General features: G+C 41.7%; 1 long non-coding RNA gene across 1 annotated transcript; it reads left to right on the forward strand.

Annotated features, from left to right (window-relative positions):
• Positions 1 to 13,905: 13,905 nt before the first annotated feature.
• Positions 13,906 to 57,443, forward strand: LOC110743066. The gene is made up of 2 exons (XR_002521541.2): positions 13,906 to 20,545; positions 55,781 to 57,443. It is a non-coding gene; the product is annotated as an uncharacterized LOC110743066 (long non-coding RNA).
• The last annotated feature ends 14,646 nt before the right edge of the window (positions 57,444 to 72,089 follow it).

The following is a 72,089-nucleotide window of genomic DNA, read 5'->3' on the forward strand; positions in this document are numbered from 1 at the left end:
ACACCTAGGAATGTTTTATACCTAGCTAACAAAGGAGGTGAAAGATCCCCACAAGAACTACAAACCACTGTTCAAATAAATCAGATTACACAAATGGAAAAACATTCAGTGTTCATGGATAGGAAGAATATCGTTAAAATGGTCATGCCGCTCAAAGCAATTTGAAGATTTCATGCTCTTTTCAATCTAACTACCACCGGCATTCTTCACAGAACTAGAGAACTATTTTAAAATTTATATGGAACCAAAAAAGAGCACAAATGGCCAAGGCAATCCTAAGCAAAAGAACAAAGCTGGAGGCATCATGCTACCTGGCTTCAAACTATACTACAGGGCTACAGTAACCAAAACATGGTAGTGGTACAAAAACAGACAGGTAGACACCAATGGAACAGAATAGAGAACCCAGAAATAAGACCACACACCTACCACTATCTGATCTTTGACAAGCCTGACAAAAACAAGCAATGGGGAAAGGATTCTCTATTCAATAAATGGTGCTGGGATAACTGACTAGTCATATGCAGAAGATTGAAAGTGGGCCTCTTTACATCATATACAAAAACCAACTCAAGATGGATTAAAGATTTAAATGTAAAACCCCAAACTATAAAAACCCTGGCAGACAATTTAGGCAATACTATTCAGGATATAGGCACAGGCAAAGATTTCATGATGAAGACACCAAAAACAGTTGCAACAAAAGCAAAAATTGACAACTGGGATCTAATTAAATAGCTTCTGCACAGCAAAAGAAACTATTACAGTACACACAACCTACAGAATGGGAGAAAATGTTTGTAAACTATGCATCTGACAAAGGTCTAACATTCAGCATCTCTAATGAGCTTAAATTTACAAGTAAAAAACCTCATTAAGAAGTGGGCAAAGGACATGAACACTTCTAAATATGCACATGGCAAACAAGCATAAAAAAGACTTAATATTACTGATTAGAGAAATGCAAATCAAAACCACAATGAGACCTGATCTCACACCAGTCAAAATGGCTATCAATTTAAAAAGTCAAAAAATAACAGATGCGTTCGAGGTTACAGAGAAAAGGGAATGCTTATATAATGTTGGTGGGAGTGTAAATTAGTTCAAAACATTGTTGAAAGCAATATGGTGATTCTTCAAAGAGCTAGAAGCTGAACTGCCATTCCACCTAGCAATCCTACTACTGGGTATATGCCCAGAGGAATGTAAGTCATTCTGTCATAAAGTCACATGCACACACATGTTCACTGCTGTGCTATTCACCATACAAAAGACATGTGATATGGTTAGGCTGTGTGTCCCCCCAAATCTCAAGTTATAATCCCCATAATTCCCATGTGTCAAGGGAGAGACCAGGTGGAGGTACTTGGATCATGGGGGCAGTTTTCCCCATACTGTTCTCCTGACAGTGAGTTCTCATGAGATCTGATGGTTTCATAAGGGGTTCTTCCCGCTTCACTCCTCAATCTTTCTCCTGCTGCCATGTGAAGAAAGTCCTTGCTTCTCCTTCAACTTCTGCCATGATTGTAAGTTTCCTGAGGCCTCCCCAGCCATGTGAAACTGAGTCAATTGAACCTCTTTCCTTTATAAAATTACCCAGTCTTGGGTATTTATAGCAGTGTGATAGGCTAATAAAACATGGAATCTACCTGAATGCCCAATGATAGACTGGGTAAAGGAAGTGTGGTACATATACATCGTGGAATACTATGCAGCCATAAAAAAGAATGAGATGTCCTTTGCAGGGACATGAATGGAGCTGAAGGCTATTATCCCTAGCAAACTAATGTTGGAACAGAAAACCAAATATTGCATGTTCTTATAAGTGGGAGCTAAATGATGAGAATTTAAGATCATGAAGAAGGAAACAATATACACTGGAGTCTACTTGAGGGTGGAGGTTGGGAGAAGGGAGAGGGAGAAGATAACTAATGGACACTAGGCTTATTACCTAGGTGATGAAATAATCTGTAACAAAACCCCATGACACCCATTTACCTGTGTAAAAAAACCCTGCACATCCTGCACATGTACCCCTGAACTTAAGTAAAAAAATAAAGTATTTTTAGACTTTGGAAAAAAAACAGGTTACCCATCTCTGCCTTGCTAAATGCCTAGATTGTATGTTTATTTCATAATTCTTTTGATCACGGTGGCAGGAGTCTTAGGCATTTTAGATATTTTATGCCATGCTAAAGTAGTTCCATGTATTCCTATGTTTAGACATCCATATGTTACGACTTTCTTCAGAGGACATTGCTATTTCGCTTTGATGAGTCAAGTACTTTTACTACCTTAAAGGCAAACACCAGAGTTTGAGCAGCCATTTCCCTGAATTTGTCTGGATTTATGCTTTCTCTCGGTTTAAATTTTTAAATGGCTATTAGGAATACAATGTTACTTTTTGAACTTTCATGGATTATGTTTTGGTATCTGAACTATAATAATCATTCAGCACATTAGCTATCCTTATTTTACTCAAGATATGAGAACTTCGATTAATAGCCTGAATAGAATTGGACATGTCTTTTTTTTTAATCTTGTCTTTCTGGAAAAGGATCAACATGATTCTGTCTTTTAATCACTCTTGACTCTTGTGCTGGCTTGAGGAGATAACCCTATGACTAAAATTTCCCAGACTTTGGCCTCTTTGGGAAATTTGACTGCTGGATATCATTCCAAATCTTTTGATTCATGACCATAATAATCCTTTAGTCATGCCTGTAATTTCATGGCTGTTCCCAAGTTTGTCATAGAATATGCGACCCCCATCCAAGTGACATATCTAATAAAGGTAGCTATCCAAGACACTCTCTCCAATGGCTTCTAACTCCTTTATTGAAGAGTTGATTTTCTCTATACCCCAAAGTTATTAACTGTTTTAAGTCTGTTGATATCACTAACCATCTATTTGTTTTGTTTTCTGACCCACCTAAGAAATACTATATGAAAGAAGGCACCATTATATGCCCGTTTCTTGGAACTATCTTAATTTTGCCAAGTAAATACTTACAACACCCTTCCCCCACTGTTTAGTTTACTATCAGCTTGACAGGAATATTACTAGCCCATATTCTTATATTTCTCTCATTCCCTAAAGGCCCGCTCAGTCATACCTCTGAATTCTTGCCTTGGGTCTTGTCAAATTCATTAGCTCCTTACTACAAAAAGCAGTGCTTGGAAATAAACTCACTAGTTACAGATATTTGGTTTAGTCCAATCTCTAAAACCCTGCTTAAGACTCCAGGCTTAACCTATACAACTTGTCTAGGGTCCTGTGTGCTCACAGTATGCCTATTTGTGGGGGTTCCCAGAGAATCCCCTCCCTGGGCTTACAAATGCATTGACAGCTGGTATATATGAGGAACTTGCCTATTGGGCTAGTTTCTTTCTCTAGGTAGATCTGCTGAGACTAAGCACTAGACTAGCCCTGAAATTTGTTAGAACTAAAAGGTTCCTCATACTTGCTTTGGAGATTCATAAGCCAGAACTTGCCTGGGTACAAAGATGGAGCCGAGTATTTCTCTGGGCAGACTGTTACTCTGGTATGGAGTAGTGTTCCATGAATGTGATTAGAAACCTCTCCCTTACCTTAGGAATTCTTGCTAATGAAACTGCATCTGCAGTAGCCATCCAAAGAAGTTAGTCCATTGGCTTGTGTTCTGTTAGATGAGATTGCTCTTGACTATCTTGGCAGGACAGGGTGGAGTCTACAATAGCTAATACAACTTGTGTACATACAATACCTCAGCTGAAGTCAAAACCCATTTGGACAAGATTAGACAATAGGCCACCTGGCTACAGTTCTCCCAGAAGGCCCAGAATTACCTGATTGATTTTCTGGACTTCTCATGAATGTCCCAGGCCTTGTGATCAGTTTTACAGGAGCTCCTGAAATTAGAGCTTTCCTTTTCGCTAATAGGGCTCATAATTTACCTCATAATTCAGTGTTCCTTTAAATGTGTGCTGAAACTATAGATGAGAGGACTCATGTTTTCATTATGCAGGGTGGGAGCCCCAGGCCTGGAATGCATGAGTACCTATTGGCTATTGCAAAACAGCTTCATTTCTGTAATCCTGATCATGGTACTTCCATATGTACCCCATCAGCAGGAAGCTGACAGCAGTCATACCCTGAATCCTTCCTTATGGATTCCTGCCTCGAGATTCAGAAAATAAGTGAGTCAAGGGATACCAAGACCACCCTCACAGGGTTAACACTAACAAGCCAGGCTTTAGGCAGAATTACAGTTAGGCATTAACCAGGGCACACTGGTGTGTTTTGACCCTCTTCCTTGCAGTTGCCAATTGAGAATAATATGCTGATCACTTGCTTCTTCGTTGGTCTCTGCTCAGGCTAGAACAAGACTTTTGCTGAAACATTGCTTGGTTTTTCAGACCTTCAAATTCCAAATTCCAGCAGGATGGCTGGTGCCAACCAATCTGAAAATCCAACCAAGGAACTGACTCAGCATAAGAACACCATTTTTTCATCTTTCTGTCCCACGACTTTACCTTTCACTTCTAGGGTCAATCAGCAATCCCCTCACATCTCAGCCCACCATCCCTTTTGCCATCCTTCTAGATCCCTTGACCTTATTCCCCAAACCTCTCAGGGAGGTAGATTTGAGGTTTACCACCCATCTCATTCCGTGACTCTACAATTAAGCTTTCTTGGCTTCAACCTTGGTGTTTTGGTGTATTGACTTGCTGCTCAATGGGCAATAAATCTCACTGTTACATAAATCGTGCAGGGTCCAATCCCTGCTTGAGTCTTTTCAAAGGAGCAGAAACTGACAAGTCATCACAAGTATATGCTTTCTTAACTTAGTAAGATCTCAAAGAGTAAACAAGTCTTTTGTTCAGTAAGACCTTAACCATTCTCCCCACTGATACCCTTCACACCTTTCTTCAAAAGGAGAAAGCTCCCCAGAAATTCTGTTCTACCTCAAACTTATTCTTGCTGGTATTTCTTCCCCTTTTAAATTCTGCAATAGTTTTTTCCTTGCAAACTTCTCTTTCTAAATACAGCTTCCATCATTCTGGTGTTTTCTTCTGAATGCCCAAATCTGAATAGGCCCAGGAACTTGGGGGGGATAGCAGAGATAAAGGAGGGATTTGTCATTTGATCCTACTACAGTAGTGATTAATTGCTCAAAGTTAGCCATGTGTCATGCAGCATGCTGACTGGACTGAATTATGAAGAACATGTGGCATATCCCTGGATATTAGTTCTCCCTCAAAAAACATCCCTCAGGACAGGGATAGTCAAATTAAATGAAAGTCTTTATAAAAACTCCATTTTGGTATAGTCTCAATAAATTTTGAATACAAAATGCCATTTGGGGAAAATGTATTAACTGGAAAAGACCTCAATCAATGCTGGTTCAAGACTGTGCTGTAGGTTTCAACTGGATTAATACAGGAAGTGAGCAGTTTCTCACATTAACACCAACTCAATAGTTGCTTCTGAGGGTATGCCCTGTGTCTCACAATCAAATTTTAGATGCTATTACAAATAGACGTTTTATGGATCTTTTAAAACAATGGAGTTACACTGTAGGAAACAAACCCATGACTACTGGAGGAATAGGGGTAAAGACTGATGCTTGTATCATAAAAAAGGTCCTTGTGGTTTGGGTTTAAGTTCCCTGCAGTTGCATCTGATTTAACTAATATCTGTGATATGACTAAGAGCACACAAACTCTGGAAAACTTAGGTGACTCAGCTTGTCACTAGCTATGACAATGCCAGTGTTGAAGCTATATATAAATGCATGAATAGTTGTATAAAATGAAACCTCAAGTTTTAAAATCATGAAGACATTTAAAAATGTATATATAACTAATCCAGTTAGGAGACATTTGACAGTTCTTTAGCCCTAAAAGTTTGTATATTTAAGACATGCAAAGAACATTTGCAACTTCAGTGGAAGATGGAAGTGCCTTGCCTTTGGTATTGTATTCGGGCAAGAGGGCACCTGTTTGCCTGTATTGAGCCTAGAGCTTTCCTCTGCCATTCTCTCCTGGTTTCAGAACCTCTTGACTTCTCCAGATTTCCATAAACCAGTTAGTTCTTAGAGGGACAAGGTGAATATCTTGCAACACAGGGGAAACTTGTAGCCTTTGTTAATGTTATTGTAGACAGCAGCTGTTGCAAACCTCCCACAACAAATCTATATCAGCCTTTCTTCCAGCATACATCCCTGCCTCTGGCTTTAGAGGGAATGGGCTATTATGTAGCTTTGAAGGGATGCCAAACGGTTTAAGCAAATGATGTATATTTTGCTGTAATAAGAACTTGCAGTGTATTCCCCACCCACCTTGGGAAGGTGAGGTCTCAGACTCCACTGAACTTGGAGTGAACTCCCCCTCCCCTCATGAGTGTGAGGTTACCTCTTAGACTCCATATATGAGTTACTGACCCTCAACTACTAGACTTTGAAATACACATAGACTCAAGATTTGACACAGCTTAGGCCAGAGCAGGTTACACTGTCACAGCTGCCTCTGAAGACCAACAGCCCCTTCCAACATAGGCCCAGAGGCCTAGGAGTACTCAATGGCTTTCTGGGCCAGACCTAGGGCCCTGTCACCCTGCACAGTCCTCAGACACTGCTCCCTGTGTCCCAGTTGCTCCAGCTGTGGTTCAAAGGGTTTGTACTGCTGCTTCACAGGCTGGAGCCTTAATCCTTGGTGGCTTCCATGTACTATTAAGCCTGCAGGTGAGCAGACTGCAAGAGTTGAGGCTTGGAAGCCTCCTCCTAGATTTCAGAGGATGTATGGAAATGACTGGATGTCCAGGCAGAAGCCTGCTGCAGGAGCCGAGCCCTCATGAAGAATATCTACTAGGACACTGTGGAGGGGAAATGTGGGGTTGGAGCCCCGCCTCCCCCTAAGTACCCACTGGGGTACTGCCTAACAGAGTTGTGAAAAGAGGGCCACTGTCCTGCAGATCCCAGAATGATAGATCCACACTGAAAGCTTGCACCCTGAGCTTGGAAAAACCATAAATACTCAACAGCTCATGAGAGCAGCTAGAGAGACCAAACCCTCCAAAGCCATGGGGTAGAGCTGTCCAGGGCCTTGGGAGCCCACTTCTTATACCAGCATGCCTTGGATGTGGGACAAGGAGTCAAAGGCGATTTTGGAGCTTTAAGATTTAATGGCTGCCCTGCTGGGTTTGACTTGCTTGGGGCCTGTAACCCCCCCTTCTTTTGGCTGATTTCTCCCTTTTGGAACTGGAGTATTTACCTGATGCCTATACCCCCCCATTGTATCTTCAGTTTAAGTGATTTGTTTTTGTTTTACAGGCTCATTAGGTGGAAAGGACTTGTCTTGTTTCAGATGAGACTTTAGACTGTGGACTTTTGAGCTAATGCTGGAATAAGACTTTGGGGGACTGTTGAGAAGGGATTATTGTACTTCATAATGTGAGAAGGACATGAGATTTGGGAGAGGCCAGGGGCAGAATATGATTTAGATCTGTGTCTCTGTGCAAGTCTTATGTCCCATTGTAATCCCTAATGTTGGAGGCGGAACCTAGCGGGAGGTGATTGGATCATGGGGGAAGTTTCTTATGAATAAGTGTTGCACTATCCTCCTTATCCTGTCCTTATGACAGTGAGTTTTCATGAGATCTCATCCTCTAAGTGTATATAGCACGTCCCCCCTCCTCCTGTTCCAACCATGTAAGGCCTGCTCCACCTTTACCCTTCTGCCATGATTGGAAGCTTCCCGAGGCCTCCCCAGAAGAAGCCACTATACTTCTACAGAACTTCCTTTACAGAACAGCCTGCAGAACTGAGTCAATTAAACCTCTTTTATAAATTACCCAGTTTCAGGTATTTCTTTATAGCAATGTGAGAACAGACTAATAAAGCATGTGATTGAAAGATTGTTAGAGGTAAGCCAGGTGTGGTGGCATGCACCTGTAGTTCCAGCTACTTGGGAGACTGAGGTGGGAGGATCACTTCACAGCCCAGGAGTTTGAGGCTGTTGTGAGCTATGATCATGCTTCTGCACTCCAGCCTGGGCAACAGAGTGAGATCCCCATCTCAAAAAACATACTGCTACAGTGAAACTACAGATTGAAGAAGCTGGTATAAGCACCTGGGAGCAAGAGCTGACAAATTACTTCTAGTATGTTTCTTCAACAGTCATACAAGGTAAAACATTAGCTCTCCCAATAAATCTGCCAGGGGACTAATTGAAATTATAAAGACTATTAGGGTAAGATTTTCTAGATTACCATAGAAATTCCTTCCATAAGTATATACACAATGACTTGATGTTAATATTTTTGACGTCTTGCTAATCCTGATAACTTCATACTAAGTACACAGAGCATGTATCTACAATTCTGTCAGCGTCCTGTAGAGTTATGCAATTCTTACTCCAATACTCTAAGACTTCACTAATTTAGCAATGAAATGTTGAGGAGTGAAAGATAAAGATCTGTTTACCACTGAGGAAACACTTGGTTCTGATAGAAATTGCTAGAATACACTGGGAACAATAGAACCATATGTATCAAACACTGTTGGCGGATAAACAGCAAATACTGAAGATTTGAAGAAATGAGGTTTAGAACGAATTATAGTGTGGGAGGTTGCTATACAGTTGGAAGAAAGTATAAATGTTTTGAACATGTCTTAGATTATGGTATCTGCCAGTTTCTACTTCAAAAATGATATAAACCTAAAATTACTTCTGTGAGCCATACTCAACATTAAATAACCCCTTCAAGGAAAATGTAATCACTATTGATACCAGGGTGAGTTTACAGATGTATCAGGAGGTGCAATTCATCCATTGCATCATTCAAACAGGAAGTTGCCAGGAAGAAGTTGAAAACAGTGTACCTTGTACTACATGTCGTCATTGAGGGGACTAATTTAGTGGGGGAAAAAAAAGATTTTTAGACCATAGAAGTCTTGTGATTCTTTGCAATTAGAATGAATATCTGTGGTATGAGAATTTTTCATTATAGCCTATCTTGAAATTAAGATTAAGTTAAGCATTTATCAAGTCAAATGTTCCATATTTGCTAACCTTAACACAATGGGATACCCTCGGAGAAATCTTTCCCTTCAAGATAAAAGCAAAGTAAAATTAAAGCAAAAAAAAAAAAAAAAAAAAAAAAAGAAAAAAAGAAAACTGCTTTGAGAAGAAATTCATGCTACAGAGAGATTATAAAAGCAGATTTTCAAATGTTTCCAATGTTGTAGTTGTGTTCTGGAGAACAGTGTCTGAAGAGTCTCATGTCTGCATGTTAACATCTAGATGTTTTAAACAGGTTAGAAAGTGGCTTTCAAAATTTCAGGTGGTTTTGGACTAATTGGTTAAAAGCATAGAAGTGCAACACCGTCTAATTAGTTTGCAACAACAGTGGCACCACGGGAATTTCAGAAGAGTCTCAGTTTTCAGTATTAACATGGTACTACATATTGAGTTTCATGATTTAATAAGAACAGCCAGTGGTGTAGTTTTTTCATCTGGAGCTACCAATCTTCACAAAATACTTCTCAGCTATGACAACCCTTAAGACCAAGAATCAAAACAAACTTAGTTGATCTTCAAAAATGCTGTTTCACAGGATGTTAAACTTTAGAACAGCATTTTTATTCACAGCACTAAGATTAGTGAAGAAAAAGGTTTGCAAACATTAAGTATTTTGTGACATTTGTTTGAGAATGTTTGACATATTGCAATGTTGTATATATACATGTGGCAGAAGTATACAAATACTAATGTCACTGGTCTACCCAGATCACAATTCATTTACTACTTAGTATTTTGCAAACTTGTTTTTCTCATCCTAGGGACCTGACTATCTAGTGACTTCTCAAATCTATTGGTCACAATTGACCTCTTGATTTTTGCTATGTTTGTTTTCAAATCCTTCCTTTCTGAGAGCTCTTTTCTCCTTTGAGGCTTGTGGCAACTTGTTCCCCCGGGGCTCAACTGTATTTTCTATATTCCCCTCAAATGTATTGGAAACATTTCAGTACTACTTCAAACAAACCCTTTGACCTAACCTTTCCTTTGAGCCATGCTGGGACCAGTTTCACCCAGGAGAAATCCAATCTCTTCCCCATGCGGCACATTCTCCTGGATCTTCTGACATTGCTGCATAGATGACCATGGAAACCTGCGCTGCACTCCCGTGTATAAACCAGAAAGCCCAAGGAGTCACACTTGAAAACACTTGATCCAGGGGGCAATAAAGCCTCTGGGTAAATGCTTCTTTTCTTCCTGTTGCATAGCTTTGAGACCTTTCCTGGAGTTTCTGTGGGATGAGGCAGGCAGTTGTCACAGTGGAGACTAACTCAATAAAGCACCTTTTTCTTTCCTTACTTCTTGCTCCCTCACTCTTGCTGTGTTCCTAATAGACTACCCGCATGCTAGCCTCAGCCTCACTTTCCTACAAAGCAGGGTCTGAAGACTGGGGTCATCTCAATCATGAACCACTTTATATGCCTCCTTACCTACATATGCCCTATCTTTACATTTCTATGCAGCCTCTAATTGCCAGTATCTACTTCCCACTGTTGGGATCTCAAGCTCCAACACATAATTAACTTTCTTCCCTTCATCTTGCCCCTTATTTTAATAAGTATCATCATCTGATGATACTTCTGTGGACCTTGGAGTCTCTTGAAATGACCATTTTCTCTAATATTCCACAGGTCACCTCTTAACTACTTACCAGTTTCGTGTATTTCTCCCAACCACTGGACTCTTTGGATCTTCCTAAGGATATACTGTAAGACCCCAAGTACTGCCCCATCTGATTTTGTTCATCCAATTATTTCTTTGGTCTGTTAATTTTCTTATGGAAAATATTCAAAGCACATTTGAATAAGCAAACACCTGTGTTTAAATAATTGAGTTGTTTTGGTTTTTAAAAAATGGGGTTTTACTACCTTTGGAACCCCTACTTTTGAATCAGGATCCAAAAATTCAACCCCCATAAGTTTATTTTAACTCAGTTCCTTGAAACGTGGTCATCTGCTCTGTAAATGGTTAGAAAATCTAACTATTGCAGATTTTGTTGTTTCCAGGGTATAGTTTGTCATGTTTATCTTTTTAAAATGATTTCAACAGGTTTATGGTGAACAAGTGGTATTAAATGGGTAGGCAATTTAGTGATTTGAGATTTTGGGGCACCCATTTCCCTTGAGCAGTGTACACTGAACTCAGCATGGAGTCTTATCCTTCATGCCCCTCCCACCCTTCCCTAGTGCCCAAAGTCCACGGTATCATTCTTATGCCTTTGCATCCTCATAGCTTAAGCTCCCACTTGTGAGTGGGAACATATTTGGTTTTCCATTCCTGAGTTACTTCACTTAGAATAATGGCCTCCAATTGCATCCAGGTTGCTGTAGTTGCCATTATTTCATTCCTTTTTATGGCTGAGTAGTATCCGGTGGTGTATATGTACACTACATTTTCTTTATCCACTTATTGATGTGCATTTGGGCTGGTTTTATACTTTTGAAATCATGAATTGTGCTGTTATGAACATGCATGTGCAAGTTTTTTTGTATAATGAGTTTTCCTCTGGGTAGATACCCAGTAGTGGGATTTCTGGATCAAATGATAAATCTTTTTAGTTCTTTAAGGAATCTCCACACTGTTTTGCACAGTGGGTGTACTAGTCTACATTCCCACCAGCAATGTAGAAGTGTTCCCTTTTCACCACTATCCATACCACCATTTTTTATTTTTTGAGAGTCTCACTCTGTCACCCAGGCTGCAGTGCAGTGGCATGATCTCGGGTCACTGCAAACTCCACCTCCTGGGTTCAAGCGATTCTCCTGCCTCAGCCTCCCAAACAGCTGGGACTATAGGCAACTGCCACCATGCGCAGCTAATTTTCATATTTTTGGTTGAGATGGGGTTTCACCATGTTGGCCAAGCTGGTCTCGAAATCCTGATCTCAGGTGATCCACCCATCTCAGCCTCCCAAATAGCTGGGACTATAGGCAACTGCCACCATGCGCAGCTAATTTTCATATTTTTGGTTGAGATGGGGTTTCACTATGTTGGCCAAGCTGGTCTCGAAATCCTGATCTCAGGTGATCCACCCATCTCAGCCTCCCAAAGTGCTGGGATTACAAGTGTGAGCCACTGCACCCATTTTTTTTTTTTTTTTTAATTATTATGGCCATTCATGCAGGAGTAAGGTGGCATCACATTGTAGTTTAGATTTGCATTTCCCTGATGATTAGCGATAGAGGATTTTTTTTTTTTTTTTTTGAGACGGAGTCTCGCTCTGTAACCCAGGCTGGAGTGCAGTGGCCGGATCTCAGCTCACTGCAAGCTCCGCCTCCCGGGTTCACGCCATTCTCCGGCCTCAGCCTCCCGAGTAGCTGGGACTACAGGCGCCCGCCATCTCGCCCGGCTATTTTTTGTATTTCTTAGTAGAGACGGGGTTTCACTGTGTTCGCCAGGATGGTCTCGATCTCCTGACCTCGTGATCCGCCCATCTCGGCCTCCCAAAGTGCTGGGATTACAGGCTTGAGCCACCGCGCCCGGCCTGCGATAGAGGATTTTTAATGTGTTTGATCATTTGTATATAATGTTTTGAGAATTGCTATTCATGTCCTTAAGCCCACTTTTTGATGGGATTTGTGTTTTCTTGCTGATTTGAGTTCCTTGTAGATTCTGGACATTATATCCTTTGCCAGATATATAAATTAAGATTTTCTCCCACTCTGTGGGTAGTCTTGTTTACTCTCTGCTGATTATTTCTTTAGCTGTGCGGAATTTTTTAGTTTAAGTGCCACATACTTGTTTTTGTTGCATTTGCTTTTGGTTCTTGGTCATGAAGTCTTTGCCTAAACCAAATGTCTAGAGGGGTTTTTCTGATGTTATCTTCTAGAATTTTTGTGGTTTTAGGTCTTAAGTCTTTGATTCATCTTGATTTTTGTAGATGAGATGAGGATCCAGCTTCATTCCTCTATGTATGGCTTGCCAATTTTCCCAGCACCGTTTGTTGGATAGGGTGTCCTTTCCCTACTTTTTCTAAGTTGGCTGCAAGTATTTGACTATTTCTGGGTTCTCTGTTCTGTTGGTCTGTGTGCTTATTTTTATACCAGTATTATACTGTTTTGGTGACTATAACCTTACAGTCTAGTTTAAAGTTGGTTAATGTGATGTCTCAAGATTTGTTTTGCTTAGTCTTTGGCTATGCAAGCTTTTTTGGTTCCATATGAATTTTAGAATTGTTTTTGCTTGTTCTGTGAAGGATGATGGTGGTATTTGGATAGGAACTGCAAGGAATTTTAGATTGCTTTTGGCAGTGCGGTCATTTTCACAATAAAGACTACCCACCTATGAGCATGGAATGTGTTTCCATTTGCATCATCTATGATTTCTTTCAACAGTGTTTTGTAATTTTCCTTGCAGAGGTCTTTCACTTCCACTGTTAGCTATATTCCTAAGTATTTTATTTTAGCAGCTATTGTATAAGGGGTTGAGATCTTGATTTCTCAGCTTGGTTGTTGGTGTACAGCAGTGCTAATGATCTATGTACATCGGTTTTGTATCCTGAAACTTTACTGAAATCATCTATTAGTTTTAGGAGCTTTTTAGATGAGTTTTTAGGGTTTTCTAGGTATACTATCATATTGGTAAACAGTGGCAGTTTGACTTCCTCTTTACCCATTTGGATCCAAGAGATTAAGTCCTTTGTCTTTAGCTACCAGGGTTGGTAGAGAAAGACCATCAGGTGGGGGCAGGGTTAGGTGTGTCTGACCTCAGACTCTCCTTGGGTGAAGCTTGCTGCTGCTGCTGCTGCTGCTGCTGCTGCTGCTGCAGAGGGTGGGGTGGGGGGTGGGGGGGTTCTAAGGTCAAAGAAGTTATGTTCCTAGGGGAATTATGGCTGTCTCTGCTGCTTCATACAGGTCACCAAGGAAGTGGGGGAAAGCCAGCAGTGACAGGCCTCACCCAGCTCCCACACAGCCAGAAATGCCAGTCCCACTCCCACCATGCCCACTGCTAACAGCACTGAGTTTATTTCCAGGCAGCCGGTGAGCAGGGCTGAGAACTTTCCCCAGACTATGAGCTTCCCAGCTGAGAAAGGAAGCAGGGCTTTCAAGGTTTCATGCCTCCCTGCCTGCCACAGCTTCTGTGCTCATATCCGTATTGCCTGCTTGCCCCCTCCCACGAATTATGTCCAGGAAATTTCAACTTTAGTCGAAATGTTACATGGTTCAGCTGGAAGTTCTTCCTCTGTGGTCTTTCCCCAATTTCACTGGCAGCCCTCCCCAAGGACACCTTTGAGACAAAGTCAAATGGCTTCCCTGGGGATAGAGAGTGCCCACAGGGCTCTTCCTGCTACTTCCTCTACCGCTATATTTCACTAGGGTCTCTAAATTTGTCTCAGCTCCAGGTAAGGTCAAATCCTCCTCCCATGATCTAGACCTTCAGGTTCCCCAGTGAGGATTGTGTTCAGGGGTGGACATTTCCCCTCGCACTTTGGGCACACAGTTTTTCGGCTATCTCAGTCTGCAGTGGCAAGCTGCTTCTTTCAGATTTTTCTGATATGTTCAGCTTGCCTGGTATATTCCTGCGATAAGTCTTGGAGCAAAAGTTCACAGTGCTAGTCTCCACATGCTGCTGTCTGTCCAAGTGGGAGCTGCAAGTTAGTCCTGCCTCCTATCCGTCATTTGCCTGTTCCCCCATATTGTTTCCTTTATCTCCTAAGATTCAGATTAATTTCAAAATCTAAATTTTGGCAAGTATAGTTAATAGACTATTTCAACCCAGGTGTCCTAGAATATAGATCCTGAGTCAAAAACATGTTTGCTGACATTTGAGCATAGTGAAGAATCCAAACAAAAACAAGAGGCAGCAGTTAAGGAGGAATAGTAAATAAGAAAGGGTATCCTGAGTGAGCCATTGCTTCCTAGCAAGCTGATTGCTCAGTCTGCCCAGAAGTCTTCACAGAGGCCAAAGTCATCTCCAATAATCCTGAATGAGTCAGAAAAAGTTAGTTCATCCACTAGCTCCTCTCCCTCACTGGGAAAGTCTGCCCTGGAGAAGGTTAACTCCCCCGCACATTTGGGAAGCATTTACAGGGTCTCCAAAGGCCACATGTCTACAGGGTGGAATATTACTGGGCAATGCCATGAGCAAAGTGGAGACTTCGCATGCAAGCCCTGCAGTTCCCTTGTTCTGTGGTACTAGCTGAAGCAGTAGCTTTTCTCCCAAGACTGAATGAAAGGTACAAAATAATACTAGAGCCACCAGAGCCACAACTCAAGGCAGGCGAATCTAGAACATAACTGAATCCAGAACTGCTATGCTGTGAACTTGTTCAGACACATAGCACCAGGATGTCTGAGGTCAGAAGACTGATGATCATTCTCTAGAACCAATCACTCATTTGTGGTACAGGGATTCCAATAAGTCTGTCTTAAGGTTTCTCCTCAGGGTTCACAAGGCTTACAGTTCATTCAGTGCTTATCTCAGCCTTCCCAGACCTCAGGGTACCTGGGTTGATATTTATCCCTCAATTCTGAATATTCCTGGCAGAAGAAGCATGTACCCTAGTCCCTACTTAGGCAAGGTACCCAAGCCACCTACCAGTCATTCCCCTTCCCCCACACTGATCAGGAAGACCCACTGCAGATGGGACTAGTAATTCTAACTCTGGGCAGTGGAGTGAACACATGTGGTAGCAAGAATAGGAACACCACTAACAGGTGAGAAGACAGCAATAGGAAACCACAGGCCATACCAACGAATGAGATGAGCTGCAGAATGGACAAAAATACCAAATACTGACTTCAGAGGAGAAGCAGTAGGTGACCTCACTCAGATTTTAAAAGTACAGCAATAACCTGGCAATCTTGGTGTTCCAGGAGAGAGTAGGCCACATAAGCAAACAGGAAATCAAGCCAATAAGTGTAAGGACATGGCCAAGGCTGCTGATGGGACTCTTCTTAGGCTTTCCACGTGGCTTCAGCTTCTGCAACTCTGCTCCATACATCTACTCTCTGGCAACCTGAACTGGCACACATGGCTATTTCCACCTATCACCTAGCCTGGGATGTACAAGGTCACTAGCTTTGTTAGAATCTCCTTGTTCTAGGTGATGTTCCTGAGGCTGCCCATATTCTGTAACTGAGTGAAGCGGAGAAACAAGCTTGGTCCTCTGGGCCCAGCATGGGACATTGATGAGAAACACCCGTACTACAGCTTCCCCATTTCAGGTTGGTTGAAGCTCTCTGGCCTGCTCCAGTGTTTGACTTTGCCCATGTACACCCAATCTGAGAATTGTATAAACTTTTCATATCCCCCAAACTAGATGGGTATCTGCTTTAGGAGGCCCAAAACCTGCAACAAGTCAGTGCTGATATTATAATTCTTTATCTACCACCTATATTAGAAATCATTCACCCTAAACCCTTACTGTGTGGTCTAGGGTACTTACAAAGAGGGGTAATACATACATTCATCCTTAGAGGGTCTGAGTCCCTCTCTAAGGTTACAAACTCGTTATCAGGCCATGGTTACTGACATTCCTGATTGTTGTTAGTCATGGGATCACCAAGGGATGTCCAGCGAATCCCATAGAAGCCACTGCCTGGCTGTGTTATGGAGCAACTGCCCTTGTTCCATGATCCGTCTTTTACCTATTGGTCCAAAATGACCTTGTGGCACCCATAGCTAAGTTTGGTGTGGAGCTCTTGTGTCTCCCATGGTAGAAAAGTTTGTCTCTTGCCAGTAGCAGTCTAGTCTAGAGCATAAAACTGTGGCAAGCTGATGCACATGTTCCAAGTGTTCCCCAAAAGGGATAGAGAGTAGTCCTTCCTGTTTACAGCACCTTAATAGAATATCCTTTTATTGTACCTATTGTTCACAGCAAGTAATGGCTATTGGTTCAAGTTATACATGCATTTTTCAAGACAGCTGGCATCAGAGGCACTAAAACTAATGCATCAACTTTGGACAAGAGGTTGTCAGGCCAGCCACCTCAGCTCTGCAGTATACCATAGTAATCTAATCATTTATTGTTCATTGTTCTCTTCCATCATCATCTACAATGAGCCCATCTGACTTTTGCAGGGGCTGCATAGGTAAACTGAACAGGGATATGATTGATTGGGACCACTACTTCTGCATCCTTTGAGACTATTAAGGAACATCAATCTCTACCATCCAACCCAGTTGTGATATTAATTCTGATTTACGACTTTGGCCCTAGAGCAGTTTTATGGTCTTTGCAACCATTATAACCCTTAGTCTTCAGAAAAGGAAACAAATTGAGGACTTTACTAAGTAGATCCATCTATTTCAGGCATTCAGAGACCAGTGAAGTGTTCAGAGTAGACCCAGAGACTCACTGGACTAAGACTAACTTGGGTGAAGACTTTAATTGACCCATACACTTACTCTAGTAAGAGTGAAGTTTCCCATACCAGCAGCATTTTAAGACTAGTTCCATGTATCCTCTCCTTAGAATCTTTGTAGATTTTAACAAAGCTAGTGACCTTGTCCACCCCAGGCTAGGTGATAGGTAGAAATAGCCAGTTCAGGTTGTGTGCCAAGTTCAGGTTGCCAGAGAGAGTGGATGGATGGAGCAGAGTCGTAGAAGCTGAAGCCACGTGGAAAGCCTAAGAGGGATCCCATTAGCAGCCTCTCTAGACCATCAGTCCCATGAGGGACCCTATGTCTAACTATCCATTGTCTAAAGCCTTATATTCTACCTTCCCTGCTCCAGCACCCTCAAGGCTTATTCCTAGGTCTCCTCTTCCTACTCAGAATATCTAGGTCCCATAGATCTGTTGGTGAATAATCCCTTCCTGTCCTATAGCAGGAAGATTGCCCCAGTTGGGTCAATCTGTGACTTGCCACAACTGTCCTGGAAGCCCCACAGGGAGATGGGGGCATAACTCAAGAGGATAACGCATGTGTCTCATGTGAGGCCTGTATTATCCTTAAGGGGAGAGAAACAAGAGATTCTGGGGGACTCAAGGATCTAGAAGCTATCTACCCAGATGTCTATCACCCTATTCCTTCCACATCAGATCCTGACTTTAAGGAGACTTGTCAGGTGTGAGAATTTAATATTCCTTGTGCCTCTATTTTTCTAGTAATACACTAGACTCAACTTTCAGCACCATCTGCACTTTGGCTGTAGGAGATGAGAACTCCTTTAAAAATGGTATCACAGCTTATAAGTAGCTGGCCTGGACTTCTGTGTTCTCTTTAGTGCTAGTCTGGCAGTTAACCAACTTCAGTCCTCATTCTATTGCTTCTCTCCCAAATGCTAAATTGTACATCCTCTTCCATCTCTGTCATCCTCATTCTCCACAGGAGAGAAATCACAATCATGATGCTTTAATACAGAGTTTCTCAGACTCCAAGCAGTCACCTGGCATGCCAATAAAGCAGAGGCCCAGACTGGATGAAGCAACAGTGACTTATATTTTCATCAAGTTCCTCAGGTGATTCTGATATGCGCCAAAATTCAAGAATGATCACTACAGTATGCTAGGAGTTATTACTCCATTTGACATCTGCATTGTAGTCTTGCTGCCATAGATAGCTGATGCGTGAGTAATCCGATTCCAGAATCTTGTCTACTTGCAGACTCCCACTGGCTAGAGATAATCTGGATGTTATAACCTTATGAGGTAAACTTTAAAGGTTAGGTTTAGATAGAGTGCTAAAGGTACTGATACCATTAGTGTTTACTGAATTTCACTATTACTAGAATATTTAAACCTATTAAAAGAAAATGGGACAAAAATGTAATCAAAGGAGGCAGGCAGGGGAAGAAAAGGTAGACCATGTGGAATTAAGTCTTAAATCCAAGTATAAGTAATAACTCCAAACAAATGGCTAGTTAAGATATTGTCAGGCTTCAGAAAATCATTATCTAAGATATCCAAAACATGACAAGTTGAAAAACAAAACCAAAACAGTATAGCTATATTAACATGTCAGATGAAATAGAGGCAAAAAAATTAGATAGTTCCCTCAAAATGATAAATTGTTCAGTTTGGATACGTGTAATATATTGCTCAAGATATACAAACCAAAATGTGTAGTTTAAGGTGAAAAATTCTTAAGCATACTGGGTCACTAATATACCTCCCCCTAAGGTCCATATTGAAGATTCGAAGACTGTAACGAATAAATATGGACAAATACATAGAACACTACACCCAGTAAATGCATACCACATTCTGTTCAAGTAAATGTGGAGCTTTTGCCAAAATAAAAGGTCAGATGCAAATAAAACTTCATGAGGCAAGTTATACAAAGTGAGCTCTGATTAAATGCAAATAGGCTAGAAATGCAAGTCATTAAAAAATCATCCTATACTTGGGAATTAAGAGTCCCACTTACAAAGTAACCCATAGGTCAAAAAGAAACTCAGTGAAAGAATGTTTTGGAGTGAGGTATTGCTTCTGTTTAGAAAGTAGAAATTCTGTAGAATGAAGAGAACATTCCTCCCTTAAGGGCCAGGTAATCCACGCAATTCTATCTTTTGAGTCCTCAGAACTGAGGTTGCAAGGCAACCAAGTGAATTAAGTTCTGAAGAATTCTAACCCCTCTGAGAAGACAGACACAGCACGGTATTACCTTTGGCAGAACACAGGAGGAAGAGAGGCAGCAACAGAGGTAGCTAAGTAGTAGTCAGGGAAGATATGACGGAATTCTTAAAGGTAGCCTGTGGCTAAAGTTTGGAATAATCAGGGGCTCAAAAAATGAAGAGTTTGCACTCAAGCTCTTTTCCAACAGCCCCCACTGGCTGCGCATGAAGACGACAGGCAGACACCAGAGTGCCTCGCAGGATAGGACTAGCTGCTGGTGGGCCAGGCAGACTTCTCCATTCCCTGGATTCTTAACAGCAGCAAGAGTCTTATACCACTGGAAGATGAGTGGAAAACTCCACCAAGGACTGAAAAAGTCCCAGACAGCTCCTGGAGAAGGGAGAGAAGTAGAACGCATTTGCACTTGTAAGGAGTAAAGTATGTTCTCTCTTCCACTGCCTCTGAAGATAAAAATCCTCAGCTTCTGGTGGGGAGAAGAGGAGCAGGGAACCCCTAGTCTTCCCACTTCCTCCACCAACAGGTGTGCTGCTACTGCTGGGAACAGGGGCAAGATATGTTTGATGTTAAGGCCACATGGAGTGCAGCTGCCATGTTCAGGAAATGCCACCTCAGAGGCCCTGACACAGGGGCAGCCTGAGAGTAACGCTGGATGAGAGAACAGGAGCCGTCTGCCCCCAACCATAACCCCAGCACTGGAAACTAGCATAACAGTCTGCTGCTACAGAGGGAAAGAACGTGGAGAGACCTTCCTGCATAGGCATGGAGGGCCAGCTGAAGATGGATGGGAACACTGAAGGGGAAAACCCCTCTGGCACCATAGGCACAAGACAAAAAAGCAGACCCATGGGGAAAAACTGGAATCTATGAAAGTACCAGCGGCATCAAACATCCATGAGCCAATTCAGCATCTGACTAGATTGACTCACCACCCCACCCCCTATACATATGGTAGCCCACTTGCAAGTGTAAGTATCTCATTCTATATTGTTCATAATAGCCAGTGCTCAAGTTAACAGAAAGCCTATTGTAAAGAGATAATAGATCAACTCAGGGATCCCCTCAGATGCTGGAATCAGGCAGGGACCTTGAAGTGATTAAAAATTATAGCAGAAATGGTGGACAACATGCACAGATAGGAATTCAGAAATGAAAACAAAGTTAGAAAAGTGGACGAGATAGAAGAGATAAAGAAAAAAATGTCTTCAAGTGTCTCAGAACACTGGACATAGCTGAGAGCTAATCAGTAAACTTGAAGATAGTTCAATAGAAATCCAAACTGAAACGAAGAGGAGAAAAGCTACAAAACAGGACCTATGAGCTATAGAACAGTATGTACAATGATATCTCATGATTTAGCACTACTGGAGCCCAAAAAGAGTAAAGAGGCAAGAGGTATTTGAAGACAGGCAAAGGCAGGGGGTTTTACTTTCTGCTCAGTTTTGCTGTAAGCCAAAACTCTTAAAGATGTTTATGGAAGAAGGAAGAGATAGAAAGGCTGAAGAACTACGAACACTAAAACCTCCCTGATCCTATAACCTCAAACACAAACAGACACCCAATCTTATAGATTTAGCATGATCCCAAAGTGTTTTTTCTTAGAAATTAACAAGTTGGCTCTAAAGTTTATGTGAGGAAAATTGTAGGGACAAAACCAGCTAACGCACTGAACAGTGAGGTAGAGGCATGTGCTACCAGATAAAGACTTATGTAGTAATCAATATAACAAGACAGAATGAAGAACCCATGGTAGGCTCAAACATCGAGTCTGAAATACTTGACCTAGCAGAGCAAGGGAAGGGTAGGAGGAAGGGTAGGGACAGGAATGCTCAAATGAGTCTAGGGCAGGCCACTATTAATACGGGAAAGAAACGAGTATGATTCTGCTTCTATGTACAACATGTGTATCAGCTCCAGATTAAAGATTTAGATGTAGAGTCAACTTATTCTCCTATCTTGTCTATTTTACATTTGGGTGAAGCCAAAATATTTCCAAAATATGCCTTTGACAAATTGTTTCAGCTAAAGGCAATTAAGACATGGGGAACTTTGTCCTGCTTTTAGGACAAGGTGGCAGGTAGAGATTTACACAGTCAGAAGGTCTCTCCTTTCCCCTGTCCCCACCTGAAGATAGGATGGAAGTCTGTTTACTGCAGACATTCCTCACCAGCTCACATTTTGCCAGCAAGATTTGAAAACATTTTATTCCTTCCCAGTCTTCCTGCCTTTGGAGAGCCTGGCGCTGCCTCTCATTGTCTTGCCACTCCTAAAATGTATTGTTCACGGAAGATTTTAATTAGTCAGGACTCTAAGCCACTCTTGAGTCACTTTTCAACTGAGGTTTCTATGTGATATACACTGCGTATGTTAAACTTGCTTCTCTTGTTAATCTCTCGTTACACACATTTGTCCTAGTCACAAACTTATGAGAGTAAAGAAAAAAATTATGCTTTTTCCCCTTAAGGGGAAAAGTAGAAATATTTTATGCAGAAAGCATACATTTAAAGAGTACTTTTACTATATTAAACTTAATTTGTTTCAGAAAGAGGGAAAAATTGTGAACTGGTGGAAAGCATTTGTACCATGTAAACAGTGACTGGTATTTAGATATGAACATCTATAAAGGACAACCCAATATGCAAGTTGTGAACAGATTTTACATAATAGAAAACCAGTAAGTGTGAAGGTCGTCACGTGAAAGTTATAGTACCAGGACGAAGTCACTTGTCAGACACAGGAAGACTCTTGTCAGACACAGTACCAGGAAGGCACTAGGGAGAGGCAACTCATGCTCACATCTAGGAGAAAGGGCTCTTTAAGAATCACACTGCGAAGAACTCTCCCAGCTTGTCAAGATAATCTTGACAGAATGGAAAGCTATGCCTACTTTTGATCATTAAGTTTGGCAAACCAGCTTGATGCACCCTCGAGGACACTAAGAATTTGTGATTTTTTAAAGTAATCTCCAATATTAGATGGAGGCTCCTGGGCAACACTGGAAGACCTCCTGGAACGTGCCACTGTGAGAGGCCAGGCCACCGAAAGATTGCTAAAGAACCTTTCTACCCAACCCGCCCGCCTCCTCCACCTGGGACCACTCTCAAGGGGCTCCAAGGATTTACAGTGTGGGTTGGGCTGGGTTGCAGGGTGGGTCTTCCTAGTTTTCACTTAGTCATCTGGGTGAAACTACTCTTCAAATTGGGAACCAAGGTCTTAACTGTTCTCATAGTTACTGGAACATCACTATCAGTCCTTAACACCCCAGCCTCAATCAGCTCCTGCCTCTGAGTAGTAAGAATCAAATGATAGTTTAACAAGCCTTTGTCTGCCCTTTTGTCTCACATCTCCTTTCTTTCTTGGCCCTTTCAAAAATATCTACCCCTTTTTTTGCTTAGTTCTTCTCAGTCTACTTCCTTGGACATTTTCTAGAAATATTTTTCCCCCCAAAAGGGAGATTTTAGAATTGTGTAATTTTAGAATTACACAAGATGCACTGACTCAACCTTGGAGTCCATCAACTCCAAGTTTCCTCTTTTGTTATGTCACTCCTTGTTCAGAAGAGGACCAATAAATGCAACCCCTTCACTGCTGAATCAAATACCTATCTCTTGACGGGCAAAATCATGCACTGATACTGGCATTAACTCAGATTGGTCAAAACCTTTGTATAATATTTGACAATACCCACTAAATTGGATGGCATTATAGAGTATTAAGCCTATTATAGAAGTATGAAAGAAACAAGGCCTCATTCTATATACTAGTTCTTATAATATCACAATTCTACCTATTAAAAAGACCAAACCACCATGGGTAGAGATTTGTTCAGGACCTCTGAGCAATAAGGCATATCATTATGCTAAGGCATCCAGTGGTTCCAAATATCCATACCTTATTAGACTCAATATTCATTGGTAGCAGGTTTTCTAGTCAATCTGTAGTACATTCCTCACTATTCCAGTGGATCAGGCCAGCCAGCATTCCTTTTCTCTTTACCTGAGAAAGCTAATCATCTGGATAGTAATTACCTGGGGTTTTACTGAAAATCCTTTCTATTTTCCTCAAATAGAAAAGGCAGACTTGGAGGATGTAGCTTTTTCCCTAAGGCTCCATTTTACTTCAATATGTAGATGACCTTCTTTGTCCTCTCTCACAGGTATCCTGTGAAAAAAGACAGTATACATCATCCATTAAAGCAGGATGTTCAAGGTCAAAGTTTCTAAAGAAAAAACTACAGCTAGTAAAGACTCAGGTGAAATATTTGGGCCATTTAACTTCAGACAATGGCCTGCATTTAGACCCAGAACAGACAAGGCATTTTGCAATTACCTGAGCCAAAAACCAGACACTAGTTTCATGGGTCTTTATGCCTTCTGGTTGCTGTGGTAGTTGGATTCCTAACATTTCACTTCTGATCTCATAAGTTACCAAGCCCAACTCCTTTATTTATTAAGAACAACAAGTTCTTAAAGGGGAAATTGATAAATCCTCCAACTGTAGGTCATAATCAAATATTCTTTGTATATGAAAAGGAAGCAAACAATTTGGGAGTCAAAGCATGGAGGCCCACGCTGTTCTCTAGGATACAGTAGTCAACAATTGGATCCTGTTGCCCTACCCTCTCCACCTAAGCAGTCCCTGCTGCAGCCCTGTTAGTCGAGGCAGCAGAGGAGTCATGGGATTCCTCATGCCATGGAAGCTCAACTTCACTCAGCATCTTCCTGCCAGCCAGCTTACTTTATAAGCTACTATTTCACACTATAATACCTTAACCCTGTGACTTCTCCCCTCGCCTTTAGAGGGACCACTACATGACTGCTTAACTCTGACAGACCAGCTTTTAACTCCTCAGGAGGATCTAAAAGAAAGTCCCCAGGACAAGGCTGAGTTGTCCTGGTTAACAGATGGCTCATATTTTAAAGTGACTCTGGTAGGTACTGTGCAGGCTCTGCTGTCACTACTTGAGATTGTGGAAGAACTTTGCCCTTAGCCACTTCAGCTCAGCAGGCAGAGCTATTCGTCCTCACTCAAGTCTGTCTCCTTCCTAAGGGAAAAACCTGGTATTTGTATACACAGTAGTATGCCTTGATTTTCTCAGGATTTTGGAATGTCAGAGGCAAAACGGTTTCCCTCACTTACAATGGAGACCAAATAATTGGCTGCATATACAAGAATTAGAAGCAATACAACTTGAGTAGCCTTTAATTCTGTTGTGAATGACCTTGAGAACTCTTCCAGCCAGAGAATCCATATAGAATGGAGAACTGTGCCTACTTCTGATCTGTTCTAGCCATTATCAGAGTTAAGCCATTTGAGGCTACGTTCTGTGGAAGCTAGAGAAAAATCACCTTGCTGATAACACAGCAAAGAATGCTGCACTTAAAGGTCCTACTGATCAAATCTGTCGGCCCAGCTAGGAAGGTTCCCAAAAGATGATCTTAGAATTACTAAGGATGCACAGAATTGAGCACAGGACATAATACAAAACTGAACAAAATAATGGCTGTTGGTTTGATAAAGAACTCTGGTTTGGACCAGGTGAAAAGCCCATCCTGCTAGACTTCATGAAATTCCTGTTATTGACATTGTATACAATTTAAGTCATTCAGCTACAGAAAAGGTAATTACTTTTGTGAAACACTGGTGGGGTAACATCAATAAAGTGGTCAAAAATTATTACTTAGCCTGCCACATCTCTCCTAAATTCAATCCTGGAAAGCCAGTGCACATAGCCTCTGGCAGTTTTGGCCTCCATGATGGGGCATTTGAGGTTTGGCAGATAATCAAGCTATCCTCCTTCACATGGATGTTAGTTTTGATATGTATATTCTCATTGGATTGATGCCTTCCCTTGCAGAAGTGCCACCTCCTCCAGCAGTGGCTACAGTTCTACTAGAAAAGAATCCCTGAGATCCCTTAACCAGCTCCAGAGCTACCAAGGAACTTTTGTAGAACAGGCCATAAAACAAATATGTACTATCCGGCCAATTGGGCAGCACTTTCATTGTGCTTATCATACAATCCCCTGGACTAATTGCACCAATAGTGCTCTTAAGATCCAGTTGACAATTTGTGGAAACCTTATACTTCCCCTGGCCAAAAGCCCCACCTATAGTGCTTCTGAGCTTAAGGGCCACTCTCTTTGGGTTACATAAGCTCTCACAATTTTAGTTAATTACTGGATGCCCATGCATCTGGCCCTGAGTTCTTTCGGCCCAAAATTTGGAAGATGAAATGCTTCAATATTGTAATGGTATAATCAAAGCTATGAGTAACAGTTACATTCTGGTAGAACAAATCTTTCCATCGAGTGCTTCTGGGAGGCAAAGACCTAAAATATAACCAGGAAATTTTTGCCTACTAGAAAAGACACCCTACCAAAGATTCTCTCCAACCTTGCTGGAAAGGTCCATGTCAGATCCTGTTAATCAAATCCTGTGTTGCTAGGCTTAGAATAATCGACTCCTGGATGCATGTATCTCATCTAAAAACTGACTCCTGAGTACCTCTACTCATATCAATGAATTAAAGCTAAAGGTTTCTAGGATTTAAAGCAGATAGCATCTGAGGAGATGACATCCCCCTTACCAAGGAGTCCAAACTAGGCCTATATGTCCTTTCCTCATTTCTAATTCTGTTTCTCCTTTTCCCTGAAAGGACAATGCTCTTACCTGCATTTCCTAGTCTGTTGCAGTAGGGAGAAGCCTTAGCGATTGCTGGCTCAGTAAAACTTGATACAGGTTTTTTTTTGACTAATGTCCCAGGCCCAACCACCTGTACAAGTTATAGTCCTGGACCCTTATAGGTTAAACTTTCTCATCTACCTTCAACTCTCGTCCAATTCCTTACCTACTCAAAAAGATGGTTTCTTAGTTGGACCTGAGAAATGTGCAAGGAGTCATCCCTCTTAAAATATTCCTTGGGTGTTTAACATAGGCAAGAAATTATTGGGACCAATTTTGAGAGGAAGGTCAATTAGCAATATGTAGTAATATAATTGACCCCTGGTTTAATTCTACCATGTATAGAAAATTCAGATTGAAGGAATGTCTATGCTCCTATCATATATTTAACATTCATGGGTAGGATATTAACATGGGCCTCCAGATGTTTAGATATTTGGATAACAGGCGGCCATGTGAGTTGGGATATTCGACTGCTATCAATACATGAGATCTGAAACTGATCACTAGAATAATCACTGGACAAGCCTCTCTCACTGCAGAGAACAGAGTTATGTGGTGGGTCATGAGACTATTAGCTTCTTTTGGCAGTTCTTTTGTATCACGGTATGGTGTAGATGCTAACAAGTGACAGATGTGTCTGCTCATCTATTAAAAGCAATATTCATTAGCTTTTCTTGCTCAGGTGGTTTTAGATTAAATTGCTCGATTATCTATTAGCTGAACAAGGTGATGTCTGTGTTATTGCTAATACCGCATGCTGGTACCAGGGTAAACTCCCCTAGGGAAGTTGAGACTAACACGAAGTGAGAACAAACTACCTGTCTACAAGTCTCATCCAGGTCCCCATGGTCTTTTGATCTGTTCAGTTGGTTGCCTTTTAAGTCTAGGTTCATGGCTCAAAGCCATATAAACTGGAATTGTCATATTGCTGTTATTTTTGCTTTGTATTTCCCCCTTATAAGCTATGTACCTGTTATCGCTAGTGTTTATAGAAATACAACTCCTGAAAAAATATTGGCCCAGTGCCTTAATAGCCAATGCCTATGGTACAAAGTAAAATTTTAAACAATGAAATTCAGACAAAGTAAACCTGATAGCTTCTGGTCTCCTTGTTTCTTGAATCTGGCTAAAAAAGCATCCTGACTTCCAGCTGTTTGTCACCTCTAGCATGGGACCAGGCCAACTTGGCAAGGTCCTTCCCAATGCTGAGGGACACTTACAACCTGACTAAAGCTAGCTTATCAGCAGCACTTTTGGAGAAAGATCTTGATCAAAGGGAGAAATATGAAAGTCTCAGATATAAGTATCAAACTACTTTTATCAGACCCAGAAAGAAATAGAACTGGGAAGGAACAAAGGAGAAAAGCTCAGGTTTAGCATGTCTGAGATAAGAACCTGTTTCCAAGTGCTTTCTACAAACCCCACAAGAAACCCTTTTGCATCCTTCACACATCTCCTTTGATTAGATTTATCACTAGACATTCTTTAGGACTGTAATAATTCAAATGAAATGTTTGAGGAACACTTGCATCTCCACTGATAAACTGACAACTCTGGCTCTGAACCTCTGGAACCGGGGACCTCTGTTTCTAAGCAGCTTATGTACGTCTTTTTGCTAATAAAAGCTTCTTTACCCTTTCCACACTAAATTCACTGGTGGCTTGCCACTCCATGCCATCCAGATTGTAATAGCCTTGTCTCATTCAAGTAAACACAGTCTCTAGTGTTTAGATTGATAGTCAATACCATAAGAAAGAAGTTGAAGGTTACAGAAGCAACAGATTGGCAACAGAGAATATCTGGCTCTATCAGTTTGCCTCCTTGCAGGAAACAAATGGTTCATTCAGATTAGGAGAGTGTGAAGAGGGTTTATTTAAAGAGATTCTTCAGTTGTGTTAGTGTGAAGGGAAAGCACATTGGTAGTATAGTAAGCAAGGGAGAAGCTATTACCTACCCCAAAGGGACAAGGGGAAGGAGCATGTATTAGTCCATTTTCATATTGCTGATAAAGACATACCCAACACTAGGCAATTTACAAGAGAAAAAGGTTTAATAGACTTACAATTCCACACGGCTGGGGAGGACTCAATCATGGCAGAAAGCGAAATGGAACAAGTCACATCTTACATAGATGGCAGCAAGCAAGGAGAGCAAGCTTGTGCAGGGAATTCCCATTTTTAAAACCATCAGATCTCATAACATTTATTCACTATTATAAGAACAGCACAGGAAAGACCTGCCCCTATGATTCAATTATCTCCTACCAGGTTCCTTCTACACCATGTGGGAATAGTGGGAGTTACAATTCAAGATGAGATTTGGGTGGGGACACAGCCAAATGATATCAGAGCAGTTACCCTCCTTCAGAGCTTGAGGCAGAAGAGGGTCTGGAAACAAGGAGCCTAAGGCCAACCTGAGGGTGACTTCTTGGAAGTTATTAGGAAGAGAAACCCCACCCCTCCACACCCAAATGCCAAGGGGCCAAAGACTCTTCACTCTACAAAACTCCCTTTCCCTTATGTCACAAAAAGTGAAATGCCTCTGGCCATAGGCCAAGACGTCACTCACATAGGGTATAACCAATTGGAGGCCTCTAATGAGTACCTAGAAGGGTTACCAAATTCTTTTAGATTTAATAAAAACTAAGGTACATTACAATCAGAGCTCTCAGCCACTTGCTTGAGCCCACTCCCACTCTGGAATGTACTTTTTCATCAGTGAATTTACGCTTTCTTCCGTTGGTTTGTGTTTGTCCAATTCTTTGTTCAATGCGCCAATAACCTGGATGAATCATAGTCAAGATTCTCCATCTGGTAACAATCTTAGACCTCTTGGTAGCATTCCCCATTGGAGGAATCAAACCAGAGACAAGAGAGCCAGGCAGCCTGGGCGATGAAGTCTACTCAGGTTAACCTCTGGGAACACAGAACAAGATGGAGGAGGGTATGTCTGGAGTTGCAGACAGAAGACCCCTGGAACACTAGCATGGCGATGAGCTATGAGAAGTTGCATACATAGCTAGTGGGAAGGTAAAACATACGAATGTTTTGGGGAAACAATGTGGTGGTTTCTAGTGAACTGTAAGGTCTGTATGCCTAAATACCTAGATATATACCATGAAGAATATAAAACCTGTCCTAGGAGACACATTCAAGAATTCTCAGAGCAGTATTGTTTGTACAGCAAAAACCTGGAGCTAATCCAAGTGTCTGAAGCTCATTTCCAGTTTGTTTTTACCCTTCTGTTCTACTCAGTACCACAGGGGCAGATGCTCAATACTTGTAGGCTGCACTTCCCAGGTTCCTCATTCAGCTTGTCCTCACAGCTGGGTTTGCTCAGGGAGAGGCCTGGTAGGGGTAGAGGGAAAGGGAGAGGCCAGGGTATTCCTTCTTTTACCACTTTGCTCAGGCAGTTCTTTGGGACTCAGGTCACCTTGCAAACCCCACCCTGTGTTTCCTAAGGCTGCCTCTCTTCCAAGCCCAGGAGCAGTAGTGGGTTCCCTGCAGCTGTTAATTTCTCAGTTTCCTTACCATATCTATACTCTCTCAGCACCACCATCTTCAGGATAATGTAGATGTTGAATACCTGAAGTGCTTTGTTTTCCCAGTTTAGACTCAGACTGATAAGAGGATACACTGCATAGAGAAAATGCCTAAACAAAAAGGTGACCTATTTTATGAAACTAGCATAATTTTGATACCATAGAACAAAAGCAATCTATATGTTAACCGAGCAGTCTGAGCTACGGGAGGTATGTAAAACTTCAGGCCCAGAGAAACATGAGTATGGGACTTCAGTCATACTCCCCCCACCCCAATACCTGGGGGCAATTGTGTAAATGCATCTTGTTCCCAAATAGCTGCCTCACTCATTATCTTCATGTACCTGGAATTTATGGTATAGAGAAAATGTATGATCAATAGCTTACATTATTTTAATCTAAATTCTTGGTAAACAACTTAGGAACTACCTCTTTTCCTTTGAAAATCCACTTGTAACTGCTGCTGATTAGAGTGTATATTCAGGGCTACTTCAATCTATGTTCCTGTGTTGCAAAAATCCTCAGTCTCCGCCCAAATAAGCTCTACTTATATATTTGCTCAGTTTTCTTTAGTCTCCTTGCATCTGTAGACCTAAAGATAAAGTCAAATACAGCAGCTTATTAAGAGACGAAGTAGGATTTGTCTCAAATGCAAGGATCAATATGGGGAATGGGAATCAAAACTCTGCATTAATGTGTTAGAGAAAAGCCAGGTTCTCTCAGATCTCAAGAAAGCATTTGTAAATGTTTTCCTGTGTCAAGTTCTAGAAGATTTTAACTTGAAAATTCAAATAACTTTTTAAAAAATTATACCTTAAATTCTAGGGTACATGTGCACAACGTACAGGCTTGTTACATATGTATACATGTGCCAAGTTGGTGTGCTGCACCCATTAACTCATCATTTGCATTATATTTCCTAATGCTAGCCCCCTCACCCCTCCCTCCACGCCACGACAGGCTCCGGTGTGTGATGTTCCCCACCCTGTGTCTAAGTGATCTCATTGTTCAATTCCCACCTATGAGTGAGAACATGTGGTGCTTGGTTTTCTGTCCTTGCAATAGTTTGCTCAGAATGATGGTTTCTAGCTTCATCCATGTCCCTACAAAGGACATGAACTCATCCTTTTTTATGGCTGCATAGTATCCCATGGTGTATATGTGCCACATTTTCTTAATCTAGTCTATCATTGATGGACATTTGGGTTGGTTCCAAGTCTTTGCTATCGTGAATAGCACCGCAATAAACATACATGTGCATGTGTCCTTATAGTAGCATGATTTATAATCCTTTGGGTAAGTGCCCAGTAATGGAATGGCTGGGTCAAATGGTATTTCTAATTATAGATTCTTGAGGAGTCATCACACTGTCTTCCACAATGGTTGAACTAGTTTGCAGTCCTACTAACAGTGTAAAAATGTTTCTATTTCTCCATATCCTCCCCAGCACCGGTTGTTTGACTTTTTAAACATGATTGCCATTCTAACTGGTGTGAGACGGTATCTCATTGTAGTTTTGATTTGCATTTCTCTGATGGCCAGTGATGAGCAATTTTTCATGTGTCTGTTGAATGCATAAATGTCTTCTTTTGAGAAGTGTCTGTTCATATCCTTTACCCACTTTTTGATGGGGTTGATTTTTTCTTGTAAATTTAAGTTCTTTGTAGGTTCTGGATATTAGCCCTATGTCAGATGGGTAGATTGTAAAAATTTTCTCCCACTCTGTAGGTTGCCTGTTCACTCTGATGGTAGTTTCTTTTGCTGTGCAGAAAATCTTTAGCTTAATTAGATCCCATTTGTCAATTTTGGCTTTTGTTGCCATTGCTTTTGGTGTTTAAGTCATGAAGTCCTTGCCCATGCCTATGGCCTGAATGGTATTGCCTAGGTTTTCTTCTAGGGTTTTTATGGTTTTAGGTCTAACATTTAAGTCTTTATAATCCATCTTGAATTAATTTTTGTATAAGGTGTAAGAAAAGGATCCAGTTTCAGCTTTCTACTTATGGCTAGCCAGCTTTCCCAGCACCATTTATTAAATAGGGAATCCTTTCCCCATTTCTTGTTTTTGTCAGGCTTGTCAAAGATCAGATGGTTGTAGATGTGTGGTATTATTTCCGAGGGCTCTGTTCTGTTCCATTGGTCTATATCTGTTTTGGTACCAGTACCATGCTGTTTTGGTTACTGTAGCCTTGTAGTATAGCTTGAAGTCAACTATAGCGTGATGCCTCCAGCTTTGTTCTTTTGGCTTAGGACTGTCTTGGCAATGCAGGCTTTTTGGTTTAATATGAACTTTATTTTCAAATTCTGTGAAGAAAGTCATTGGTAGCTTGATGGGATGGCATATGAATCTATAAACTATCTTGGGCAGTATGGCCATTTTCATAATATTGATTCTTCTTATCCATGAGCATGGAATGTTCTTCCATTTGTGTCCTCTTATTTTGTTGAGCAGTGGTTTGTAGTTCTCCTTGAAGTCCTTCACATCCCTTGTAAGTTGGATTCCTAGGTATTTTATTATCTTTGAAGCAATTGTGAATGGGAGTTCACTCATGATTTGGCTCTGTTATTGGTGTATAGGAATGCTTGTGATTTTTACACATTGATTTTGTATCCTGAGACTTTGCTGAAGTTGCTTATCAGCTTAAGGAGATTTTGCGCTGAGATGATAGGGTTTTCTAAATATACAATCATGTCATCTGCAAACAGGGACAATTTGACTTTTCCTAATTGAATACCCTTTATTTCTTTTCTCCTGCCCGATTGCCCTGGCCAGAACTTCCAATACTACGTTGAATAGGAGTGGTGAGAGAAGGCATCCCTGTCTTGTGCGCCAGTTTTCAAAGGCTTCTAGTTTTTGCCAATTCAGTATATTGGCTGTGGGTTTGTCATAAATAGCTATAGAGATACATCCCATCAATACCTAGTTTATTGAGAGTTTTTAGCATGAAGGGCTGTTGAATTTTGTCAAAGGCCTTTTCTGCATCTATTAGAGATAATCATGTGGCTTTTGTCTTTGGTTATGTTTATATGCTGCATTACATTTATTGATTTGCATGTGTTGAACCACCCTCGCATCCCAGGGATGAAGCCAGCTTGATCGTGGTGGATAAGCTTTTTGATGTGCTGCTGGATTGGGTTTGCCAGTATTTTACTGATAATTTTTGCATCGATGTTCACCAGGGATATTGGTCTAAAATTTTTTCTTTATTATGTCTCTGCCAGGCTTTGGTATCAGGATGTTGGCCTCATAAGGTGAAACTAGGGAGGATTCCCTCTTTTTCTATTTATTGGAATAGTTTCAGAAGGAATGGTACCAGCTCCTCTTTGTGTCTGTGGTAGAATTCGACTGTGAATCCATCTGGTCCTGGACTTTTTTTGGTAGGCTACTATTGCCTCAATTTTAGAACCTGTTATTGGTCTATTCAGAGATTCAACTACTTCCTGGTTTAGTCTTGGGAGGGTGTATGTGTCCAGGAATTTATCCATTTCTTCTAGTTTATTTGCATAGAAGTGCTTATAGTATTCTCTGATGGTAGGTTGTATTTCTGGGGGATTAGTGGTGATATCCCCCTTATTTTTTATTGCATCTATTTGATTATTCTTTTCTTATTAGTCTTGCTAGTGGTCTATCAATTTTGTTGATCTTTTCAAAAATCCACCTCCTGGATTCATTGATTTTTTGAAGGGTTTTTTGTCTCTATCTCCTTCAGTTCTGCTCTTATTTCTTGCCTTCTGCTAGCTTTTGAATGTGTTTGCTCTTGCTTCTCTAGTTCTGTTAATTGTGATGTTAGGGTATCAATTTTAGATATTTCCTGCTTTCTCTTGGGAAATTTATAGCACTAAATGCCCACACTACAACACTGCTTTAAGATTCTGGTATATTGTGTCTTTTTTCTTATTGGTTTCAAAGAACATCTTTATTTCTGCCTTCATTTCATTATGTACCCAAGTAGTCATTCAGGAGCAGGTTGTTCAGTTTCCATGTAGATGAGCAGTTTTGAGCAAGTTTCTTAATCCTGAGTTCTAGTTTGATTGCACTGTGGTCTGAGAGATGGTTATAATTTGTTCTTTTCCATTTGCTGAGGAATGCTTTACTTCCAACTATGCGATCAGTTTTGGAATAAGTGTGATGTGGTGCTGAGAAGAATGTATATTCTTGTTGATTTGGGATGGAGAGTTCTGTAGATGTCTATTAGGTCTGCTTGGTTCAGAGCTGAGTTCAGTTCTTGGATATCCTTGTTAACTTTGTCTCATTGATCTGTCTAATGTTGACAGTGGGGTATTAAAGTCTCCATTATTGTGTGGAAGTCTAAGTCTCTTTGTAAATCTCTAAGGACTTGCTTTATGAATCTGGGTGTTCCCGTATTTGGTACATATATATTTAGGATAGTTAGCTCTTCTTATTGCATTGATCCCTTTACCATTATGTAATGCCCCTTGTCTCTTTTGATCTTTGTTGGTTTAAAGTCCGTTTTATCAGAGACTAGGATTGCAACGTCTGCTTTTTTTTCCCCATTTGCTTGGTAGATCTTCCTCCATCCCTTTATTTTGAGCCTCTGTGCATCTCTGCACATGAGATGGGTCTCCTAAATACAGCACACTGATGGGTCTTGACTATCCAGTTTGCCAATCTGTGTCTTTTAATTGGAGCATTTAGCCCATGTACATTTAAGGTTAATATTGTTATGTGTGAATTTGATCCTGTCATCATGATGTTAGCTGGTTATTTTGCTCGTTAGTTGATGCAGTTTTTTCCTAGCATTGATGGTCTTTACAATTTGGCATGTTTTTGTAGTTACTGGTATCGGTTGTTCCTTTCCATGTTTAATGCTTCCTTCAGGAGCTCTTGTAAGGCAGGCCTGGTGGTGAAAAAAATCTCTCAGCATTTGCCTCTAAAGGATTTTATTTCTTCTTCACTTATGAAGCTTAGTTTGGCTGGATATGAAATTCTGGACTGAAAATTCTTTTAAGAATGTTGAGTATTGGCCCCCACTCTCTTCTGGCTTGTAGAGTTTCTGCCAAGAGCACCACTGTTAATCTGAGGGGCTTCCCTTTGTGGGTAACCCGACCTTTCTCTCTGGCTGCCCTTAACATTTTTTCCTTCATTTCAATTTTGGTGAATCTGACAATTATGTGTCTTGGAGTCGCTCTTCTCGAGGAGTATCTTTGTGGCGTTCCCTGCATTTACCGAATTTGAATATTGGCCTGCCTTGCTAGGTTGGGGAAGTTCTCCTGGATAATATCCTGAAGAGTATTTTCCAACTTGGTTCCATTCACCCCCGTCACTTTCAGGTACATTAGTCAGACAGATTTGGTCTTTTCACCTAGTCCCATATTTCTTGGGGACTTTGTTCATTTCTTTAACTTTTTCTCAACTTCTCTTCTCACTTCATTTCATTCATTTGATCTTCAATCACTGATTCCCTTTCTTCCACTTGATCAAATCAGCTACTGAAGCTTGTGCATGTGTCACGTAGTTCTTGTAACATGGGTTTCAGCTCCATTAGGTCATTTAAAGACTTCTCTACACTGTTTATTCTAGTTAGCCATTCGTCTGATGTTTTTTCAAGGTTTTTAGCTTCTTTGCAATGGGTTCAAATATCCTTCTTTAGCTCTGAGAAGTTTGTTATTACTGATCGTCTGAAGTTTTCTTCTCAACTCGTCAAATTCATTCTCCATCCAGATTTGCTCTGTTGCTGGCAAGGAGCTGCGTTCCTTTGGAGGAGAAGAGGCACTCTGATTTTTAGAATTTTCAGCTTTTCTGCTCTGGTTTCTTCCCCATCTTTGTGGTTTTATCTACCTTTGGTCTTTGATGGTGACGTACAGATGGGGTTTTGGTGTCGATGTCCTTTACTGTTTATTAGTTTTCCTTTTAACAGTCAGGACCCTCAAGCTGCAGGTCTGTTAGAGTTTGCTGGAGGTCCACTCCAGGCCCTGTTTGCCTGAGTATCACCAGCAGAGGCAAATATTTCAGAATGGCAGATGTTGCTGCCTGATCCTCCCTCTGGAAGCTTCATTTCAGAGGGGCAACTTGACTGTATGAGGTGTCAGTTGGCCCCTACTGGGAGGTGTCTCCCAATTAGGCTACTCATGGGTCAGGGGCCCACTTGAAGAGGCAGTCTGTCCATTCTCAGATCTCAAACTCCATGCTGGGAGAACCACTACTTTCTTCAAAGCTGTCAGACAGGGACGTTTAAGGCTGCAGAAGTTTCTGCTGCCTTTTGTTCAGCTATGCCCTGCCCCTAGGGGTGGAGTCTACAGAGACAGGCAGGCCTCCTTGAGCTATGGTGGGCTCCACCCAGTTCAAGCCTCCCAGCTGCTTTACCTACTCAAGCCTCAGCAATAGCAGAGGTCCCTCCCCAAGCCTTGCTGCCAGCTTGCAGTTCCATCTGACTGCTGGGCTAGCAGTGAGAGCAAGGTTCTGTGAGCATGGGACCCTCTGGAACCAGGTACAGGATATAGTCTACTGGTGTGCCATTTGCTAAGGCCATTGGAAAAGTGCAGTATTAGCGGGGGAATGTCCTGATTTTCCAGGTACCATCTGTCACAGCTTCCCTTGGCTAGGAAAGGGAATTCCCTGACCCCTTATGCTTCCCGGGTGAGGCAATGCCCCACCCTGCTCCATGGGCTGCACCCACTGACAAGCCCCAGTGAGATGAACCTGGTACACTTCAGTTGGAAATACAGAAATCACCCATCTTCTGTGTCACTCACACTGGGAGCCGTAGAGTGGAGCTGTTACTATTTGGCCATCTTGGAACCTCTCCCATGATTTTAAAATCATAAGTGATTCAGGAAATCTCCAGAGGCTTACAAAAAGTTTAATGAGTCATTAAAAGCACTTAACTTAGAAAAGTGATATTACTGCCACTTTAGTATCATCCTAGTAAGTTGAAAGTAATGCTAATGTTTAAAAAAGGAGAACATTTGTAGTTATGATCAGACTTCAAAATAACCCACATAATCCAATGAAGAATGAATCTCTAATAAATGGGACTAAAACCATTAGATATGAATATGGAAAAAAATCTTTCCTCATACCTCAGTCTACACAGAAAGGTTAATTTGAAATGGATCACAGACCAATGTAAGAGCTAAGACTACAAAACCTTCTGGTCTTATATAGAACCACTGTTGACCTGGTTCTTCCCCTTTTCTAGAATAGTCTGTGGCTGGCTTTTGCACTACAGTAGCAGAGCTGAGTGTTTTTACAGACCATACAGCCTGCATACCATGAAATTTATTGCTTTCAGACAGGAGTTTGCTCAGCCATGCTATAGGGTCTGCTCTAGGTTATATGGCTCAAGCAGCATAAACTGGACTTGCTGAAGGGCCTGGTTTTGCTTTGGGTCCTGGAGCTTTCAGCCTTGTCAATCAGTAAATGGGTCAAAGCAGTGGTCTTAGGGGTGGAATGTGCCATCTCCAAACCTGAAGAGCCCCACCAGCTGTTGTGCTTCCTTCTTCATGGCGGGAGATGTAAGATGCAATAATTCATCTAACTTTGTATGGAATATCCCAGCATATCCTTGACTGTTGGACTTGTAAGAACTTTTACTAGTGTGGCAGGCTTCTAGATATTTGAACTGTTTCTCATATGAGGCACAGCACCTTACCAAGACCTCCATTGTGTTAGCCCCCTTCCTGCTCATCCAGTCCAATTATATCATCGGTCGAGTAGATCAACATGTCCTTCTGTATATACAGACAGCTCTGGGGCAAAATCATAAGCATATAGTATTGTCTATTCCATGTGAATGCAACTCACTTCTGATTCTCTTTTCTGATAAAGACGTTTACCACGGTATGACTACATACCATGTATCTGGGGCTAAGTCTATTTTAGCAAAGATAACTATCACAGCAGCCACGGTTGGGGCAACCCCTCAGTAGACCTAGTGAACTCCCTAGTAGAACTAGCAAACTCCCTGTGGGCTCATCTGGGTTTTTACAGCCAGACTGGTGAATTAAATGGAAATATGATAGATGTCACTACCAGTCCCTTATAAGTTACATTAATCTTTGCCACTCTCCTAGGATGTGATATTGTTTTTGACTACTTTGGCTGGAGGGAGCAGTTTTAGAGGCTTTTCATTTGCCTGTTGGGTAAGAGTTGTTATAATCAGGGAGGGTCAAGGGCTCAATGTTGAAAGTTTACCAACTAGCAGATCAGTCTGATTATACAATCTAGTAATTCTGTAAAGGTACAGAAGTGCGGCATTGGGCAGAGATGGGCAAATAGACCAATAGTGTTTAGACACAAACCCATGCATACAAAAAACTTAGTATTGACAGCTATATTACTGGCTACCAGGGAAGAGATGGATTATTCAATAGGTTATTTATCCATAAGGACAATAGAATTGGATATTTAATTCATCTAATTGGTGAGTGGTGAGAAATCCTTAAATATAAGGCAGAACTTTATTTGAAGAAAATGTAGACTATCCTTATGACTTCAATATGAAAGTTCTTAATTATTCATGAAAGAAAAATTTTAACTGCTCAAAGGACATAAAGGACATGAAATGAAGAAGCACAATTGGATAAGGGTCTATGACAATATATTCTGGATTAGTACCCAGAATATAAGCTGTAAGTAAACAAAATGGTTAGAGATACCATGAATAGAACCAGAAAATTCTAGTGAGGTGAAACACATTTGTCTATATGTATGAAATCAAGGGAAGAAACAAAGTTATGCCATTATACTTTTGTCTGATTTATAAGTTACCAGTACCAAGAGTTGACAAGGATGGGGAACCAAGGAAAATATATTCAAACAGAATATAGGTTGGTGCTATAAATCAAGAATATTTACCATCATGGTAATGATGATAATGTTAAAGATGTGCCTTACTCTGAAACTCATCACTCCCCATTATATATCCTAGAGGAATATTGTATACCTGTACAGGAAATGTTCAAGAGTGTTCAAGGCAATACTGCTCAAAAAATCTGAAGCTAAACAAATATTCACCAATAGGAAAGCATATGAACTTATCCATTCATTAGATTTAGTAATGAAAAGTAGACTATGGCAACATGCACGGATAAATCTCACGAGTGCCTGGAACAAGTCACAGAATTATAGCTCAATGTAAAATTAGGCATGCAGAAAAACCCCACAAATACATAGATCTGTAACATGTTCAAAGAAAACAATTGAAATTCATGAGGTAAGCAGGAGTAAGTTGTTGGGCTTCGATGAAAGGGATTGGCAACCACAGTGCTGCTGCCTTATTCTTTATTCAACTAAAATGTTACTTTTAAGAATTGTCTTCACTGGGAAATGCTTTGAATATACAATTCAGTAAGTTTGTGTTTATACCTACATAACCATATCCCCAGGAAAGATATAGAACCTTTATCACCTGAGGAAGTTTCCCACCACTGGAAACAATGATCTATTTTCTCTTGTTAGATTAGTTTTGGCTGTTTTAGCTGCCTGTCTAGATGGGATCATAAAACAGAATCACATGTACCTCTTTAACCTCTAGGTTGCTTAACTATCCTGTCTAGGCTCTTCGGTCTTCCACCAGCCCCATAAACCCTCAGTTTTCTTTATTAGGAACCATTCTGGATATTTTGGGTGAAAGTTTCCCAATTAGACTCTGATATAAACTTCAAATTTAAATGTCTGGAAAAAAGCTGGTTTCATAATTTTTTTATTGAAACAGTCTATTGCCTAAGCTGGACTGCAATGGTATGATCTCGGCTTACTACAAACTCTGCCTCCTGGGTTCAAGCAATTCTCCTGCCTCAGCTGCCCAAGTAACTGGGATTACAGGTGTGCACCACCAGGCCCAGCTAATTTTTTGTATTTTTAGCAGAGACAGCGTTTTGTCACGTTGGTCAGGCTAGTCTTGAACTCCCGATCTCAGGTGATCCTCCCGCCTCGGCCTCCTAAAGTGCTGGGATTAACAGGTGTGAGCCACCGTGCCCAGCCAGTCTTTATTTTTTAATCCAATACGTTATAGAGTGGTAAACTATATAAAGTTTAACATTCTAACCATCTGTAAGTGTATAGTTCAGTGGCGCCGAGTACATTTACATAGTTGTGCAGCCAGAGCTTTGTCTACTCAGACTGAAATGTCACACCTATTAAATAATGCTGTTTTTCCTATGCCCACCCCCGGCAATCACCATTCTATTTTCTATCTTTATAAATTTGACTATTCTAGATGCCTCCTATAATTGGAACCATATGTTATTTGTCCTTTTGTAACTGTCTTGTTTCGCTTAGCACATCAAGTTTCATGTATGTTGTATCATGTGTCAGAATTTCCTTATGTTCTATATACCACATTTATTTCAATAGTTTTTGGATAAGAGGTTTTTGGTTACATGGATAAGTAGTGGTAATTTGAGATTTTGGTGCACCTGTCACCTGTGCAGTGTACACTGTACTCAGTGTAGTCTCATCCCTCAATCCTTCTCTCATCCTTCTGAGTCTCCAAAGTCCATATATCATTTTTGTGCCTTTGCAGCCTCAATTTCTCAATTTGGCTCCTACTATGAGAACATACAACGTTTGGTTTTCCATTTATGTCTTTTTATATAAAAGATCAGAGTGCCTTTAGTATTTTAGGTTTTTTTGCATCCTATGTTTATAAATACCAGGCCAAAAATTCTCCTGTGCTGTCCTTTTGAAGCACAGATGATCTTGTTTATGAAACTAAGTTGAGATGATATTTTTTTCTTTGGAAGACTTTGTATGATTGGGGTTAATTGAAAAATCTTAATTATGCAATGTTCTGGGCTTGCTTTAGTTTCTCTTCTAGTTATAGATCTCAGATGAGTCATTTCTTGATTTCCTTTTGGTAAATTGTTTTTCTAGAGGTATATTCATTTCATCTGTTTTCAAAGTTATTGGCATAAAGCAACTTATGACATTCTCATTCTATACCTTTAGTTATATTTCCTAAGTATGAGTATTGTTTCCTTGGGGCATCTTTTTTATTTTGGCTTGAGTTTCCATAAAAGCAGATCCTAACCTGAATGCAAGTGGATTTGGGAAACACCAGGAGTCAATGTGATGAGGCAAGACAGGAAGAGGAGGCAGCAGCCACTAACAGGATACTGTGAGCCACTCACCACTGGCAGTGGCTGAAGCTTGATCTCATGGGGAAATTCTGGATTTAGTCCATCTAAGGGGTGAAGGTGCTGGGGTATTTACCTACTAATTCTAGACAGATTCTGGTTAAAGTCTGCTCCAGAGATGTGTTCATTCCAGTAAGTCAGCCTGCCCTATCTGAAGGTGAAACTATTTTCTATGGCTTTGGGGAAGAGTCCTCAGATAGAGGTATGACACTGGCAGCTGGAGGTCAGCCTGTACTTTTACGGATGGGGTATGGTACAAGGAAAAGGGGTGGGTACCAGAGCCTGCCACACTAATCTTACTAGGTGTATCTGCTTGGACTTTCCAGAAAATGTTTTGTCAACTCATCGATTTCACCGGGTTCTGTTATCTTAAGTTTTGTATCACATAGAATCCAAAAAGGTAGATTTGCTCACTCACATAAGAGGAAATCTAGACCAACTATTAGCATCTTAAGTTTTATTTTCTGTGTCTTGAGTTTTTTTTTTTTTTTAAATACTTTAAGTTCTAGGGTACCTGTAGATAATGTGCAGGTTTGTTACATTTGTATACCTGTGCCATGTTGGCATGCTGCACTCCAAATCCTCGTCGTCAGCACTCCATCAACTTGTCATTTTACATCAGGTATAACTCCCAATGCAATCCTCCTCCCTCCCTCCCCCGTGATAGGCCCCAGTGTGTGATGTTCCTTCCTGAGTCCAAGTGATCCCATTGTTCAGTCTCACCCAAGGAGTGCGGTGAACATGCAGTGGTTTGGTTTTCATATTCTGCACAGTTTGCTTTCGAGAATGATGGTTTCCAGCAGTATCCATGTCCCTACAAAGGAATGCAAACTCATCCCTTTATGGCTGCATAGTATTCCCAAGGTGTATATGTGCCACATTTTCTTAATCCAGTCTGTCACTGATGACATTTGGGTTGATTCCAAGTCTCTTTGCTATTAGGAATAAAATGCAATAAATACACGGTGCATGTAGGTCTTTATAGCAGCATGATTTATAATCCTTGCATATACCTCCAGTAATGGGATGGCTATTGACTTCATATGGTACTCTAGTTCTAGATCCTTGAGGAATCGCCATACTGTTTCATAATGGTTGAACTAGTTTATAACCACCAAAAGTGTTCCTACTTCATACATCCTCTCCAGCACCTGTTGTTTCCTGATTCTTTAATGATTGCCATTCTAACTGGTGTGATGGTATTTCATTGTGGTTTTGATTTGCATTTCTGATGTACAGTGGAAACTGCATCAACTAACGAGCAAAATAACCAGTTAGTGTAATTATAATGGCAGGACTTCAAGTTCACACATAACAATATTAACCTTAAAAACGTAAAATGGACTAAATGCCCAATTAAAAGATTACACTGGCAACTGGATAGAGAGTCAAGACCTACTAGCTATTGTATCTAGGAGACTCCATCTCACATGCAGAGACATATAGACTCAAAATAAAGGGATGGAGGAAGGTCTACCAAGCAAATGGAAACAAAAAAAAGCAGGGTTGCAATACTAGTCCTGATAAACAGACTCTTTAAACCATCAAAGATCAAAAAGAGACAAAGAAGGCCACTACATAAATGGTAAAGGGACTAAATCTAACAGGAAGAGATAACTATCCTAAATATATGTGCACCCACCACAGGAGCAATCTAGATTCATAAAGCAAGTCCTTAAAGCACTTACGAGACGACTCCCATACACACAATGGGAGACTTCAACACCCCACCGTCAACATTAGACAGATCAACAAGACAGAAGCAATGGGTGAGACCCAGGAATTGAACTCCATCTCTGCAGGCAAGCAGACTGCATAGACATCTACAGAACTCTCCCACCCTAAATCAACAGAATATACATCTCTACTCAGCACCACATCATCAGACTCTATTCCAAAATTGACCACATAATTGAAAGTAGCACTCCCCAGCAAATGTACAAGAACAGAAATTATAAATAAACTGTCTCTCAGACCACAGTGCAATCAAACTAGAACTCAGGACTAAGAAACTCAATCAAGTCCACCAACTACATGGAAACTGAATAACCTGTTCTGAATGACTACTGGGTACAACGAAATGAAGGCAGAAATAAAGATGTTCTTGAAACCAATGAGAACAAAGATACAACATACCCAGACCCTGGGACAATGCCAATGTGTAGAGGGAAATTTATAGCACTAAATGTGTCTTGAGTTTTGACTGATGGCATTAGTTTAGTATCTTCTCATTTGCATGATTTGATCTTAGAATTTAATCAGTGTTTTCTAAATTCTAAACACGTGGGTTGAGGTTAGATGTCAATAAGTTATATCTTGGTCAAAGGAGATAAGTGTAAGTCACTGGTTTGGTGTCTCACCTCCATCCCCCCCAGCATGCCTCTGGTTTCAGTATGGCTGTTGACAGTCTGCATGCTCACAGCATCATACCCACAAGGGTCCACTACTTGTTTTATTCTGCAAGGGCTTCTTCTGGAACCCAAGGACTCATTCAACCTGTGTGCAAGGTAGTTCAGAGTGGGGGAATTCCAACTCCTAGGGATAACCCTCAATCAATAGGGATGGAAGATACCTGGTGTAGTCTCCCATCCTGCAGATGCACACCTGAAGGACATTCTCCAGTGCTCCTCAGAGGTCCGCAGTGGGAGCAAATCTCAGACCCAGATAGCCCCTGCAATAACTGGCTAAATCATGTTCCCTTTACTGGCTCTTGTCTCACTCCACTCACAGCTACACCCAGGGATCACCTCCCAAATAAGGCTCCTGCATTCTTTTTCCTCAGGCTGACTTCTGGGAAAACCAGACCCAGAGAGGATGATGGCAATGGTCATAAAGCTTCAGGCTTCGAGACTAGTTTCTGGTCATTTTGTGTTCTATGTATACTTGAAGCTAGATAGGCTAAGTTATTGGGCTCAGTGATCCATGTGCATCTCTTAGATCATGCCTGTTTTTGTTCAAGTCTTCAATATTCTTATCTATGTTTGCCCCTTAATGTACACACATACACACAGCATGTATCTGACACCTGTGACATTTCAGATCCCTTTCTGAGTAGCAGGTTGCATTGTACTTATGCTGGTGTCTCAACTCCTGCCCTGGGTTTCCCTAATTCAGACTAGGGCATAGGATTCTCCAGATCCCTGGCTCAGTGCCCATGTCTAAGTGGGATATATAGGAAAGGCAATTTTTCATGGAGTTAGTGTGATTTATGGGAGAGGGGAACTGGCAGATCATTTCTTCCTTCTTCTGGAATCAAGTGTCAGAGGCACGGATTAGAGAGTTTCAGGGAAGGACTTGGCAATATTGAGCCAGTTGCATTGTTACTTCTTTCCCCTGACTGTTATAGGCACGTTTCAGTCTGACCAAGTCCCATCCCCCTTACTCACTGCCAGTTCCAGCAGCAGATGCTTTGGACAGGTGTATACAGGTGAAGACTCATGCTGACAGTGTCTGGCCTCAAGTAAGCTATGTATGTCTGTGCTTTCTAGTTCAGGGTCCTCTGAAGCCAGAGATCAGATCAGCGCATACACACTCACAGCCTGGAAGTTAGGAGTCTTAATACCCTCAGGGCATCTCTACCAGTGAGGAGGATACACAGATGTTCATTCTTCACATGAAATATTGAGACATCTCCTTCCATTTCTCAAAGATCCCAGAAGCAAGACCTTGTATTACTACTTCCCAGACTCTCACTCTTTCTGGATTGAGGTATAGGTATAAAGGGAAGCACTGGATAACACAGTGGCTCTAGCATCTGAATGCTATGGAGCAATGAAAAGCATAGAAGAGCTTGACTTCTTAAACTGACTTAGAAACCTTGAAAGAACAGCAGGCTCAGGTTAGCCAACTACCAACTTAGGACCTGCAATGAAAGCCAGAAATTCTCAGCCACTTTAAGGAGACTTACATTGCCCATGGCTAAGTGACAGATCAGACTGAAATATCAGGCTGAAGACGACTGTAAAGATGGCAGAAATACAAAAGATGTATCTAGCATGAGAGACTTGTCAAGGCTGCATATTCAGACTGCATATTTGACATTAGGAGATACTATCATCTCGATAGGGAGAAAGTGAGACTCAGACTCAGGATAGGTACAGTTGGGTAAACATTTGAGTGCCTTGAATTCTCAGATTCCCCCTAAACCTTCTGGGTTTGGAGAAGTGGTCCCTCTTCCCTATGTTTAAAAAGAAAAAACCAAACAAGAGAGCTTCCTATTGCCTGAAGACCATGACAAGATTATCTCTCAGGCAGGTGTGTCAAAAGATGTTATATTCCTTCCTCCAAAAAAACACAAAAAAACAAAAAAAAAAACCCTGCGTTTCCACTTCTCTCCATAATATAACTGACCTCAGATATCCCAAGCCAGAAATTATCTTTCCTGGGAAAAATCTTCCACACTGAAAGAGTTGCAATGCTTGGTAAACACATACTGTGTCACCTGTGAGAACGTGCACGGCCGTGTATCTTGAAGGTGTTTGATCATGAGGTTAAGCATTTGGCACCTCCCCAGGGACCCAGGATCTAATTTCCTGGCTAGGACACCTGGAGATGAGCTTAGCCAGACACTGCTGGAAAAGCTTTGAAGCTTGGAAATCATAATGACCCTTAATAAGGGAGAGATGCTTGAGCTGATCCAATAGAGTATTGAAGGGGTCAGAAGGTGCAGGGAGGATGTTACAGTAGATTTTTCCCTAATACCAGAGAATGTGACACATAAGGAAATTATCTTCTGGGCCCTTCTAGGGGACAAAAGTAATGAATAATGCATTCATGAGGGTAGCAACATTGAGGAACTGTCCTTTACAGGCCAGATTTGACACTAGGAGATACTCATGAGATTAGGTTCCCATAGCCGATCAGGAAGGAATGTATATGCAGGGTCAACTGGTAGCCCTTCATCTTATATCTTAATAGTTACTATAAGAGGTATCAAGGGTCTGTATGGCCACCAGGGTAACTTGACCTTCAGAGACCTGTGGCATTGGCTAACGTATCATCCTGTTCTAGGGTTGAGATAGATGGGCAGCTAGTTAGGATTTCTTAACTTGTACAACTAGAAGAGATACAAGGACTGACTGAAAAGCCTGATATAATTGCAATGAACACAATATCTGAAGTTTCCAGATCTGAGCCAGTTGTCTTATTGAAGGGGAATGGATTTCCTTAAGAGCCTGTAATACCAGGAGTATTTCCCTCATCCTTTGGCAGAAAATCATTTTAGAGTAATTATACTAGGTTAGGAACTCAGATTTGAGGTCTGCTGGATATATGGATCCTAAAGCAATATCTATCAGAAAACCCACCATGCTATTGTGAGTGTAATGCTAGAATCAGGTTCCTGAGACCAGGTGATAAGTGGAGTCCTGGTTGAAGTTCATGCCACAGTGAATCCAGTGGTTCAGTGAATCCATCCTGTGGTTTCCCTCTAGTTCTGGGAGTAAGTTTGATATACTTAGCAATTTGTTAGGTCACATTGGCTCATTGGCTTGGGTAGAATAGGATGATGCAGTTTCAGGTGATTCTAACTTGGCCCTCTCTAATGTTGTTTACTCCAATCTCCAACTGTATATCAAAGGCAATACAGCTGCCTTGGAGGGATGGCAGAAATTAGTACCAAACACTTAAAAGATCCAGGGGTGGTGGTGGTGGTTGTAGCTGACACTTCACTGGTCTAATCCCTAAGATAGATGGGACTGACAATGGACCATCTCCAACTCCACTCAGTAGCCCTAATTACAGCTGCTGTGCCAGACGCTTTTTTATTGGAACGTATTGACATTGCTCTGAGACTACTACGTAGCTATAAGGAAAACGTTTGAGAACTATCAGTAAGGACTACCGAAACTTTCGTTTTGCCACAAGGCAATATCTTTCTTTTTGCTGTTATAGTCTGGGAGGACACAAATCATCTTGACGTTCTGAACACCACTGTGGTCTATCTCAGTGGCATCATGCTAATTGGACCCACTGAGTAAGAGTGGCTAGTTTTCTGAAAGTCTAAGTTAAAATCTATGCATGCATGAATTACATTCTTTGTCGTAATTTACCTTCATTGCGGTAGTCTCCCAAATGGGAGGTCTGGTCTGGAGCATATGAAAACATCCCCTTCTAAGGCATAATTGACTACCACTAAAAGAAAGAGCATGTTGACTGGGGAGACAAGCATATATTATTCTTGGCTTTTTTTTCTTCCACTTTTTTGTGAGTGTAAGATTGCATGTACCAGCCTCAGGAAATTTTTTTTTTCCAGACTGAGTTTCACTCTGTTGCCCAGGCTAGAGTGCAGTGGCATGATCTTCAGCTCACTGCAACCTCCCCACCACCCTATCCTGGGTTCAAGCTGTTCTTGTGACTCACCCTCCTGAGTAACTGGGATTACATACACACCATGCTCGCTAATTTTTGTATTTCAGTAGAGACAGGGCTTGCCTTGCTGCTGGGACCAGGCTGGTCTAGAACTCCTGACCAAGTGATCTACCCGTCTTGGGCTCCCAAAGTGCTGGGATTACAGGCGTGAGCCACCATACCTGGCAGGAATGTTGCTTTAATGGATTTCTTGGGTCCTTGAAAATCAGTTTCAAGTGAGGCCCAAAGAAATAGAGTACTCTAGTAAGGTCCATGCTGTATTACAAACTCAGGCCATATTAACAAGTCAGAAGTATCAAGGGCAGATAAGCATACTTTTTTTTGGTCTTTGGTAAGCCCCAATAATAGACTTGCAGCACAGATCTCTAAGGTTCTGAGCAAGATTATACCATCTGCAACAGAAAAGCAGTCCCTGGGGTGCTACTGGGTCCCTTACAGAATCTGAGTACTGATGATAGGGTATTAAAAGATTGGAGCTACCAGGCAAGGGCTTGGTCACATCCATGGAGCCATGAAGCTGGGTGACTGTAGCAGCATTCTATCTTATACTGGGAACGGACCACTTGAGAGCACCCAACCAAATCTGGAGGGCATGTTATTCCTTTTAATCTCCAAGGTGGGGAGAGGTGGGGGGAGAGTAGTTTAAGTCTGTTCTCCCCACATTGTGGAGCTCAACTAGATTTAATAGCTATCTGGGACTTCGAGTTGTTTATCTCTGGGTCTACTTGTCACTAAAGACCAAGTTTCTAGGGCATTGCTATCTTCCTATAGCAGACCTAAGAGGTCTTACCCTTGAGAAGTCAAGCCTATTCCTCCAATGGCAAGTCCCTCCTATAGCCAACCTTCCTGTTCTGAAAGCTTCAAACTCCTTAGAGGCAGGATACATTGCCAACATTCCAACTCTAGAAGGGAATTTGGAGTTTGGTAGCTTGAGCTGCAGTTTTCTCCTGTAATTCAGCACATATCAAGGATATCAATGCAATACTTAAAGACATCAACCTCTCACTAGATTCCATTCTATGCAGAGCATTAACAGGCTAGAAAGGGGTCCTAAAAAAGGGGTTGGAAGAAAAATATATATAAGTGCCTATTTATGGCAAGAAGCCAATTCAAGTAGTCCTATCCCTACATGGCTCTTCTAGTCACTGAAGGCAGTCAAGAAAGTTAGTGGTATTTCCATTTGACCCAGCAATCCCATTACTGGGTATATACCCAAAGGATTATACTTCATTCTACTATAAAGGCACATGCACATGTATGTTTACTGTGGCACTATTCACAATAGCAAAGACTTGGAACCAACACAAATGTCCATCAATGATAGACTGGATTAAGAAAATGTGGCACATACACACCATGGAATGTTGTACAGCCATAAAAGAGTTCACGTCCTTTGCAGGGACATGGATAAAGCTAGAAACCATTCTCTAACACAGGAACAGAAAACCACTATGTTCTCACTCATAAGTGGGAGTTGAACAATGAGAACATATGGGCACAGGGAGGGGAACATCACACACCAGGGCCTGTCAGGGGGTCGGGGGCAAGGGGAGGGATAGCATTAGGAGAAATACCTAATGTAGATGGGTTGATGGGTGCAGCAAACCACCATGACACATGTATACCTATGTAACAAACCTGCACATTCTGCACATGTATCCCAGAACTTCAAGTATAATGAAAAGTTAGTGGTATTTATAGCCATCTTTAAAGATGGTAACACCAGACCCTAAATTCCCCACAGTATAAAAAATGTGGACCTTCAAACACAGGACAGCCTGATGACAGGCAAGTGTGACAGGCTGTATTTACCAACTTGGACTTCCACCTGGGACTCAGTTGAACAAATGCATTTACTCCGGAAGTCCAAGCATGTTAACTTCTTGCAAGACCTTGGCCATCTTAGTGAAAGCTGAAATGGAAGCTCATTTTGATGCAGCTTCCATGTTAGGCTTTTCTTTACCTGTAGGGCCAAGCAGAATATTCTAGACTCCAAATGCCTCAACCATTAGTCCCTTTGTCTTGGGTTTTGGTGGTGCTGTATCTACCATGTGGAGAACCAATTTGCCATGTGTGAAACCTTTTGTAAGGCCCTTTCATGAGGAAGGCAATTCAAGGCATCACACATCTTAAGTTCATCCTGTTTCAGAACAAGCATGGCTTTCCAGAGAGTTTCATAGCAGCGTAAGAACATGTATGTCAGGTTCATCCAGGAACTTTTAATATATAAGTATTTTATATTTAGGTAACAGGACAGCCAGCCTGACAGTGAAAGTTGTGATTTAGTAATGTGGCATGACTAGATTATGCTTAAACATCGTTTTTATTTTCATCATTTTAAAGTCCAAGTACTTGCATGAAAGATATGGAAAGTTATGTTATATACTATCCACATTTTATAAATCAGCATTTGTGTTCTATTCTAATTGTGTAAATTATAATTGGTATATACCTTTTCACATTGTTTTTCAACCAAGTTTTTTTATGGTTAACGTTCTACTTACAGGCTGTACTGTGATTTATTCAATAGAAGAATATTTGGTATCATTTTTCTAAGGCTATATGTACAACTTAATAGCTTATATTTGGTCTTTTTAAACAAAAGAGGTCAAGTTACTGAATTAACTGAGAACAAGCCTGCTAGTGGTTGATACTGCCTCTCAAACATCCTATCCACACAGTTAACACCCATTGCATGTGGTGAGACCAATTAGGAAACTACCTTTGCAAAAGTTATAACAGAAAATTATGACGATGAAATATCTGACCTGACTCCATCCTGCTAACCTAAGCTGTCCTTGTTCATTGCTGGGTATAGGCTGAATTTTGGGAGGAATTTATAGTTGAAATAAAGATGCTAACAGCGCTTGCCCAAAAACAAACCCTTCCTGTCTGGCACTTGACTGCTCTTGCAGGACTAACCAATTAGCCACAAAATTAGAAATTGTGGTTTAGGAGTTATACAGCTAGAGGCTGCAAGATTCTGAATCTCCTCAAATTGCTCCCAGGGATAACGTCACTATTGTAATAAAACCTAAGATCAGTGCTTGAGATATTCTGCAGACCCTGCACTCGATGGATCAGCTGGCACCACCCAAATGGATAAACTTGCTCATCTGGTCTTGTGCCCCTCATCCCACCCAGGAACTGATTCAGTGGCAAGAGGACAACTTCAACTGATTTCATCTCCAAACCCAACCTATCAGCACTCCCTATTTCCCAAGCCCCTACACACCCAAGTTATTCTTAAAAACCGTAATCCCAAAATTTTTGGCGTGATTGAGTAGTGACTGTCTCTCAGAGCAGCTGGCCTCGTGTTAAGTTCTTTATTGCAATGCCATTTTCCTGGTGAGTCAATGGCTTGTGCAGTGGGCAGCAAGAACCTGTTGGGTGATCACAATTACAGTATACCCTAACATGAAATACAAGCACTCTAGTAGGATAACCACACTTCAGTTTTCACCTCTGTTCTCATGCAGCTGAGGATTTGTTGTAGTTTGAGGTAGTGGTTCCAGGCCCATGGTTCTCTTCTTACCGAGTTTAATCTACATACAATCAAGTTCACTTTTTGAAACTAATTTGGTACTTTTTAGTATATTCAACAAGGTTGTATGACCACACCCCCTGTCTAACTTTAGGACATTTTGATCTATCTTCAAAAGTTGATTGACTTATCTTCAAGTTCACTGATTCTTCTGTATCAAGTCTCAAACATCTCTAGTGGAGTTTATTTCCATAGGTTATTGGGGAACAGGTGGTGTTTGGTTACATAAGTTCTTTAGTGGTGATTTGTGAGGATTTGATGCACCTATCACGTGAGCTGTATACAGTGCACCCAATATGTAGTCTTATCCTTCATTCACCCCCTCTTCCTACCCTTTCCCTGAGTCCCCAAAGTCCATTGTGTCATTCTCCTAGTACAGTTTTTAATTCCAGTTATGCTTCAACTTGAGAATTTCTATTTGGCTCCTTAAAAAAGTTTCTCTATTGGTAGCCTGACTAGATGTTTCTCATACTTTAGACAGTCTTTATTTGAATATTTTAAATGGTGGATTTAAAGTCTTCATCTAATAAGTCTAAAATCTGGACTTTCTCAGAGACTAATTGCTTTTTTGTATATCAGCTATAATTTATCTTTGTTGGAAACTGGAAATCTTACTATGGCAACTCTGGATTATCAAGTTCTCCCAGGGCTTCTTGCTGATTGTTCTTTGCTTATTTAGTAACAGTTCTGCAAGGTCTATAGTCTTATGTGGGACTACTGGAGTTTATTTGGTTAAGTGATCAGCTACTACTGCTTAGATTTCCTTAAATGCCTGAAACTACCAAGTTTCCCAGTCCTTACTGAGGGCTTTCCTGTATGTATTAGGACATGCCTTCAACACTCAGCCAGGCAGTTGAAACTCTACCTTGGCCTTTATTTCCCCTTTATGCAGAGCCTCAAGGTCAGCCAGAGGTGAGCACATAGCGCCTTCTAGGGTCCTTTCCCACCACATACAGTCCTACATATGCACTTGCCCATCCAGATTCATAGGAATATATTGGAGCTTTTCAGAGTCCCTGTAGACAATTTTCCAGCTTTTCATTTAGCTTATTGTTTGCTCCAAGTATTACCCACGATGCCCTTAGGCAGCTGTAGTGTTAAACAGTTGCTTTTAATCGTTCTTGATAAATGCCCCTATGGAAGAGGCTTTTCGCATTAGGTGATCTCTTAGTCACGCGAACAACCTTGTGAATGGAGTCTTCCAATGAGGCCAGACAGGTTAAAGTGTTAACATTTCTCCAGGAATGCAGCCTTGAATCAGCTCTACTCCCATTCTGCCCTCTCTGCCAGGCTGCTGTTTTTCACTGTTTGCAAGGTGTTGATTTTTAAGGCTGCCACAGAGCTGGGGTGGTGATGGAGGGAACAGGGAATTTTAAAATACCACAAAAGCTTGCTATTACCTGGATTTGGTTGTTTTCCCTGGATTGCTATAGGATCAGTTAAATTCTAGAAGTGTTCAACTTGATTTTGCCTAGTGTTCTCATTGCTTTTATGAAGATAGTGTTTTCAGAGGTCCTTATTCTGCCACTTTCACTGATGTCACCCCCAGTTACCTAGTGACTTTTGGATAACCAGTCAACTTAACATTGACCCAGCATAGCTTTCCTTGTGTCCACAAAGGGGAAAACAAATTTGGGAGCACATAGCATTGTCTGACAATTCTGTTTTCTAGGTTCTCTTGAAGTTGGAGTGGGACTGGATTCTGTTCATACTGTGGAAAGACTGTATATCAGAGCTACGGAGTCTGGGCCACACTGGTACCAATCTGAACTACTGTCAGTACATAATGATTAAATAACCTTGTACTAGATGATAAATCTATGTCGTCTTCCATGGAGAAGTCTTAAGGATATAATCCCAACTGAATAGTGCCTAGTAATGTGGTTGATTTCTATTTCAGTGAAAATTTCAGTGGCAAGTGAACATTTGTACATACTGTTAAAGGTGCTAGACAATTTTCCAGGTTTGGTCACCAACCCCATGAAGGTCATTCATTTTTCCACGGCTATGAAGACTTTGAAGAGACATATGTAGGAGTTCATGCTCCTTTCATCTCAGCTCTATAAGCCATTGCTTATAGGTGAGCCACCTAACACTCCAGCATGAGCAAAACACACTTGTGCTAAGTTACTGAGATTTGGGGAATATTTGTAACTACTCTGGCAATCAGAGTGGGCAGAATGGGATTAGAGCTGCTTCAAGGCCCCATTCCTGGAGAAATGTTAATACTGTAGACAGGTCATGGCCTGTCCACAGTATATTTGCTGTATTTCTTGATGTCTTTAGTGTATACACATGAATGTCAATATCCTCTATCATCTTTCTTAAAGTTAAGACAGAACAAAAACTACCTCCAAGAGTGTGATAAGCATTACTATTCAGTTTTAGTGTCTCTAGTCTGATTTTTATACATCACTCCAATTCTGTAGTTTTGAGATGAAAAAATCTGCTAAAACATTTTCTAAATTGTTCACCAGTTGTACCTATCATTCTTGTATTGCCCATTGATCTGTGGTACCTCTCACATCACAATTTAGATGGCAAAAGTAGGTTCTGGCCTACTGTTTTATTGATCTTTGTGAGGTTGAAACCTTTAGAATGGTCCCAGGGTAGGGTTTGTCCTTTACAACTAATTTTCAGCATAATTACCTTTATAAGTGAATCCACACAATTCCAGTATGGTTTATATTTACAATTAGTCTTCTTGGGATTTTGTATGTTATCTTAATACCATTTGAAGATAAAGTAAGGTTCAATTCAGGATGAAAGCATCTACAAAATGTGTTGGAGAGGCTCAGAGATTAAGTTAAAGGTCATACAGTGAGGAAGCTGAGATGGGTGTTAAAACCTGGGCCTGATTTCAGAACCTTCACTTCTTCCAACAATGCATGTTTCTTGCCAATCTAAACACTTCCTTTAAAAGAAAGGAGACATTTAGGAGAGGACTTTTGCTGAACCAACCCAATGAACTTCTTTCCCTGACCCTCACAGGCTTATGCATCCATACACAATAGGATTCCAGATTGCTATGCTCATCCCTTGGAAGTGTAACAAAGAACTCCCCTTGCCTTCCTTCAGAGATAACACGCTTCCTTTTAACTACAGAATAGAGTTCCAGGAACCTCAGCTTGTGTTTGAGCTATCACTTATCTCAGGCCTAACTCCACTTACTACCCTCAGTAGCTTCCAAGAAGTCAGACAGAAACAGGTGATTCTATTTCTCTTGGAATTCTTGCCAATTTGTCATCAGGGGGACTTGACCCAGCATTTGGGTGGGAATGGGATATTATAAACCCACTGAGCCAATTTAAGGGTATTGATTTCTGAAATACTATCCTTAACACCAAAAGGAAGCTGCCTTGGAGGAAGTCTGGCTGGTTATTAGGGGCCCTGGCCACCAAGTGACAGTACCTGAAGTGAGACTGGCTTTACCAAGGCCAGTATGTGCAAACATGGATCAGGATGTGTACATGTTAACTAAACCCATTATGCTTTGGGACCTCTAAACCCTGTCCCAATTCTTGTACAACACCCATGTCAGACATCATGGAATTGACAGGGCTAGCAGAAGACCAGTTGCAGCACCTATTCATGCTCTGAAAATTTTGGTGAGGTATCATGGAATATTGTGGTTTAAAATTAGATTCTCTCAATAGTGTTCTCTACAACGTTGTGATTGTTGGGACAAGGACGGTAAAGTGGCAAGTTGCTATACCACGTTCCCTTCAAGTATTATATGCATGTACCTCAAAAACCAGATTTCTATTGGAACTTTTGATAACATTTGCAAAAACTTAGAGGCTGAGGATGTATGTCCTGTAGCAATCACTGGCACACTTCTACAGCATCTGAGCATAGATTCTAACCTTATTCTGCATGGAATCTTAGGGTTAGCACCCTTGCATAGTAGAAAGACCTAGAAAACATGGCTAGGGAGAGTATTTTGAACATTGGGAAAGATTCCAATAGCCCTGAGACCCCACTACTCCTTGATGTTTGTAACAGTTCTGGCCTCATTTTATAAAGGCAGCCACCCCTTCTCCATATATCCTTTCCCCTATATTATCCTATTTGAGGATAAGCAGGAATAGGAAGTTGTCAGGTATATGGGGACAGTTTGTCAAGTTATAACAGTACCTTAAAGGGGCACCTTCTGGCCCCCTGAACTACCTTCCAGTTACAAGTACCCTTTACAGTAAGTCAAAGTATGTAGCAAACTGTGGGTAGGAGGCTATGCTCACATTTAGAGGTGAGCTCAGACTGGTCTAGGATGACCTCAGTTGGGACAATAGGACTTTCACCCTCAGTCTGATCAGACTCATCCTAGCCTAGGTTCATTTTCATTACAGTGGTAATAAAGAGGAAAACACAAGGGTCCTTAAGGCACAGGCTTGAAATGGCAGTTCCATTTCTACCACCTGCTATTTTCCAAGCAAGCCACAAGGCCAGCTCAGATTCAAGGGGGTGGGCAAATGGTCCATTTCTTGATTAGAAGAATGGTGAAGTCACATTGTAAAGGGTATCAACAGGGGGAGAAGTACAGAATTTTTTTTTTTGTAATCAATATGAACTAAAATCCTTCAGTGAAAGGATGAGAAATCATGGTTTCAGATGGCATCAGGCTGAGCCATTCACTAAACTTAGCACCACTGTAAAAGGAACAGCCAAGTGTAGTGCCCTTGAATGTGATGCAATAGAAATTATAAGCCTTTGTTGGCAAGACTGTCAGTAATCTAGTCAACCTGTAGGACCTATCAATTTTTAGTAATACAGGGGAAAGGAACAAGTTAGACATAAAAGCACTTAGTCATACCTAAATACAAGACATTCTGTGAGACATGACAAAATTCCTCCAGTGTTTCAATGATACTAGGTGGGGAGGGGACCGTTATGGGAAGACTTAAGCTTAAGCACTAGCAGACATTTTAGAAGTCCTTTCAGATTCTCAGTGTCACTTGTTTTTCAGATGCGGTGGACACTGGCCAACAACATGCTGACCTATACGTCATGCTGCTTAGCTGCATGTCACAGCTTCCAGCTCCTTCTGGGGCTTCTGGGCTCAGATGAAGTGCCACATTGCTTGGATTTGTATTTCCCTCCACCTGCCAGAGAGGCTAACCAGACACACCCAGAAGTTTACTCCAAGAAACTGACCAGCAAATACTAGAAGATGGGAGCCAACAGATGACTTCTATCATCTTTACTGGTCACTCTCCAGGCCTCAATCATCTGTGATCTTTGTGAATCAATGGCTGACTTGGTACTAATAAGCTTGTGTATATTTCCCAGTCTTCCATCTTAAATTCCTTTTGTTGTTGCTCCAGGATTGTATGCCTCAAGTAAGCATTAGCAATGAAGTCTTGCTTCAATTCTGTCTTCTAGTGACCCTAGGTTAAGCCAAATAATGCAATAGTAAGCTTGTTTGGACCTTGATTCGAATAAGCCAGATATAGGACATTTAAAGCAAGCTGTGAAATTTGATGGCACTATTGGACATTAAGGAGTGTTGATTGTGCTATGTGTGACAGTGATTTTAAAGAGGGACTTTGTCAATCAGTATTGTGACTAGAAGGATAGGATGCCTAGTGTTTAAAGAATTCCAGCAAAGCAGAATAAGGCAGATACACCTAGTGGGATAAATGAAGATGGAAGTACTGAGTTTAATCTGAGTAACAGGTACACGATTATGATCTACTTAAGTATACTTGAGGACTTCTACAAGGACAAGTTTAACTCTTTAGAATTATTTCATCCACCATTTTGAGTATAATAATTCTGATTGTTTTGTAGATGATCCTTTGGAAGTTTTCATAGCTGAATTTTACAGTTTATCATATTGAATCTAGTTGTAAAGTTTCTCCATACACTTCCTGAAGCCTTTCAAAATATGGTCATTTCAGGACTTATCTTTATTATTGTAGATAGACTGAGTATTATCTACATGTTTACAATTAACACCTTCCATCTCATTTTCTATTTTCTGTGATGATTCAATCTGATCTTCCAATTCACCAATTTGTTCTTCAGCTATATCCACTTGTGTTGTATCAGCTTTCTTATACTTCATTTTCCTCATTTTTGAATGTGTCTTAATCTTAGGTGTCTATTGTACTTGATAGTCTCAGTGTCCTAATATTTAGGCTTTCAGTGTTTCCATTTTGCAATAGGTCTATTCTTCCTGTGTCTTATTTTAGTCTGAGAATATCTAGTACCAGAGGAATATGATTTATCTAGTAATGCATTGTTGGTTCAAGAGCAAAGGCAGTTTTAGCTTGTTTCAAACCCTAGTACGTTTACAGAAAGAAAAACCCTAAGTTACTACAGTTTCCAAAAAGAATCCTATTAGGCCAGGGTCTTCCTTCTTGAGAGGAGCAGCATTGGTAGGAGGCAGGCTCCCCAGACTGGAATCCACCAGCCCCACATGGGGCAGGATGGAGGTATAAATGCCCAAAGTTCAACCTCTACTTGCCTTCATCAACTCCTTACCTCACAGGGTTTTCATGCTAACCTGATTTTGTCCAGTGCATTAACATGCAGGGTTACCAGTTTCAGTCAGACAATGCCTATCTCAATAAGCAATTATGCTGAAGAGACAAAAAGCAGAAATAAACTCACCTTAATTACCCTCACAGCACTGTCAGTTGCCCTTTGTTCCAGATCACAGCCATTACACTCAGGGACCACATACACCAACTTGTCCAGCCAGTTGGAGTTTTTGCCTGTTGCCCTAGTGTGATTAACAAGGCTCTTTACTCTTAAGTGTCCTAGTTTGGACAGTCATGTAGTCTTTGTGGCAGCCATGGAGATATACTATTACAATCTGCCTCTGAAGAATATGCCTTGGAGTGCAGTTAGCTTCCAGCTGCAGTATCCCTGGGATCTGCCAGTGTTAGAACTAAGGATGCATTTTACCCAGGTAGATCCCTGCCAACAACTGGGCTGGGCAGGGCAGGGCACACCAGGCCCTGGCCAGTCCTGCCCAATGGAGGACCAAGCATTCTTTATGCTAAGGATCCTTGTTAAGGGAGCTGAGACTCTCTAGAGCTGCACCGCAGTTTGGGTGTCTTCCTGATAAGGCTTCGACTGACCGTCATCTGGATCTATATGTGTTCCATACAACAGATCAAGCCCTTCTTAAGCATGTCCAAAGCCTCTTATTCCTGGGATTCCATGTTTGCTTTTCTTCAGGGTTGATGGTTGAGGAAGGAGTCAGAACAGTCAGGACAGTCCCAGCCCCAGTGTCCATTCAATTGATGATTGTGCAAACTAGGTTTTGGCCACTTGGCTTCCAGCTGGGCTTGGCCAATGAAAAGCCCCGATGAGATTGAAAGAATGTAAAAGCAGCCAGGGTATTTTACACCCTCTCCCCTCCACTCTTCAGTAGAATCTGTGGGAGTGGCTATTTCATTTCTAGTCTTTCGAGTCAGCAGCCCCTCCCACCTCCCAGCTTTCTCTAAGCATTCCTTACTGCGGCTGTAGCCCCCTCTGGGCATTCTCTACAAGGCTACAGTAACACTTTCCACTGTACTTTCAGGTCTAAAGGGAGAAGTGGCTTCTGTTAGTCTGGATTTCTTCAGCAGTCCCTGTTTTGCTTTCAACTCAGGATATTTTTATAGCTTGTCGCCCACATTAAATTCTTTCCATTGAACTATCTAGCTTGCACTCTGATTCTCTTAGTGGACCTGGAGTGTTACACTTGATTTCTTTCAAGAATAAGCCATTAAATTGCTCTTTCGGTTGGCATGGGTTAATGTTTAGGGAATGAAATATTTAGAAGCATATTAATACATGACCCATTAATCAAGCAGCAAGTAGTGTATCTAGAAGCAAACTAAGCAAGTTGATCTGTCACTATCAGTTGTATCATACAACAGGAGTATCCCTTGACAAAGGACCACTTGGCACAAAGGCAATGAAGGAGTCAAAAATCAGCATATAAGAAGGCACAAGATACTTTTAGAAGTCAGTAGCTTTCTCCAGCAGACTTTCAAAAATGCTGAACAGTTAATTTCCAGTTTGAGGGACACATTTAGTTAAGCTCTGAATATACTAGATTAATCCTCAAACCTCCCTGTAGAACTCCAGGCTTTAGTATAAGCTGCCAGCAGGTCTCCATGGAAGCCATGGTCCAGAAGGCTAAGGCATAACTGTAACCAATATTTCTGATTGTCCCTCTAGGAAACCAGATGACATATGCTGTCATAATATGAACTCTAATCCTTAAGTCCCCTAGTTTTACCCATGGCACTGACTTCACTACTCGCTGCATAACTCAATGCTACCCTATAACCCTAGGTACACAATAGTAAATGGGGAAGTCCAGAATTCTGGTTATGGGAGTTTCCAAGATGCTCCAAGGTAGTCTTTGCTTGAGGCCAGGAATTGAGATACTGATGCTTAAAGGATATAGCCTCTCCCTTTTTCTACAAACTGCGAGTCACACATAGTCATACTACCTACAAGTAGATAGAGCATCCTCAGGGGGAATTGGGTCAAACATGTCCCACCGTTCCCATAGGGAAGAAGCCACCAGACAAAAACACGACTTCTCAAGTCATAGCACCTTCTTCCAAGTCTGGCCCTGTGTACAATTTCCTGACCCAAGACCTGCTTTCCTACCAGTCATTCTCAGGATAGTTCTTCCTTGAGGACGTCCTAGGCTATCCAATGTTTGGGCATCTGTGCTCTGGTTTTTTGTAAGAGACTTCACAGTGGAGTTGTCTAAGAGACAAAGCCTATCTATGAAACTATCTTAAAGAATAGTTGTCAGCCCAGCTTGTTTTTGCTTATATCAGATCATTGGTCACCCCTAAGTCAAGCCACAAGTCTAGAGGGTTCAGTGAGAACAAGGGTGCTCACCTTGGTATACACTTTTTTGTATAAACTTAAAAGGAATACAAGTTGTTACATGGATATATTGTGTAGTTGTCAGGTCTGGGCTTTTGGTGTACTCACCGAATAATGTACATTCTACCCGTTAGGTAGTTTCTCATTCTTTACTCCCTACCCCTCCTAGTCTCCAGTGTGTATACCCTACTATGTCCATGGGTACATATTTAGCTATTTGGATGAGAACATTTGAGTTTTGTTTTACATAATTCACATGTTGTCTAGGGGTTTTGTATGCTTCAAGCTCTGAGCATTCTCCCTTGCCTCACACTGAAAATATATCTTGGGACGGTAACTGGCAGTGAGTTTTTGCTATCAAAATCAATTTTTAATGATAATTGCCACCTGTTATTTTCAAGCCCTGCTATTGGAGTCAGCTGCTACTCAACATCTAGAGATTTGAGATCAGTCTGCAGCTCCAGGACAGATCTACATGGAGAACATTAAATGTGACTCAAGCATATAACTTAAGAACTTCACTTGCTTTGAATACTTACCTGGGCACCTGGCTCATATCCAAGTGTCTATACAGCATTTCTATGTGGATGTCTTAGATATCAAGTTCAGCATGGCACAAGACAACTTATTTGCTTAAGGCTTTAGACTTCCCCATTCTGAAGCACCAAAAAACTACCAATCTGGCCAGAAAAGTCATGGATCATTCTGGTTTCTTCTTGCCCTTCATTCCCTATACCAATTTGTCAGAACCACCCATTCATTCTATTTAAGACATTCTGAATCTATTCACTCTTCCATTTCTACTGCCCTGTCACAGGCCTAGCTATATATATTGTCTCCTTTGTGAGCAGATCGTCGAGGATAGCAATTAGAGAAGTCACTTATGTTACTCCACTGCTTCAAGGTTTCCTAGTGGCTTTCCATTAGCTAGAGTGTAAAAACCCACCCTTCCTTACCCAAGTTCTGCATATTTGTTCCTGCCTCTGATGGGACTTTCCCCCTTCAGTGAGTACTATAGCCACATTGCTTCATTTCAGTCCTTCACATATGCCACAGTGCTTCCTGCCTCAGGGATTTTATTTCTATATGCTTTTTCTCTTAAAATGTTTAGAAAGACCCTAAACTGTTTAAAGCTAGAGAAAATAGGGTCAATGTAAGTGTCATCTCAGAACTCTTGACCAGGTTATCATTGTCTCCACCATTCCTGCCAAATCATCCTTCAATCCATTTCCTTTGTAGAATACCTGTTTATCAAAAGTACCTTGGACTCTTATCTCTCCTATAGGGGCAGGCACAAGAGTCTCTGTATACTTCATCTGACTGGACTCATGTTCCAGCACACAAGAATGCTGGCTGATTTCTCCAAGAAAAACAGGCATCAGGGAGTATATCAGCTGATAGCCTCTATCTGCAGAACCTTTGGGATCCACCACAGCACTTGAGCTAAGGTCATATTCTTCCTGGAATGTGAAGCACTTTAATATGGCATGGCAGGCGGGTACCGGGAAGCTTCTGAGTGACTCCTCCGCAGGCATTAACTGCACCAGAGTTTTAGAATTGCCAAGGATTTCTCAGGCACACAGCAGTCTGAGGTTCCTATCCAACTTCTTTCCCTTCTCCTTTCATGGGTGTCAGATAAGCCTCATGATGTAAAGACTTACCTTGCCTATTTCTGCTCCTTCCCTTTTTCATAGGTATTACCCAATGCATCAAGCTTCCAAATGTGCTTGGAAGCAATTTTCCAGAGGGCTACAACACGAGATCACAGTAGTAGCTTGAGATAAAACGATACAATAGGATTTGAGGACTGAATCCCCTTACTCCAAGTGTCCAGAGCAGATCCAATCTCAACTTCAATTGTTATGTAGCATAAATAGTTTGATACAAGGTGGCAACATAATTGCTAAAGTTTTAATAGTGACTTGAATGTTCTATTGAGGGAAAATTCCCTGGCCAATGCCATGATTTGGACCTTTAAGTATAGCGGAAGTGGAATTAGTTACACTGCTGTAATGCCTTACTGAAGGAAGATAAACAAGTTTTAACTATGTTAGAGTGCTGAAGGGTCTCTGGCAGCCAGCTTAAGAGAGGTTCTTATCTCCTGCAGTAGGACAGTGGATACAGCCGAGAAGCAAATTTAGGATTGGTAGACTTGCCAAGCTCAAAAGACAGTGAAATGCTCCAGTCAAGGCAGATCTGCTTACTGTGTTTAAGCCCCACTTGCAAAAACCTGGGACATCTAAGTGAACACAGCCAAGAACTGTAGCTTGTCAGCCCTGAACCATCAGCCTATAGAGGTGATCCACCTCTATTAGAAGCTAGACTTCCCCCATGCAGGAAGACGCTGCCAAGGCTTCTACCCTACCATGAAACCAGCTGTCCTAATAAGGAGACATCCTTTCCTGGATGTCAGGCTGATAACTAAGATTCCATGCCAGTGCTAGCCCTGAATAGGAAAAAAGTGATAACATCCCAAGCAGCTGAAAGAACTAGGCAGCAAGTGGCACCAGGAGCCCAGAGAGTACCTCCAGGCTTTGAATTTGAGGGTGCTCCTCTCAAAAGCCAGACTACAAAACTTAGGAGCACTCTTTCAGAGCACTGGGCACTTTTAGAGGATGGAAGTTGTAGCCAAAAAGTCAGATCTGTTACTTCCAGAAAGATCTTAGCAGTCTAGGGTTAAGGAGAATGTGACAAACCCTTTCAGACCATGACAAATTGTGGTAGGGGATGTAAGATGCAGGAAAGGGGAAAGCACAATGCCCGGTAGGCATTGTGATCCAGAAACACCTTCAAACCCTGGGAGTACTGCTTTAGCCCACAGAACAAAAGGCTATCAGTCCTAAGATGAACCCAGAGTAAGAAAGGGCTCCATAGATCTAGGCTGTGATACAATCAGCCCTGCCCCTTGGGCCACAATCCAGCAAGGTGACATATGTCTTATTACCTTGATTGCATGTTTAATTTGACTTGTATTATATGAAGCTATTTACTTAACATCTTTAAGCTGTTAAAACAGATCATGAACTAAAAGAACGATTAGTGGGAAGTAGTATTAGAATCTATGTCAAGCCCCAGTGGGAGAAACAATGCAGTCCCCTACAGTTCAAGAGCAAGGCCATATTATCTATAGCAGACAGTTATGTCATTTTACAAATGGTTCATGTGCTACCAGGCTCTGGTAGAGAAGGAAACCTTAACCACGAGCTACCGTGTGACCGTATACCTGGAACTGCCCATTACATGCTGGGGGGGTCAGTTAAGACCCATGAGATCAAGTTTGGCCACATCAGCGTCAATTCATCAAGAGATTAAAATGGTTCAGCCCAGGATTGAGCCCAAGAAATACCAGAGGGCACAAGCAAGGTGGGTATGTAGATGACCCAAGCCTTCCGGACACCCCATATTGGTTTACCTCAGAACCTCCTTTTTAGGCTTACATCTATGGATATAAGCCTAAATGTAGGCCAACTGAAGGAATAGAAGGCAGTTTGACTTATAGATGTGTTGGTCCAGTGTGTGAAAGCTAAGGTAAATGGCAACTCTAATAGATGCGTTCAGGATGGCTTTGAAATGCACTGGCAAGGCAAAGTTTTCCCAGTGAGAAAATGAAAGTACATCATGAGAAAAGTAACCCAAAGTCAGAATCCGTGCCAAGAAGTGTAGAGCAGTAAGTGCCCTGGCCAGCATATCAGGAACGTGGAAGGAAATGAACTGGAACATAAGTCTGGGGTAGATCCTTGTGGAAAAACGTTTGGGGGTAGTAATGAAGTGTTAACATATCACATGTTTATGCTTACCAGAGTGCTTCACATGGAATAGGCATGTAAGTAAGTAGGCAAAACAATTTGACCAGTTGATGTTACCATCTAAGAACTGCTGTGGTCAAATACGTGGACTGGGCAGAATAGCAAAAATGCTGGCTACACAAGGGCCTAAAAGCATGGGTTCCCACATACCAAGGCCGATCTAGATACCACTTATGTTTAATCTGCCAGCAATAGAGACTAAGTGAGCCTCTGCTATGGCATAACTCAAGGCCAGTTACTTGGTAGAAAGTTAACTCTGTTAGGCCCCTTCCATCTTAGAAGGGTCAGGAATAGATTCTAATGGCATAGATACATATTTCAGGTATGGGTTTGACTGCCCTGCTCAGAGCCTCAGCCAGGTCTTTTGTCTCTGGGGACTTAGAGACTGCTTTATCTACAGCCATAGAATCCCATGCAATATGGCATCTGACTAGAGGACCTACTATGTATTGAAGGTATGGAAGACAGTTCATGACTGACCCACTCGTATCATGTACCACACCATCCAAGGGCTGCCTGCCTGACAGAGTAGGAATGGCACACATCTGATGCATTAGGTCAGAAGCATTACTCTAAGAACAGGAAACCATCTATAAGCATGCATTGTATTCCTAAGTCAGACCTTGCTACAATAAGGAAGATCTTGGACCTGGGAACAAGAGGTATAAGAAACGGCCCCACTTACCTTTATTCCTGGTGATGAACTGGGGGACTTTATATCTTTAAGAGTCTGAACTCTAATGTTATGGGCCCTGGGCCCCATATGGGGTACCTTTTACAGGGGAGGCAGCAAGAGTCTCAGTGAAGCTACTGGTGTTTCCAGGACACTCTGGACTCTGCCTAGGGACTAGCAGGTGAAAAAAGACACCTAGGCTATCAGGAGATGGTGGGGCCCTGGTTGTACAGTGGGGGCAGGAAGAAAAGTATTGGAACTTACGTGACCCATTCAGGCACTTCTTGGTGCCACTGACAAATTGAAACAATAAAATACAGCCACCCAAGTTTGAAAAGTATGGCTACTATAGGCTCAGACTTATCAGAAGTGTTTCAGTCATATTACTAGGCAAAGCATGGATACCAGAGGTGGTATCTGAGGGCAATGAGAATATCGAGTAATGAGGAGATGAGCATTAGTTGTGGCCCTTAGGACTATGGTAATAAGGGATCTAGTTCATTTCACTAAGTTTTCTCCAAGCTGTTAGTACCAGAAGCCTACTGCAACCCTGGAGGACCGACCCTCTGAACATGCTGGAGAGCCAGATCCACGTGGTTCAAGGAGTGGTCTGTGACAGTCATAGCAGCATGCCATCTAGGTCTCCCTCCCAGGAAGGGTCCAATACCTGTGGGGAGTGCAGTCATCTGACAGCTTCTAGCTATACCACCTTTGGGAGCCACTGCAGCATTTGAGCTAAGATCATCTTCTCCCCATTAATTCCCCAGAAGAACAGGGGCCTTAGAGCCAAGCTACCTCTGCTCAGTGTGGGAGAACTCACTTGAGGTGATGCTCCCCTGTGGTCTGAGCCGATTCCCACTCAATCTTCTCCTTTGATAGGCATCAGGACTGCATTTAGTTTGAAGGCATTTCCTGCCTATTTCTAGCTCCCTTTCCCGCCTGGGCTTTCAAAACCATAACCCCATAACCCAAATAATTCTCTCGTACTTTCATCAAGTCCACAGGATTTCAGCAACTTAGTTGGCAAATACTAAACTTGCACTGGGTATATAAGTACTTGAACAAAAGACTTAGTGCTAAGACGGACTACTTCAGCAGCTCTCATTTTGTATGTTTTGGCAAGGGTAGGTAGAAAGCTACTCAGGCTATTAAGGCTAGATACAAATGTTGGGAGTGCAGGGTACGTGTTAGATGTTGCAGGGGACTGGAAGATGAGTTGACTTGTGGGTATTGGAAACAATGGTATTCTGCCCTGGTAATATTCTAGAAGGGTGAAGAAATATAGGAAGATAGGTCCTAAACCATTTTCCACCCCTAGAATCTTGAGCACTGGTCAGAACAATTCTATGAATCTGCCTCTTAAGGATGCAGAGTTTGTCATAATCTGAATCCAGGGAAATCCCAACCATAAGAGCAAGATATCTAACATATTACTGGCCTCTTAGATAACTTACAGTCCATAGATGAGCTGGAAAGGCCAAAATTGACTTAATAGTACCTCTGAAGTTTCACTTCTAACCCCTCTAGATAAGGTTGTCATCTCACAGCATTTTCCCCTATGGTTTCCAGTTGTTTTTGACTCTGACTTCTCCCTGCCCTTGACTCCCTAGAACCAAGTCATTGTCATATAGACTAGTACCTGTTAAAGTTGATTCTGGTCCCTTAAGAAAAGGTAATTGATACCTACTGCTTCTCATTGCCCTTCTAGAATTACAAGAGTTGGTGTATCACTTAAGATACAGAAACACGGCTGCATAAATTCAGGTTAGACAGTGACTCACCTTTATTTGATGGAGTCCTCTCAAACATGGACACTCGCTTAGTCCTGTTAGCCAAGATGTTTTTCCTAATACTTGGGAGCTGGAAGGAGGCATCCTTCAAACTTGAGATTCAATTATGTCAGCCTAGTCATCCTCAGACTGAATTAACTTCCATTGCTACTGTACTGGGGTTTATTTGGGATTTTGTCTTAGTTTTAGAAAGGCAGAATATGTGGGACAAAGAAAACATGGCTTTTGCAGCCCCTGATGTAGAATGACATATGAAGGTTTTATGCCTTTTGACAAAGATATGGTCTAGAGGACCAAATTAGTGGCTAAAGCTTCAGACTTAGCATCTCAGCTCCAGTGCCACTCTATTCAGTAACTGGAGTTCTTGAGGTCCCATGTAGTTCTAGGTCAGGCTGACAGTCTCTCCCCCATCACTCCCCACCACAAATAACCAGGATGAAAGGTACCGTTCTATGCCCAAGCAGGGCTTTGCCATCACAACTTCAAAACAAAAGGCAGTGCACAAGCAGGAAGCAACTCGTGGTCATCATCCTACAATCCCCAGAGTTCAGTCAACCTCCAAGCTTGATCTGCCTTGGGATGCTTCCAAGCTACTCACTTTGGCTGGGTAAGCCAATAGGACCAGGTTTCAGCCATGAGTACAGTTCTCCAGTTTCTAAAGTGGCTGGCACAAATTGCTAAGTGCTTCGAGAGTTTAGGGGGCCCTAAACCAATATGGCGTAAGTCCTGTGATCTGAACCAATGTAACTAAGAAATAGCTCCTGGAACAGGGACTACGTCTATTTATACCAGGCAAAGACCAGACCAAAAACAAAAAAACTTATCCCAAATATATCCTGGCAGTGAGAGCCTTCTTCCAAGACAAAGTACAGCCTGCTGTCCACTGATTTTAGCTATAAGAGTCAAAATGCAACTACATGGCCATGGAGAATAGCTTCTTTGGAAACACAGCAGCACCTAGCAGTGCATAGACAAGACACATTTAAGTGCTTCTGTCACCTTCCACCATCTGACCAAGAAGGATAAATCAGGGCACTTAGTATGATAATCCTGGCACACGGCAGGAAGATGGACTAGATACACAAGGATATACCCAGTATGTGTTTCAACATCAGGTACCCTTCACATCGACATGTCATCTATAAGTCAGTATGAACCAGTGTCCGAAGGAGGATGAACATGTCTTATCTTTGAAATTGACTTCCAACTATTATGAAGGATTCTACTTATCTTTCAAGGTAGGAGGTCCACAAGCCAAGCCAACTCCTAGCTGAGAATTGTGGCAAGTACTTCACTAGGTTCAAGTTTAATGTCTGCAAGTAGAGCTGGCAAGAGGCCTTGGGTGGTCTATGCCAGAAGATCCATAGGATAACACCAGAGGAAGCCAGACCAATGAAAGAAGAGCTTTCGTAATAAACTGCATCCATGACAGATGAAACAAGAACCAGCAGCCAGTCAGGAGAGTAGGGGTTGCATGTAGAGTCTGGCTGCTGCCTTTCTATTTATCATGAAGGGTCTTTTGGGCACCTGGAGCCACATGAACCAGACCTACCATCTGAGCTGTAGACAGCTGCTGTCTAGTTCACATTCCTCAGGACCAGAAACAATGAACTGGCTTCAAGGTCCAAAAATCCCATGCCTATCTGCCAGATAAACTACAGCAGATGATCCGTTTCAGGTATAGGGAAACCCAGAGTGGCCTTGCCACTCAGTGCCAAGACCCCAGCAGTGTCCTAAGTCACCACCACCACCTTTCCACTTCCCTTTTCTTGCTGTCAGATCAGTACAATCACCCAGGCCTGATCGTGGAACTACCTAGAAACCCTGGAGATATCTGGTGTTTCAGGGCTGTGGCATCCTTTTGCAAGTTGGTGCTAGTCAGCCTGCTGTACTCATTCAATTCTGTCTCACTGCCCAAGCATCTGTTCCAGTTCAGTAGTGGAGGGCAGGGAGAGGTGGTCTAGAGAATTAGTGCACTATTCTGATTTGCTCAACTCCTAGGCCATGACAGACAGGTATGACATAGGTAGTATAGTCTTCTGTGGGAACCACGGGAACAGATGTGACTGCAGGGAGTATGATCAAGCATTGTCCCATTGTTATGCTTTAAAATTGTTATATCGTACCAAGACCATGTCTCACAGCTACTTCGTGCCATGATCAGTCATTGGCTATAAGACAGACTAATACAGGTCTGTTCTTTGGGAGGTGTGAGACTCCCAATATGTATTTTTGGCTAGAAGATTCTCCTTACAGCTGCATTTTAAGCCAAGATACTTCCACCCAACTTTCGTTCCTCCCGTTTTAGAGCTACATTGTAATCTGACAGCTCCCCTCAACCTCTTTGGGCCCTCACCATTTTTGCAGGTGTATCTCAGTGTGTTGCATGTTTAATACAGTTTTGCCATCTTTCTTGCAGGACCTGGTCTGCCATACTTCCTGAACTTATAGAATTCACTATTATCCGACACTTAAGTGATCTTACATAAAAGATTTCAGAAGAGAACATTGTCCAGGTTGTTTTGAGGCTGGAATAACCCTGTTATTAGCTGCGGAAGACTATAGGTGCATCTGTCTCAAACCTGGATATCATAAGTCTTTACACTTTCAGAAAAAAGTCACTCAGGAAATGTGAAAGCAATACTATGACCACGTGGAATTTATTCCAGGAATTCCAGGTTAAATATTAAATCATTAAGTTGTTACATTAGCAAAATGGAAAGTCATCAAGATAAAGAAGCAGCATGGCAAAGTTTAATACCTGTTTATATAACTCAAACTGGGAATAGAAGAAAATGACCTGAAGTTATAACTATCATTTATTGCCCTTGATTATGAAATATTACTTCTAGATAGGTAGAAATAAGATTGTTGCATTCTTCCTAAGACCATATTAGAGGTCATAGCTAATGTACAAGTGTTCTCCTCTACGGAGGTGAGCAGGCAGGCAGGCAGGGCTGACTTGAGTTCTACCCACAGCCTCTGCCCTAGTGGACTGAGGGCAAGAAATGCAGTTGGAGGTCCCCAAACCACTTTACTGTGCTTCTATCACACTTCAGAGCCTAGGGACTGGGTGAGGGCTTCAATCATAGCCTCTCCATAAGCTTCTGGGAAGACCCTCAAGACCCTGACAGAGCAAGCCACAAATGCCAAGGAAGAAATATGGTCCCAGATAAGCAGGGGCATTGGCCAGATAGGGATATATTATATTCAAGGACAGCCCTTCCCACTGATATCCTAACTAGTCTGTGGTAGCTCAGCAAGGCTCAGAATGAACGAACAGAGCTTGGAGCTGAAACTGAACAGGTGAGAGTCAGGAGGATCTTCTCAACTCTAGCCCTCTGGCCTCTCCACATCCCCTAACGAGCCCACCTGTACCTCATATACAGCTTGGGAAGCAGAGCAAGGGACCTCTGTCCTGGTTGCTGGCACCAAGGTCCTTTTCACATCTTTTGCCTCCCCCACCACCGCCACTGCCCTCAATCCCCCAGGGAAGTGAGCAAAGGCTCTGGAAAGGGCCACACTGGGATCACTAAGGATCTCTTGGCTGTTTCTCCCCCACTTAATTTGTAAGCCCTCTAAACTGTAGTCTTAAACCAGATGAATCATTTATATGTGGCCATAAGAGCAGAAGCTAGGGAAACCCAAAGGCTCATAGCTTCTCCCATCCTCTAATAAGCCTACCAGGAGCCAAGCATCCCTCCTTGATCCGTTAAATCCTCCCCCTTACACACTGGCCCCTCAGTGTACTTCCAATTCCCTAAGTTGTCTAGGGAGTTCCTTCTACTCCTGGTGCAAAACAGTGAATTGTCTAGTTTCTACATTTGAATTGACATGTTCATGTAGAGGTTGGGAACATGCAAATGGGGCTGCTTCAATTTTTAATAAGGCTGCCCTGTCTCGAATCAGTTTTGGTAGAGTCCCTCATGCCTCTACTTTGCTAAAACTGAAGTCCTTGGCTTTAAATACTTCCCATTGTAATGTTTACAGCATCCTAATAACCAATTTCTTCTGTGAATGGCTTACATATTGTTAATGGTTGAGAACATTCTTATTCAATGTTAGCCTAATAAAGATCATGAGAAAGTAACAAGGTTATACTTAGAGGTAGTCTTTAAAGTTTTTAAATGCTTTGCTGTAAAAAAAGATGCTTCTAGTGTCTGTATATACCTTCTGTTCAGTTTCAGCTGTAGTTCCATAGAAGCTGAGATATGCAGGGGAACATGATTGGGGTAGTTTTCCATGTTCGTTCTAGATTTAGTTCCGGTAAGAGCAGCCTAGTAGCTGTCAGGCTGATACTTAATCTACCAACTGAATACAAAAGTCCATTACATAGATGCCCCAGCTTGCCAAGCTTACCACTGACAATCCTGCAAGGAGTCCTGTATGCCTCAGGAAGTTTCACTGGAATCAAGCTCCCCTAGCCCATGGAAGTTACCATAATGCTTTGTCATTTTTCCAGCTTCCTGGTCTCTGCATTTTTGGGTTTCTCAATGAAGCCACTTTGTAATATGCTTTCAAAGAGGCTAAGCTATAATGGTTAGTAGATGAGGCCTTAGAACACATTCTCAAGATGGTAACCTAGAACCTAAACCAGTTTGAGAACAGATATCCCAGTGCTGGTGGGAAATAGACTGGTGGGGTAAGCCCCAGCTTGCTGCACTGTCAGTTACTAAGACTCACCTTTGGTGTATTTGGATACAGCACAGGCTGAAGGGAAAACATTTTGGCCATGGGCTATGCGATAGTTCTGCCCTTGTTTCAATGGTAATTATGGTTTTGTGGAGTTGGCTGATACTTGCTAACTGCTTTTGAAGTCTGGAAGAGGATGACAGACTTAGAGCAGCCAACTATCAACCAAAACAAGGCATATGCCATGATAGCTAGGCCTCCATGACAACCTTGGAGACATGTCCTAAAGCTAAAGGGTTTAATTAGACTGAGCCTGAAGAGTAGCAGAGCTGCAAGAGTAGATAAGACAAGGCATAGAATTAACATATCTTCTATACTAAAGCCAAGTACCCAACAAAATAGGATAACCCGGACCCCAGGTCTCAGAGTCCTAAGTGGATGAGCCCAAGAATGTTGATGCGGATTCCTTTGAGGCATTCAGGATGGAAGCAGCAGGCCTCTACCTCCTGCAAGTGGAAAGCCACCGCCCATTGAGGATCACACTAAACCCTGAGGTAGACACAAGATGCTTGTCACAAAATCTTTCACTGCATCAAGGCAAATAACTAGGGCCAGCTCAGCAAAGCCTGAGGAGGAAAATATATCTGCTTCAGGAACAACTTATTGCTGAAAAGACTTGTATGACCTAATATATACCAGCAGGAACTGGGAGGTAGCTCTTGACGGTGTTGGATTGGGGGTAGCCTAAATGTAAGTCTGAATAGGGGAAGTTTAATGGAATGGCACTCTCCTGTGGTTAAGGATTATAACATCCCAGAAGTGATGACTGGTTTTACACTGCTGGGATTTCTACCCCCTTCCACCAACACCACTACAAAGCTTGGATGTTATAATAGCTTTTACAAGCAAGGTATAAAATTTTAGCGCTCTATCAGCAGAGCATAACTGTGGGGTTCAGATGCTCAATAGGGTGAGAGTGATCTTAAATAGGCACATTCTTACAGAGAACTCACCAGCTGTGTTCCTTTTGGGTGGAGGAGCTTAGAGGATACATCCTTCACTAAGGCAGTAAGAAATGCATTTGAGAATGAGAATCATTTAAGCTCAGCATCAGCTGTCTTCTGCAGACCAAGAGTGACAATAGGAGATGCTGCCACAAGACAGGGCTCCTAGATGGAGATGAGACAAGAATTGTCATTTATTTAGGGGTTAGGTGATTATAATTGTAATAGGCACCAAGTCTGGTGTAGTCAAGTTTATCTTGACCTACAGGGATCCTTTGACCATGGCTAGTAACACCATATTCATAGGGGGTGAGGAAGATGGGCAGCTGACTCAAGCACTTGACTTGTAAACAAAAGAGCCAGTAAGGCTGCTAGTGTCGGCCAGCCCTATGTGAAATCAAATTCTTCACACCAGTTTCTAGATCTAAAAATCAGTTCTCAGATCCAGAGCCCATTGTTTGAAGAAACTGGATTCCATTGAAAGTTGGCTCTGGAACGCCACCACAAACGTACAAGTATTCCA

This window comes from Papio anubis, chromosome 6, assembly GCF_008728515.1.
Source record: "Papio anubis isolate 15944 chromosome 6, Panubis1.0, whole genome shotgun sequence".
In the NCBI taxonomy this organism is placed as follows: domain Eukaryota; kingdom Metazoa; phylum Chordata; class Mammalia; order Primates; family Cercopithecidae; genus Papio; species Papio anubis.